Source organism: Phodopus roborovskii, unplaced genomic scaffold (assembly GCF_943737965.1).
Source record: "Phodopus roborovskii unplaced genomic scaffold, PHOROB, whole genome shotgun sequence".
NCBI lineage: Eukaryota > Metazoa > Chordata > Mammalia > Rodentia > Cricetidae > Phodopus > Phodopus roborovskii.
In genome coordinates, this window is record NW_026126426.1 from 38706 (window position 1) to 110794 (window position 72089).

The 72089-nt window shown below is 40.4% G+C and overlaps 1 protein-coding gene across 2 annotated transcripts; it reads left to right on the forward strand.

Moving 5' to 3' along the window:
* The first annotated feature begins 7009 nt into the window (after positions 1-7009).
* On the forward strand, positions 7010-41457 carry LOC127223139 (eukaryotic translation initiation factor 4E). Of its 2 annotated transcripts, none has more exons than XM_051185648.1 (8): positions 7010-7260; positions 8261-8307; positions 27855-27961; positions 32944-33039; positions 35503-35566; positions 36094-36207; positions 38159-38298; positions 40211-41457. In XM_051185648.1, exons 2-8 carry the CDS (start codon positions 8290-8292, stop codon positions 40323-40325), a joined length of 654 nt encoding a protein of 217 aa, XP_051041605.1. In that variant the 5' UTR covers positions 7010-7260; positions 8261-8289; the 3' UTR covers positions 40326-41457. The 2 variants fall into 2 exon arrangements, with proteins under 2 accessions (XP_051041605.1, XP_051041606.1); XM_051185649.1 differs by lacking the exon at positions 7010-7260 and adding an exon at positions 7938-8026.
* The last annotated feature ends 30632 nt before the right edge of the window (positions 41458-72089 follow it).

The window sequence follows — 72089 nt, forward strand, 5'->3', positions numbered from 1 at the left end:
TTTTTTTTTTTTTAACTTAAGTGTAAATGCTTATTAGCCACGTGGGCGCCATTTGTAACGTGTACGGTTTTTCTGCCTGCCGCCTCTGGTCTTGTCATGCTGCCGCACCAGCCCCAAATAACACACAGAAACTCTGTATTTGATTCAATGCTGTTGGCCCGGTTACTTGTTTCTTATCGGCTAGCTCTGCCTTAATTATTAACCCATTTCTGCTGATCTATGTATTTCTCTTCTTTTTACTGGGGGAGCTGGAGGAATACTGCTTTCTTCAGACTCTCCATCTTGACTCCTCCTTACTACTTCCTCTCTCCCTCCCTTGTCTCCTAGTCCCTCCTATCTTCCTTTCCTATTGGCCAACAGTGCTTTATTATTAACCAGTATGAGAAACATATACAGAATGACATCTCCCATCACTTTCCCACTGCACAGAGACTCAACACCAAATGTTATGGTTAGTTTTCCCAGGACTTGACCATGATCTCAATTTTCTCAGGTTCTATAAAGACACTATCATTCACAGACTACAGGAAGCAGTTTAGAGAGCATGACACCCACATTCCCAAGTGATGGGATGGGTGCTTTTTTGGTTTGGTGGGTTATCGATGCTTGTCATCAATTAGGGGGGTCGGTTACAAATTGTTGCTGGCCATGGGCAGGTAGAAACCCAAACAAAGAGGATTAGATTCAGAAATTTTTCCGAAGATAAAAAGGGGGATATAGTATAAAAATGATGGGATAAAAGCGGTTCATTTAGTTTACTTTTAATAACCATTAGTCTCAAATATTTTACATTGGTATGGAGTTTTGTATAATGATACAAGTTTAAGGTTATTTTTGTTATAGTATATATATGTTTTTATTCTTGTTTAAGGTATTGTACCCATACAGCTTATTTAAGAATGTAAAGTTTTAGTCCTTAAGAAATATTTAGAATAATAAAGAAATACAGGTTGATAGTCATCTGTAACAATCAAACTTATAATCATATTAGGTATGTTTTCAAGGCCATACAGAGATATATTTTGGATAGACAGGGTGATCTTCAAACACTTCAAAAGACTACAGAATATAGCATTTAAAATGTTGTAATAACATAAAGCTTTTAATGACAATGAGACATACCGGTTCCTGGCAGCACCAATTTACTTCAAAAAAAAAAAAAAAAGGTGGTGGGCATCAAAGGACCTTCATGTGGAGTGTGCTTTCTCTGTGGCAATGCTAGCCATTTGTGCAAGAGACTCCTGTCCAAACTGGACAAGCAGAACACAAAGAAAAGTGAGCACCAAACTTTGCTCCGCTTCACTAAAAATCCTGCCAGATATTCCAGGCCTGTAGGCTGAAGTTGGATACCCCAGTGTTGTTGAGGAACCTTGATATGACTGTCCAGGCAGCCACCTGTTTCTGTCATTTCTTTTAGCTTTGGAAGTTGCTTTCTCTACACTTCCTGTTTACTCCAGATGATATTTTATCCTTCTTGGGTCTCTGATGGAGAATCAAGGTTAGATAATTATAGTTTTACAGTTTTTCTTGTCTGCAAATTCAGAAGAGAAACTTACATGAGAGATGTCAAGTTTATAAGGCTGAGAAACATAAAAGCATAAATTGTTTATTAATAAGATGTCAAGATCTAAAAAGACATTTCTAGGATGGTAATACAAGTTATGACAAAAATGGTTTGGGTATAAAACTTTGGATAGATAATGGAGTATTTTCTCTACGTTTGCCAAATGCAAATGGACTGGACATTATAAATGTAGTTCTCACCTGATAATTGTTCTTATTGTATGTAGTTTTACTGTGTGTAGAGTCAAACCTTTCTTTTTTATTTAGACAATACAAGGGGAAATGTAGAATAATCCTTTACACTGTGTGAAGATGTATCACTGTGACTGGTTTAATAAAAAGCTAAAGGGTCAATAGCTAGGCAGGAGGTAGGCAAGAATGCCAGACAGAGAGGATGCTGGGGAGAAGGAAGAAGGTAGATTAAAAAATATGGGTTATGCTGGGCAGTGGTGGCACTTGCCTTTAATCCCAGCACTCTGGAGGCACAGGCAGGCGGATCTCTGTGAGTTTGAGGCCAGCCTAATCTACAGAACAAGTTCCAGGACTGCCAGCAGGGCTACACAAAGAAATCCTGTCTTGAAAAAACAAAAACAAAAACAAAACAAAACAAAAAAAGCCTCAGCTGAAACCAAGCTTTCATAATTTTTAAGTCTCCGTATCTGGTCAATAGAATAAAGTAATTGTTTATTTAACTTTATTGTTGGCCTAATAAACTACTTACATGGATTTTTCCCATTATCCACAGATTCTTTCTGTTCTTGTTGTTTTAGAGTGCTGCCTTCATTATGCAGTCCAGTTACAATCTGGTCAGCCTCTTAGACTGGCTAAGAGTGGCACCTCACCTGAGCCACCGGGCATGCCTGCCTCAGACTGCTGGTTTGAATGAGGTACCTATACACGAGACTCAGCAGACATACATTCAAGGCTTTTTGCAGATAGCTAGTTTATTAGGACCAAGTCTGAGCTTTTTAAGAAAAATCACTTTTGAGTTTCCTTTAAATATTTATTACACTGTGCCCACAGATCATCAAGGAGCTAGTATCTTCATGGCAGAGGCAATCAATAATTAAAGAATGTTTGGTATGATGTCAAGCTTAGGGTAAGGGCAAAATAAAGCAGGGTAGGGACAGAGTAATGGGGAAGCTGGTTTACAGGGGTGAGTAAGGACGGCATCTCTCAGATGACACGGGACAAAGGCTTGAATGAAATGAGGGAAGCAATTACATGACTGTGTCACTCATCATTAGGGTGCCTTATGGTGCTCATTAGCTTCATGCTCTGGCTTCTTAGTCACACATCTTATATGGGGCTGAATTATTTATCCCTCCATGACTTAGTATACCAGACTTTAAAATCCAGGAAGTGCCTGTACTTCATGTGTCTTTAAATAGCCTTAACTGATCACATAGTTCCCATTGTTTAGTACCTCTTGGGTGCTTTCTTGTCAGGCCTGTAAACCAACCTGTAATTCGAAGGGCTTTGAAGAGAGCCAAGGGGAAGGCTCAGTGGGTAAAGGTTCTCGCCCGAGTGAGCCCAATGGCCTGATTGGATTCTCTGAACACACATAATGGTTGGAAGAGAGAACAGATTCCATTATGTTGTCGTCTGGGCTTCACATTCATTTCCTGCCCCCATCAATTGCCCCCCCCCCATCGTCTACATAATACATCAGAAAGAAATTTAAAACATTTTAAAGAAAAGTAAGCATCATCTGGAAGACCTAATCAGAAGGAAGCAACTACGTTGTGAAAGTGTGAATCTTGGGAGTGGAGAAAACGTTTGATTCCAACACTGCATCTGTGGCCTTCAACATGTCACTTCATAGTAATCACTCTGTTTATCACAACAACAACATCAAACAGGAATGATGTGTTCCACTCACACTTTTAAAAAAGTCAAATGAAGTAATGCATATGAAAAATACTTGGCATGTTACAGGAGACCAATCCATGTTAACTGACTTTATAGTTTGTTTACACAAGCCTGAAATATCCTACAAAGGTAATAAGCAGCAGTTGGTTCTTGAGACAAAGGAATTTTTTTTAAAAAAATTTATTTTAAAAAGTCTTATTTTACATACCAGTCCAAGTTCCCTCTCCCTTCCATCCACTCCTCAGAGAGGGTGAGGCCTTCCACAGGGGATCATCAAAGTCTGTCATGTCATTTGGGGCAGGTATGGTGGGCGGTGACACACACACACACTCAGTCTCACTCAGTACTCAGGAAACAGATGGAGGAGGACTACTAGTCAGTTCCAGGCTAGTATGGGCTACACAGTGAGTCTCTGCCTTAAAAACAACAGCAATAGAAAAAAAAAAAAAGGGGGAAGAACCTGGCCTGGTGGCAAAGGTCTATAATGCTACCTACATGGAAAGTTGATACAGAGTAATGAAAATTCAAGTTCTGCCTGGGCTACATTGTGAGTTCAAGGCCAGTCTGGGCAACTTAGTGAGACCTTGTCTTAGAATAAAGAGTAAAAAGAAGGCTGGGTATAGCTCAGTGGTAGAGTACTTGTCTAGTATATGAAAAAAATTAAAAAAGAAATTTAAAACAATGTAGTATTTTATTACTCTAATGATTAGTAACATTGAATGTTTGTTGTGCTCTAAAAATCATTCCAAACATACTGTATGAAAGAGTCAGTATTCCTCACTGTAACCAAATAAAAGAATTACCCCCCCAATCTAATTCATGAGGAGGAGGAGGCACAAAACTGACTAAAACCTCTGTCTATGGTCAACACAGTGAGCAGCAGGGGTTGTAGTATAATAACTTGACAGCCGGGCTTTGGTGGCGCACGCCTTTAGTCCCAGCACTTGGGAGGCAGAGGCAGGAGGATTTCTGTGAGATCAAGGCCTGCCTGGTCTACAGAGCTAGTTCCAGGACAGGCTCCAAAGCTACACAGAGAAACCCTGTCTCGAAAAACTAAAACAATAAATAAATAAAATTTAAAAAATAAATAAATAAATAAAAAAGTGTAAGAGCTTGACACCATCCTAGACATTCTTAGCTATAGAAATAATTTCTAAGGTTTTTATGTAGAAGATACTATGTCATTAAATCTTTCCTGAAGGAAAATTACAATAATAAAAGTAGAACATACATTACAGCAAAGGAAGTACTATGTCTTGAGGAAGAGTGAATGAAGGAAAGGATGTAGCTACCAGTTGGTTTAGATTATCTCTAGATACTGTCCAGCTTACAACTTTGAGGCAATTATTTTGATTATGCAACTCCATGCCTTCTGTCTCAAAGCTGCTTAGCGCTTGCTTATCAGGGACTATGGATGTCTAATGTTCTAAAGTGTGCTTAAGTGAAAACACAGACTAAAACCCTGGAGAGTGGGCAGTAACACTTTTACACAGGTCATAGCAGGTATGATTAGTTTGAAGCAGAGTAGAAGTCTAGCAACACAATGTCTTAATCATTTAAAACTCTGATAACTTCTATCAGAGGTTAGCACAGAACTGGGGGACAGCAGCCTATCTATGCCTTTAGTTCCAGCTTTTTTGGAGGATGATGTGGGAAGATCCTTTGAGTCTGTGAGTTCAAAACCACCTTGGACAACATAGCAATGTGCCTTTAGTTCCAGCTTTTTTGGAGGATGATGTGGGAAGATCCTTTGAGTCTGTGAGTTCAAGACCACCTTGGACAACATAGCAAGAATCTGATTTGACAAATAAAACTAAATCAATTACATAGATACAGTCTTAACATAAAACTGGACACCCTATATTTGACAGGATGAAATCTTAGTGTTGATACTAGGCAAACACATCTGAAATATTAAAAACAATATAGAAATATGAAGATCAACTAGACTATAAAGAATGGAGCAGTCATAAGTACTATAAAGGCACAATTTTTTTTTCTTTTTTGAGAAGGGGAGGACAGGGGTACTGTGAATTGAATCCAGTTTTGTTTTTAGAGACAGGGTGTCTCTGTATTGCTTTGGAGACTGTCCTGGAACTAGCTCTGTAGACCAGGCTGGCCTTGAACTCACAGAGATCTGCTTGCCTCTGCCCCCACCCCCCAGTGCCCGGATTAAAGGCGTGGGCCACCAAGGACTGGCTGAATCCAGTGTCTTAAGCAAAGTAGGCAAACATTCTACTTCTGAGCTATACTCTAGACCCAATTATGAGTTTTGATTGACAACAGAGGAGGAAGGTTGAAGAAAAAAAAAGATACAACTAAAAGCTATTTAGATCAAAAGTTTTCTGTCAGTGGCTATGGGGCTCACCGGGATATTTTCTTGCCCATGGATTGATTTATGTTGTTATTTTGCAGTTTAATAAAACAGGATTATTGCTGGGCATTGGTGGCACATGCCTTTAATCCCAGCATTGGGGTAGGGGGGCAGAGGCAGGAGGATCTCTGTGAGTTCAAGGCCAGCCTGGTCCACAGAGGGAGTTCCAGGACAGGCTCTAAAGCTACACAGAGAAACCTTGTCTCAAAAAACCAAAACCAAAACTAACAAACAAAAACCCAACCAGGATATTTATGCTGTCTTGTCTTTCTTTCCTTGGATAGAGGTTCTCATGTTGCCTTGACTGGCCTGGAACCTGCCAGGAAGCTGAATTTGAAGTCCTGATCCCCAGAATGCTGGGTTTATGTGGTGTTGTGGATCTAAAACAGGACTTCCTGCCAGCTGTGTGAGCACATTCCCAAGCTACGCTCCTGGCTCCATATGCTGTCTTTTAACCAAAGTGAACCAGTTATCTTTTACAAACAAGAGAAAATAAACTTTGGTTAGTGTAATAGATTTGTACAGAGAAATGCACCTGTTTTAGTTTGCAGAATTGTATCTACTTTAGAATCTACTGGTGCTGACTAAAAAGTTCTCATTTAAATCACTTCTGCCATCCTGGTGAACAAAAAAACATCAACAGGCAATTGACTTTGAGTTCTTATACAGCCTCAATTATGTGCTAGTCAACTCAAGCATCCATTATGTACTCAATAATAGCTATGACACAGCTCCGGACAACAGCAACACCATAAGGAGGCGGGCACAGATAGCTTGCTCGAGCTGCTTTTCCTGGTGATAACATTCTTAAACATGGGGGAAATAGCAACGAGATCCTGTCTTCCTCATTAGAACCTTTACTCAACACTGTCTTGAGAAACGATAGCCCAGTAACGTAGAAGAAAATGCAGAATGCCAGCGTGGGGATAAATTTCTAATAGTTGTTATGAACATATTTTCCTGAACATAAAGCTTCTGTTGAGAGCAGCTACATTCGTAAAGGAAAAAAAAAAAAGTCTTCAAACTGCAAAACTGCGATGATGTATATGGCAATGTAACAAAGTAAACAAAAGAAAAATTTAAAACGTTGCTAAGGGTTGGAGATGGAGCTCAGCTGGTAGAGTGCCCGCCCATCACTCCGGAAGCCCCGGGTTCCATCCCTACCGCGCATCACCCCACCCCCACCCCGGCACGCGCCAGCACTCCCAGTCCTTTAGGGAGAGGTGGAGGCAGGAAGATAGATCTACAGTTCAAGGCCATCCTCCCCTGCGCCGCAAGTTCGAGGCTAGCCTGGGCTACGGGAGACCCTGTGTCAGGAGAAAACATTGTTAAAACAGCAGCGGAGGCGGAGGCAGCTGGTCCTTAGGAAGGCACGCGCTTGGTCCTGGCATTTAGGTTCCGAAGCGTTTTCAAAGCTGGTTACAGCCCTTCCCACAGCGCACCCTTGTGAGGTAAGTGTATTATCATCTTTGGTTCATAAATGAAAAAGCTGAGGCACCGAGCGATTAAGTCACTCGCCCTAAGGAGCATGAGTCAACGTCGAGAGTCATAGTTGACCCGGCTTAACGACTCCTGACCTTCAGTCCAGGGCTGAGTCAGCGGAGCCCCGAGTGGCTTCCCTGGCTGGCACCTGGACGTAGGCTATTTCCGTTCACGTTCAAGCAGAATACTGGAACCGATTGGACAGAACTTCCAAACTTTTGACGTCCAGCAAGATTCAACCCTGACGCATTCATCTCAGGACTGGGAACGGGAAAAGCCGACGCGTGCACTCCTCCCCTCCCCCAAGCGTGCGAGTGGGTACCGTGGGCTAGGCCGCCCACCCGCTGGGGCAGCGATGGAAACTAGTGACCACCCGCGTTAGTGGATCTCGGGGGACGGGGAGAACGCAGACCGCATCAACCGACTCTCCATCTCCATCGCCGCCTCTTTCGGAAACCAAGAGAAAATGGTGGGAGGCGAAAAGAAAACTAAATAAAAACACACAAGCAACTTGTCCTAGAACCTCAGCTAAGCCAATGAAGCCTTCTTGCGTGTGCTGAGCCTGCAGTTCCCAATCTTGTAGGAGAGATGGGAGGACTGGGCGACAAAGGGCACAGCAGGAATGCCCGCAGTGACTGCGACCGCAGCTCCGCTCGCGGCACCGCAGAGGCCTAAAACCTACTCTGCAGCAAGCACCGGCGGCGCCGGGAGCCGCGCACCCTCGCCAGCGACCACGTGATCAGTTTTCTGTCCCTTTTTTTTTTAAGAGAAAAAAAACTTCTTCGCCTTAAGAAAAAAAAAAAAAAAAAAGAGAGAGAGAGAGACTCCACTTCCCAGAAGCCTCTCGGTCCCCACGCAGCAGCAGTCTTGCGCAGGCGCCGCCAGGGCCAAACGGACACGTCCGTCACGTGGGCAGGAGCCGGCCAATCCGGTTTGAATCTCATTTTTTTCCTCTCGCCCCCCCTTCAGGAGCGGTTGTGCGATCAGATCGATCTAAGATGGCGACTGTGGAACCGGTGAGTGTTGCCTTCGGCCCCCACCCCCGAGGTGCCCGCGCTCCGGCTCCCTCCGCTCAGGGACTCCCCGCGGGACGGCGTTCCCGGCGCGCACGCCGCCCCCGGCCGCGCCCGGCCCGTGTCCCCTCGGCCTGACCTTCCGCGGGCAGCCTTGGCGGCGGGAGGCTGGCGGCGGCGGCGGCGTGGAGCGCACACGCCGTGTGGGGGCCCGGGCACCGGGGCGGGGGGAGGGGCGCCGCGCGGCCCCGGGGGCGGGGGCGGGGGGCGGCGGGGGCCGCGGGGCGGGGGGGGCGGCGGGGCCGCGGGGCGGGCTCGTAGCGGGCACCGTGCTCGGGAGGGACGGGTGGGCGGCGAGCCGGCCTGGAAGAGCCCGGGGGAGCCCGGGGCAGCCGCGCCTCGCCGCCGCCGGGGTCCGCGTGCCGGCCGCGCTCGAGCCGCGGAGGAGGAGGAGGGTGGGTTGGCGGAGCCGGTGGGCGCGCGGGAGGGAGGGGAGGAAGGAGGGGCGCGGCAGGAGCGCGGCCGGCGGCTCTGCGTGGAGTGGGGAGGGAGGACGCCCTGGGGTCGCGCCGCGCACCCTTCGCCGGGCCGGGGGAGGGGGCCCGCGGAGGGGATCACATTGTCCCGGCCCCTCGGCACCGGGACTGGGCTGTCATGGAGAAGTGGAGGGGGAGGAGCGAGGCCTACAGATCGCCGCCGCGGGTCGGCTGGCCGGAGCCCTGCCTTTTACACGCGCCGGGCTTCCCATTCATTCATCTTCCTGGGCGCTGCGCGCACGCCTCCGACGACTCTGTAGGTTCTTGTGCTCTTAGGCGACCTGATCGGCTGGAAGCTATCCAGCGAACACTAGTATTGGAAATAGAAACTTCCAAGATTGTCTTTCCTTAAGTTAAAAAAAAAAAGAAAAAAGAAAAAATAAGCATGAGGGCAGCAGCGCCAGCCGTGGGTCGCGTGTGCAAGTCAGAGGACAGCGTTTGGAGTCCGGCCTCTCAGTAGTGCGTTTGATTTTTTTTTTTTTTTTTTTTTTTTTTAACCCCCACCCTGCACTGCTTTCCTCTTAGTTAAAGCACTGTTCCGAAATCGATTGAAGCAAGATGCTCACGGAGCAGCATGTTGGTAGTTACCCGGAAGGAAGAAGAGTGATGCTTTTTTTTTTTTTTTTGTCATGCTTTGGGCTTGCCAACAGCTGGGTCACTGGCCATCTGTCCCAGGTTTTTTTTAAGAAATGTCACACCCGTGTGATTAAAATCTCAAAGTGATTTAAGGTGTAGAGTAGCAACCTTTGACTTGGGAAAGGAACGCTTGTAGACTCACCTATAGACTGAAGAATTTTGATTAGTTTGCAAAACAGACTTGGCAGAATTCAAGGCAACTTTTTTTTTATTTTTGGCATGATTTACTTGTTCTTTATTGGCATCAGTTTTCCTGGCAATTTGGTTGCTTACAAAACTGCATCATCAGTTGTTAGTGAAATTAACTGACTGTAGAATATCAATATTATTTAAGAACATGAGGGAAGCATTTAAATTTAACTTAAACTCTCTTGACAAGTTCTGATGTCTACTTTTGAGTGTTAGGGGAAAATAGTTTGGGTAATAATAGAAGCAAAACTAAAAGACCCTAAGCAATAAAACAGCAATATGTTCTATGGCATTTCAGTTACATTCAAGTCTTAGATTGTGTTAAAGCCACAATTTAGTGTCTTTAGAGTTTGTTCTGAGTCAGTACTTACAGCTGCTGATGTTTAGGGTGGGGTACCAAGTGAGGTTTAGAATGTAAAGTTGCATAAAAAAAATGTGGTCTGTACTCGTTCGTTGTGAGCTCTTAGGAGCCTAGTTGGGGTCAGAGTTGAAATACTAGTGATGACCCTGTTGTGAAAGTTGCATTGAAACTTGTTGGAGATGGTATGCAAAATGGCATTGAGGTACCTTTTTTTTTTTTTTTTTTTTTAAACACCCCTGCCTTTAGACTTGTCATATGGTATTCTTCTTAATACTTTGAGATTTGTTTTTGGAGCCTGCCTGTGGTGGCCCATGCCTTTAATCCCAGCACTTTGGGAGGCAGAGGTAGGTGAGTTCCAATCAGCTTGTTCTACAGAGTGAGTTCCAGGACAGCTAGGGCTACACAGAGAAACCCTGTCTTGGAAAGAAAACAAATAACAATAACAAAAAGATTTGTTTTTGATGCTTGATTTCAGCTCAGAGCCTAGTCCACACTAAGTTCATTCTACTCTAAACTACACTAATGCTTCTTCAGTTTCAGATAATTTTTTTTAAGCAGCTGATTTATTTTACTATTGGATTGCAATTGAGGAACTGTAAAAGCTTGTGCAAGTTTTATTTGGTCACTGCTGTTTTTAGTGTGTGATTTTTTTTTTTTTTTCTTTTGTAGTGTGCCTAATGGTAAGTGCTTAGAACAGTGGTTCTCAACTTGTAGGTCGTGACCCATTTTGGGGGGTTGAACAGCCCTTTCACAGGGGTCACCTAAGTCCACCTGAAAACACATATTTACATTTTGATTTATAACAGCAAAATTACAGTTATGAAGTAGTAATTTTATGGTTGGGGTCACCACATCGTGAGGAACTGTATTGAAGGGTTGCAGCATTAGGAAGGTTGAGAACCACTTAGTTATGAGTAGGTGATTTTTCTCTCCTTACATATCCAACCTTTTATAAATATTTGTCATGTCAGATTTTTAGTCTATGGAAAATCTATAAATAATCAGTCATTTTCAGTCAGTGTTTTTAAGAGTTTAAGATTAGCTATGTAAGTAATGGCTTGCACATATAGATTGAGAAATTCAAAAGGGAAATATATTGCTTTACAGAATCTGTAGACAAAGGCTACTCCTCTTAGCTTGGAATTGTAAGAAAGTCAAAATTAGACTCTGTGAAGATGGTAGACCGTGACCTCAACCATCTTCTAGTGGTTCTTGCTTCCTTTTAGATAACTTGCTTTTCTTCTGCTCTGTTTTTCTTGTTATTTAAAGACTACTTTCATTAGTTTTTGGAATTTCTTGTTATTTTTGTTTTTGTGTGTTTATCTCTGGAACTCATTTTGTTTGTATGTGTGTCTCTTGGAACTCTCACTCTGTAGATCAGGCTGGTCTGCCTAAATCTTGGGGTGGGAGTTTTGCCTTTCCAGCATTGGGATATACAGGTGCACAACACCATCCCTAGTCCATATATTTCCTCTCTTTATACTTAGCCCTGCTTTTAAAATAAGACTGGGAAGCGTGGAGAAGCCAGCTGTGGTGGTGCTTGCCTGTAACCTGAGCACTCACTGGGAAGTGGAGGCGAGAGAACTGTGAATTGGAGCACAGCCTGGCCTACATGACAACACCTTGTCTCAAAGCAAAATAAAATTTAAGAGAAAAGATCCACTGAGATAGATAGCTTGGAGCCCTAGAACCCTCATGGTGCAAACAGGACCTCTTGCAAAGTGTCCTCTGACCTCCCAAGTCCATACCAAGGCGAGTGCATACATAGAGGAGTCAGTAAATAAATATATGTTTAAAAGGCTTTAAGAGAAACAAGGGAAAAGCACTAAATGTTGTAAATGTACCGACAAAAAGCTGTTTATTGGTAAGCAGACTCTGACAATTTTTTAAAGTGAGGAACACATTTTTGTAATTTATTTATATTTTGTGTTCATTGGTGTTTTGCTGACATGTATGCCTGTGTGACAGGATCAGATCCCCTGGAACAGGAGTTACAAACAGTTGTGAGCTGCTATATGGGGCCTGGGAATTGAATTCTGGTCCTCTGGAAGGAAGAGCAGCCAGTGCTTTTAACCACTGAGCTGTTTCTCCAGCCCTAAAAGTTCATTCCATGTTTTATTTTATTTTATTCATTTAATGTGCATTGGTGTTTTGCTGGTAAAAGTGTCAGGTCCCCTGGACCTGGAGTTACAGACAGCTATGAGCTGCTTGCCATGTGGGAAATTGAACCTGTGTCCTCTGAAATAGTGGCCAATGCTCTTAACCACTGAGCCATTTCTCCAGCAGGAACCCATTTTATTAGTAACTTTGTTCAATTGTCAATTTCACTTCACTTTATACTCTGATTCTGTGTGATCATTTGACTTAGAGAAACGAAATGTGATGCATCATAGTTACATAGAATCGATGTAAAATGAGGCAGGTTGGCTTAATCTAGATTGAACAGAAAGTCCTGAGCAAATAACACTTTCATGAATGACATACTTAATTTCTAAGACAGTGGCTCTCAACTGAGGGGTGAATGAACAACACTTTCACAGGGGTTGCCTAAGACCACCAGAAAGCAGATATTTTGTAATTCCTTGAGTAGCAAAATTATAGTTATGAAGTAGAAACAATAATTTCATGGCTGGGTCTCACCACAACATGAGCTGTATTAAAGGGTCACAGCATTGGAAGGTTGAGAACCACTGTTGTAGAAGGCTAAGACTATAGAGTTAATAGAAGTGCCAGCAGCCCTGGACTTTTCTGAGACATGTCCAATAGCTGTTGTAATGCTCATTTCTCCTTTTCCTTCCCTGCCTCACTGGCGATTGTCTTCTGTTACATTGGGAGTGGCGACATCGTTCTCAGGGGCCATCGTTCTCAGGGAGATGACTGCGAAGTGAAAATGAGCATGGCTCCTATAATCTCATTTAAATTTCCCTAGAAATGAAGAACCTTGAAGTTTCTCAGTCCTGCTGAAAAATGGGAATCATATACCTTCATTTTATCCTGATTTGTAAATGGAGTATTTGGAGGTGATTTTGTCACTTATGTGGAGCTCATGTTTGTACTGGATCAAGGTTCTGCCTGCATACAGGCACCTCTGCATGCACCCATCTTCTGCTGGGACATTCTTGTCAGTCCTTGGCCATTAGCAAGCTCTGGGAAGCCTATGATTGCAGCCTCAGGTGTTGGTGCCTTTCCTGTTTCAACAGAGTCTAGTCACATCTAGAGAAGAAAGCGATTGCTTTTCATCTAAAAACTAATCATTTTTGTTTAACAGTCAGAAACAAGTAGTTGTCCCTGAATATATGTGTGTGTGTGCACAGGCGTGCAAGATCGTACATATGTTCTGTGTGTATTGCAACTTTAAAAATGCATCATTCCCTGGAAATTGATGGGAGGCTTAGTCACACCATGTTAAGTGGATTTGTGTCACATCATGACAAGGCTGACTAGTATTTCCAGGAATATGGATTTAGTGTTCTAAGCAAATAATTTTTAAAAAATAACCTTTTAATCACTACCTGTTTGTAACAACTGTTTGCTTTTGTAGCGACTATTTTTAATAGAGGCAAATATTTATTGCTAACTTAGTGTGTGTCAGACCTCAGAGCAAAGTACTTTATATGTATTCATTTAATGCTTGCGGCAGTTCTGTTAGATGAGTGGAGTTATTCTTAATTCACAGATGAGGAAATCTTGAAGGCAGCCATGTTCCTGACTCTGCTTGTGACATCATACTCCCTACTGTCTATCTGCTGGACATGCAGAGTAACTTGAGGAAGGGAACTTAGTGTTGATAAGCTTACTAGGGGGCTTTGTTTCAGCTATAATATTGACGGTTGTCCAGACAGGCTTTTAGACAATGCTTACTTATGCAATCATGTTGAATTAAAGCATAGAATTTTAAGAAAATAGCCTACAGATAACTTAGGCTTCATAGGTGTATTTGCATGTAACTTAATACATCCTGCTGTGAACTTGGGATAATATATCTAGCATGACACATACCACAGCAAGATCTGCCCTGTATTGTTTAGGGAATGACAAAAATTATGTACATTTTCAGAATAGGAGCTGGTTCTTCCCTTGAATATCTTTGATGGGAGATGGCATTCTGTAAATATGTTTCTCATATTGGTTAATGAATAAAGCACTGTTGGCTAATAGGAAAGCAAGATAGGTGGGACTAGGAGACTAGGAGGAGAGAGGGAAAAGTAGGGAGGAGATTCAACATGGAGGACGGAAAGAGTAGAACGCCAGCCCCTCTCTCTGGTAAGATGAGACCACATGGAGAAACTTAGATTAATAGAAACAAGTTAATGTGTAAGACAGAGCTAGCCAATAAGAAATACTAGTAACTGGCCAACAGAATTTTATCTAATACAGCATCTCTGTGTTATTTGAGGCTGGCAAGAAAAACTGCTCTTAACATATCTTAATTTGTTGGATTTGTTGATAACCTACAAAAATGAAAAGCTAATTGTGTAATAGTCACTTGTTTTAGTACTTGGTCTAGAACTTTGTAGATTTCAAAAGACATCGATGAAGGGATCACTTCCCTTCTCCTGACTTCTTTTTTTTTTTGCCACTTAGGATATTTTGCTAGTGGAAAGTTTAAGTGAATTTAAAAAAACGGGCAGTGGTGGTGAGTACCTTTTAATCTCAGCACTTGGAGCCAGGGAGAGGAGAGGTAGGTGGATTTCTGTGATTTCAGGGTCCGCCTGGTCTACAGAGTGAATTCCAGGGCAGCCGGGGCTACACTGAGAGACCCTGTCTCGACAACACCTCCCCCCAATAAATAATAAATAAATAAATGATAGATAAATACATTGAATGCGAAACATTAAATACATTGACTGCAATTGGCTAAGTCCTGTCTTTTATTGTCAATTTGTTTTTACTTATGTATGAGTCTATATGAATGTATGTCATGTGTCTGTAAGTTCCTGTTGAGGTCAGAGGGTACTGGGTTCTGCTATGGTAATTCATTCTGTCAGAGCTTTGGGGTATCAGCCTTAGGGTGTGCCATCTTAGAATCTGCAGACATGAGAGAGGCAGAGGTCCCCATATTCTGGGTTGTGAAGACTGGGTCAGCTGGCGTAAGGCAGCATGTGGCTGTTTCCCAGCTTCCTTGGGCAGAATGGACTTTGCAACTGGTTATACCTTGTCCAGTATCCATGAATCATTAGTCTGTTTTTCCCATAGCTTCCTTTCATATATATCTTGATGGTTCTCGTAAAAGTTAGTTGGAGTTAGAGATGGTTGTTAACCACAATGTAGTTTCTGGGAATTGAACCTGGATCCGCTACAAGAGCAACAAGTACTTTTAACCACTAAGCCATCTCACACACACAGTCATGCACTTACACATGTGCGTGTTTTTGAGACAGGGTTTCACTGTATATTTGACTGGCCAAGAACTCAGAGATCCGCCTGCCTTTGCCTCTTCAGTGCCTGGGATTAAAGGTGTGTGCCCCTGTGCCTGCCTTTCTTTTACTGTTGTGAGAAGGAACTTGCCTCTTCCCCAGATGCCCTGTTCAGTATAAATGTTACTTTTTTCTTGTTTTCTAGTATATGTGTTTTTATCACAGTTACTCACTCAGGAGACTGCTAAGGGGGTCGTGTGGAGGTCAGAGAATAAAGGTGAGAGGTGTCTCTACCATGTGGGTTATATGTGTTTTGTATTTGGTTTAATTTTGAAAGTACAATTGGGGGTGTCCAATTTGGTGGATAAATTAAATTTATCTTAAAAACACTAATGTTTAAAAAATTTAAAGATCATTTGGTGTGCGAAATTGATATTGCTCTCTGAGCTTAAAAAAATTAATGCAAATTGTATATGTTTATATATAAATATATAATATCTACATATGATTAGAGTACATATATGTGATTTATAGTAATAAACTTGAAAGCAAGTACCTATCATTAAGGAAATCAACTTTTCTTTTTATTCCGTTGTCATATTCTTTTAAATGCATTTTATTTTTATGTGTGGCCAGCGGGGGCCACAGAAAGGCATTGGATTTCCTGGAGCTGGACTAACAACAGGCGGTTGTGAGCTCCTATGTGGGTGTTGGGAATTGAACCTGGGTCATCAAGTGCTCTTAGCTGCTGCGCCATCTCTCCAGCCCCATGTTTTCTTGTCTGTCTACGTACTACCTTCTATCCTGACATGTGACAGTTGTTCCCCTTTTTTCTTACAATAGATTTTTATTTTATTTTTGAGATGGGTTCTCTCTGTAATAGTCCCGGCACTCACTTTGTAGACCAGTCAGTCTATCCTCGGACTCACAAGGATCTTCATGCATATGCCTCCCAGGTGCTAGGATTAAAGGCATGTGCCACCCTGTCTTGTGATTTTTTTTTTTTATTATTTCTTAGTTAAATTTTTTGTACAGTATGTTTTGATCATGTTTTTCCCTCTTGTACCTCCTCCCAGATTCTCCCCACTTCCCTACCCACACAACTTTGTTCTTTAAAATTCCCACCAAAATGAAAATCAAAACAAGCGAAAGACCAATAAGACCAAGGGGGGAAAAAAGCTCAAACAAAGCAAAAGGAAACAAAAATTTCACAGTAATACCACTGAGTTGTTTTGCCAACTAATCCTGGGCATGGGTCCTGCCCTGGAGTGTGGGTAGTGTACCTAGTGACATTCAGTTGGAGAAAACTGATTTTCCCACTGACAATGGGTATCAATTGCAGAGAGCTTGGCTAGTTAGTGATAGGAGCCGGTCGGTGTCTACTATCCATTAGTGCTGGGACCTTTGTCCAGCTTGACACTGCAGGCCTTGTTCATGCTTACACAGTCATGCTTACACAGTCATGCATGCATGTGTTGATTTGTCCATCAATTCTGTTGTATCTTGAAGGCACTGTTCTTCCTGAGCCTGTGGGGAGGACTTTAATGGGGACATCCCTTTCAGGACAGTGCTCCACAAAGCTGCTTGCTTTTTATAAATTGTCTAGTTGTGGGTCTCTGTTAATTCTCACCGACTGCAAGAAGTGTCTTTGATGTGGGTTGAATAAGGTTCTGATTTTTTGATAGCATGCAGTACATTCCAGTACCCCAGTGTTAGTCAGTATGGGGGGAAGCTTTAGTTAGGCATCAGCTGAACTTTTGTGTTCAGTGACCTAAGTGTTGTCTTCAGCAATAGGGCCTTACCAACAGGTTGTGGAGAGCAACCAGTAGCTTCAGCAGTAGCCTGTGATGTTTGGGGTGGAGGTGGGTGTCTATGGAATTCCTTTGGCCAGTGGCTCAACAGATGTAACCCGTTCCTGAGTACCCAAGGTTTTACTTGGTGGAATAAGATTTAGTTTAGGTATTCTCTCCCCCTATTATTTTATTCCATTGGGAAAGGTGTTGTTTTGAAACAAGGTTTCTCTGTGTAACCCTGTTTTGGAATTCACTGTGTAGATCAGACTGGCTTAAAATTCATAGATTGCCTGTTTCTGCCAATCAAGTGTTGGGAATAAAGGCCTGTGCGACCACTTCCTAGCCCCACATTTGTTTACTTGTTTATTCCTTCATTTATTTATCTATTTAATTACTTGTCATCATCACCTTTCATCTTCTGGAATTACAGGCCTGCAACACCAGACCTGACTTACTGTTTAGCTTGGGGGGGGGGGGACCAACACAATCCTGAAAACCTACATGATGTGTATGTAAGAAAAAGATATGATGCTGCCATTGTTTGGTAGAAGTTCTGGGTAGGGGGGCAAGTTGAGTATAATTTTGGACTTGTAGTCTAGCCTCAGCTGCTAGAATTTGTAGCATAGACTTTTCCTGGAGAAGCCAGTGAGTAAAATTGTGAGCATGTCCTGAGAAAGTAGGACACACATTATTGTTTGTCTTATGGGCCAGGCAAAGACTTCAATAATAGAGACTAATCTGTAGGGGTGGACCAGTCTTACCTTGTTTTAAGATTAGATTAGAGCTAAGTTGTTTGGCCTAAATGTACAGGCCAGTGGAAAAGAAAGGAAAATTTTCACTAATGTGGTCAAAAGGAGTAATGTATAAATTAAGGTCTGGCCCAGACGTCCCACATGAGTTGGTTTGTTTTCAGCTTATATTTTACACTGCTGTCATCTGAACCCAGAGCCCTAAGGATGCTAGGCAGGGTGCATCATTGGACTGGTATTTTGCTTGTGTTTGTTAGATAAGATGGTATAATGGACATGTTGGCATTATAGCCCATCAAATCACATTGCTTGTTTGTCATTTACACCTTAATCACATACTGCTTTCTGTTGCCTAGGGCACCATGCTCCTTGTTTTCTTCCTTCTGACTTGTGTGACTTGCATTGATTCATTTGCTGTGTCCTATTGTCTTTTTTCCTGTTTGGTTTCTTGTCTCACTTTGTTACATCAGCATGTTTCTATGTTTTTATTATTAATTAATTTATTTATTTTTTAAAGAAAGTGCGTGGGCTGAGGGGAAATGGGAGTGATTTTCTTCAGTGGTATAGCCATTGAGATTTCCCGTGCTCCAGTATATAATCCTGCCGTCCCCTCCCTCATGATCACACAATTTTTGTTGGGTCATAAAACATTAGACAAAAAATAGGAGGGAGACTTTGGAAGAACAGCTTATTCCCTGGGGGTGGGCACTGGGGATGAAAATATATATGTGCATGAAATTGTCAAAGTAAGTAAATAAGTAAGTTACATGGAAATTAAATGTTTTTTGAGACCTTAGTAACTAAGCAATATTAGCCTGTATTGGTATCTTGAGAAATTTGAAGCCATTCTTTGGTCAGCTTCTGTTGTAGCTGCTGATAGGTCTTCATCCAGTTACTTCAATGGCTTGTTTTCCTTTTATTTATTTATTGAAACACTTTCCTTTGTCATTCTTAACTAGTTGACCATTCATTCCACTGTGCCACTATTGGTGTCACGAGGGTTGTAGCCAGCACTGTCGCACAGGCTTTGTAGTGGCTCCAGAAAGTTCTCTGGGATATCTTTGTTGATAAGTGTTACCCTCAGCCAGGTCATGGTGATGTGTGTCATTTAATCTTGGTAGGAAGAGGCAGGCCAGGACTGTTAACACAGAAACCCTGTCCTGGAAAACAAAAAGTTAGTTTGTGTTGTTTTTTTGCCAATTCTTTGAGGGCTTTGATAATCTACACATACGCAAAAGGTACTCCTATCTTAGGGTCACTGTAGTATTCATTACTCTTTCTTGCCTTGACACCACCAGTGTTCTATTATTTTTAGTTGGGATACAGACATGGGGGTGAGGCAGAGCAGACAGATTTAACAACCTGTGTACTTCCGACAACAGGCAGGCCTTGGCTTGAGCATGGGTGGCATGGTAGAGGTGGCTGGAATCTGATGATCCCAGAGATTTCGGACAGTTGAAGAAAGTTATGTTTTGGCTGCCTCCAAGCAGACAGCAGAAAGGCTGGAGATGTTTTAAACATGACAGCGCAGCAAATCCATCACTTCTGACAAGTCTGTTAGTGTTTGTTCATTCATATTTTTTTTCTTAAGAGTTTAGATTTCTTAGACTAATATTTGGGGAAATTTTATGTATTTCTAATTTCTAACCTATTTTTAATTTGCAGGTGTTTCTCATTCTGCTTTTTCTGTCTTTTGAGTGTTCTTTTTCTTATAGCTTCCTGTAGTTTTATGTGCATGTAAGATTGTAACTTTCCTCTTTGGTTTTGGGGTGGGGAGAAAGCACTCACACTTTGCACAAGATTTCCTACAAGATTGTTACTTGTTTTTGAACTCACCACAACAATCCCAGTAGCTTGAGTTAGCAGAGGGAGTTGAGGAATCTAGCTTCTTTAACCAATTTTCCTTCAACATAACCCTTTTACTGCAGTTCTGAAGGTGCTGTCAGCTTGAGCTGCACTGATCCAGTTACCATTTGCCATCTGCATTCTCCGTGTCCCTTCTTCTGCTTTTGCTGTATACTAGTGTGTTTTGATTGCTGTGTACTATGGATTTTTTAAAGATTTTATTTATTATGTGCACAGTTATCTGCGTGCATGCTTGCACACCAGAAGAGGACACCCGCTCTTATTATAGGTGGTTGTGAGCTACCATGTGGTTGCTGGGAATTGAACTCAGGTCCTCTGGAAGAACTCTTAACCTCCGAGTCATCTCTCCAGGCCCTGTACTATGGTTTTTAATAAACATTTTTAAGATAGTACACAAAAATTAGGTTTCAGTACAATACTTTCATATGTTCTACTCCCACTGTCTTCCTATATAGTTTTCGGAGAAAATATTACAGTCATTCATTAAAACACTTGATTGATTACCATGAGATAGGCACTCTGGTTACCTTTTAAAAAGTGTGTTTGTGTGTCTGTCTGTCTGTCTGACTATGGGTCTGTGAACGTGAGTGCTGGTGACTGCAGAGGCCAGAAGAGGGCATTGGATCCCCTGAAGTTGGAATTACAGGTAGTCGTGAACTATGCCACATGAATGCTGGGCACCAAATTTTAGTCCTTTGGAAGGTATTGAATACACTTAATTACTGAGCCATCTCTTTCCAGCATTGTGATGTTTGAGTGTATAAGGATAATTCATACAGAGGCAGCACATTACTTGATAGTTAGAACTTAACGCTGATCAAGTATAAAATTTTAGGAGGCTGGCATGGTGGCTCATATTTGTAGCTCTAGCATCCCAGAAGCTAAAGTGCTGTTTCTCTGGTTTTCGCCTGTCCTCATCTGTGCCTTTGTTTGATGTAGGGCCTTGACCCCGTTTGATGTTAAGTTTGTAACTTGTAGGTGTTCAGCTCTCTTTGCTGTAATAGTATTTCCTTTTTAATGTAGTGTGTGAGATAGTGATGCAAGGGAACTGTGCTAATTTACCAGGTGTGCGTTGTCTATTACTGTGGAATTGAACTTTAACAATTACTCGGTTTCTTTGGGAAGAAAAGCATTGACATTTGAGTGTGATGATCATGCTGGTAGTTATTTCCAAACAAGTCACCAGCATTTTCTCCTTCTCCTTCTTCTTCTCCTCCTCCTCATATTCACACTTGCCTGATTGGGCTGGGATGGAATGATGGAAGAATTTGAGGGTAGACAGAACTGTTGAGTCAAGGACTAACTGAAAGAGCATGTTCCAGGTAGATTAGGTCAGTTCTATGATGTTTCAGAGATATGAATGCTGATGATTCAACTTCTGAAATTTATATTTATGTTTCCTATGGTAAAATTGAAAGAACTAGCCAGACCACCCCAGAGTTTGAAAATCTTGTTTGGTATGCCTCATTTACTCATCTGCTGTCTTTTCAAATTCAAAGCACCCTACAGAACTGATGACTAATTGCAGTTGTCAGTTGCGTTGATCATATGCATGACAGACTGTTGGATTACCACTAAAAACCCTCACAGCTCTTTGTAAATGAAGAAATTGATGCTTATAGGGAGTTTGAGTCACTTAAAAAGTTTTAAATAGGTGCTACAACTAGATCTGGGCCATGGGCTCCCCCTACATGGACCCTGCCTGCTTTGAAATATTTACTCCTAGTCCATCAAATATTGGTAGATCTGGGATTGATTGCATTTCATGTTGTCAGAGGAAAGATGTGGTAGTGCAGGCAGAGTGTGGGAAGTGGAAGATGTTAATTGTAGCATTGCTTGCAACCACAGGATGATAGGTGAGCAAATATGCCACAATTCCTTTCTTTCTCTAGCTTCTTTGATCTTTAATGTGGTGCTTGACTTCAATATCCATTATATATCTTGTTAATAAATGGTTCGGCTCTGTATTATGTTTCTAGCTGTTCATTAATACAGGAAATGCGGCCAAAATTATTAAGGCTTTAGAATAGAAAGGGGACTAGGAGTGTCTTCTGTGTTTTTGAGTATTTTTGTACAGTAACTTCACAGTGTTACATCTCTACTCTGAGCAGGCTGAAGTGTTTCTTCTATTGGCTACCCAGAAAGAAGCATTGAGTAGACCTAATGCAGAGAGGAAAGGAAAGCAGAATGTGTATATTTATTTCTTTTCCTCTTGTCAAAATCATAGCATACCTAGGAAAATCTCTAGCCATAGTATACCTCAGATATTTGCAGAATGGAAAGCCATGTAACCATAGTTTATAGTTTCTCAGTTTCCCTGTGTATCCCTGGTTGTCTTAGAACTTGCCCTGTAGACCAGGCTGGCCTCTAATTCAGAGATCTGCCGTCTTTGTCTCCCAAGTTCTGGAATTAAACGCTTGTGCCACCAACACCCAGCATAGTTTCTTTTCTTTTTTTTCTTTTTTTGGTTTTTTGAGGGTTTTGGAGGCTGTCCTGGAACTAGCTCCATAGATCAGGATGGCCTCGAACTCACAGAGATCCACCTGCCTCTGCCTCCCAAGAGCTGGGACTAAAGACGTGCATCACCAATGCCCGGCTAAAACTTATATTCTTTAAATTGTTGAAGCTAGGCTTGGTCTAGCACATCTGTCCCCTGGCACTTGGATGGTAGAGGCTGTGGAGGATCAGGAATTCACAGTCATCTGCCCTCTGCTACCTAATCTGTTTTGGTCCAGCTTAGGCTACATGAAACCTTGCCTCCAAAAAAAAAGTGATGTACTGCTTTTATAAAATGATAAATACTATGAAAATGCATGTGATTGATTTGAGTGGGTATATAATTACTGTCAAATGCTAAAAGCATTCCCAGATGTTTATGTTTATCTTTCAGTAGCTTAACTTCCCCATAGACCACCATCAGTAGGTAGGCCAGCAGTATGTTGTGTGGGCTGCACTTGTAGTTACTGCTTCAAATCTATATCAGTGCCAGGAGAGCTGAAGAGTTGGTTAAGTGATCTTTCCTAAAGAGGAAGTTTCAGTTATTTATGGTGTGAAGGTAGCGGTAGACACATGAGTGTCTTGGAGGGCTAACCCTCATTGCCAGAGGAGAGGATTAAATGCATCTTCGCATTGCAAGTTGGTGACAGATTTGAGTATTTAAAACCACAAACAAACTTACCAGGATTTTGGGAACTGATGAAAAATTGCTGTGATCAGAGTGAGAATTTAAAATGTCATCACATTTATTATAGAAAATACCACAAACATGGGGTAGACACAATAAACAATCAGCCATATAATATTAGGACTATGACATGTTTGTAATATTAATTTGTTGACATGTTCTAATTTTTACAGAATATTGAAAAAGCTGAGATTCCCCCCCCCCCCCCCCCCCCCACCGGGCAGCAGTTAGATTTATCCTGCTCTTGGCTTTTTTTCCTTTCTTTTCAACTTTCTGCTGTTGGTGCAGAGCTTACTGAAACTGGAATCCCTAAAGTATAGTACTGAACTCCTTATTTGACACATTCAACTGATCTAAAATCAAGTTTACTCTTTTGCACTTGAACTGATGGTATTTTTCTCTTCCCTTACTTGCTATGGGTATTTAATCTCTCTCACCTGGTGGTTAATAGCTTCCACTGCTTAAATGATGAGGTGTGCTTTGGCTTGACATCCACGGCCTTCATAGTCTCTGCCGCATACTGTCCATCCACTCTTCAGTTTCATGGGCTACTCTCACTTTGGGTACTTTGGTTATGGTCTAGATAAACAGTACATACCATCCTATGGCTTTGCTCTTTTTTCCTCTGGTCTACCTGTGTGAAATGTACTTGATAACTATGGCCTTTCAAGGGCAGGCTGTCTGTTAGATTAAAAATGTGTTAAATTGTTTTGAGAGTAACCATAATCTATTGTGTTAGCCTTTATGTTTCTGTTCAAATGACTTGCAAACCTGAAAATCCTGGTTAAAATATGGGCATTTAAGATGTGATGGGAAAAGGCAGTCATGGTGATGTGCACTTATATATAGTCCTAGCACTGAGCATCATCATCTACTACATAGCCGGTTGGAAGTCAGCCTCAGCTACATTTCTGAGGCAGGGTTTCACAAAGTTGTGTAGACTGACCTCAAAATGGCTAGGCAGCATAGGCTAGCTTGGAGCATTGAGTCTTGAGTCTTCCTCAGTCCTTCAATTACTTTGTAGGAGGCAGTATGTCGAGGCATACGATTTTAATCCTAGCACTCGGGATGCAGAAGTAAGCAGATCTCCTTCCAGTCCAGCCAGGGCTGCATAGTGAGACCCTGTCTCAAAAAAATAAAATTAAGGATTGGAAAAATGATAGCGTGGTTAGGAAAACTGGCTGCTCTTCGAGATGACCTTGGTTTGGTTCCCCGCTCCCACACCGCCATCTGTAATTCTAGTTCTAGGATGCCTAACTTTTGTGAACATTGCGCGCACACACACACACACACACACACACACACAGTCTAAACAATCATAAATTAAACACTTTCTAAAATGAATAATTTCTATCTCAGTGGTAATTATAGTTGTTAAGACTGGTAACATATCCTAATGAAAAAGAATTAAGAAAATTCTTTTTATTTTTATTTAATTTTTGGAGATATGGTCTCTCTGTAGCTTTGGAGCCTGTCCTGGAACGTACTTTGTAGACCAGACTGACCTCTAATTCTGATTTTCTTGCCTCTGCCTCCAGAGTGCTGGAACTAAAGGCGTGTGTGGCCACCACCCCTTAACCACTGAGCTATCTCTGCAGCCCCAGTAAGCTTGATTCTCACAGAGGCTTAAGATTGTATTATTATCCTCTCTAAAGAGTTCAGTTGTTTGTGTTTGTGGGCTTCCCCTCTCCCCCCCCCCCCACAGGGTATCTCTGTTCTGGAACTCTTATGTAGACAGGCTGGCTTCAGCCTCAAATTTACCTGCTGCTGGGATTAAAGGCGTGCAACACTCCCCCCTCCACCCCAGGCTGAAGAGTACAGTTTTATTTTTGGAGTCGGTTAATCCATAGATAGATGTCCTTGACACTATCAAGATTTGTTTTTAGTAGTTCATAAGACTCTGTAATACATGATTTTTATCTCTGGTTTCTGAAAGCTGAACACCCCCTCTCCCCCATATGGATTCGGTTTCCCCAACATGGAAGGAGGCCTCTCGTGCCTGGACTCTGTGTTCTCTGTTGGACTCCCAGAGCCATACTGTGAGAGTCACCACAAGACCAAGGACCCGAACGTAGCCTTTTTGGTGGCTCACTTTTCTATCACTCATTTTCTCTGGTGGCGCACTGTCACCCGAGGTCCGCTGGCCACTGTTCCTTTTTTTTTTTTTTTTTTTTTTTTTTTTTTTTTTTTTTTTTAATCATTGAAATCCCCACTGCCTGGGCAGCATTGTTTATTTTAATCTAGTCAGTGAGGAAATGGCATTAGTGGTTGGCCTGTTACGACTTAAATTGGCTAATGAGAAAATAGAATGATTTTGTTTTAAGGAGTGGTGGACTACATGTAAATTTTAGGCCCTTGATTCATTTATATAAATGTTTAAATTATTCATTTACTAAGTTCATAATTTCTGGTTAAGTGCTTTGGCCATTAGTAATCCAGTTGTGAGAAAATCCAAGCAAAATTGATGCTGAATGATTTCTCTATGCATTTTTTATATTTACTTAGTGTATATGTAAGGGGAACATGGGTATCAGGAAGAGAACTTGCAGGAACCAGTTGTCTCCTATCATGTGGGTACCTAGGGATTGAACTCCTACCTTTACCTGCCAAACTATCTGACCAGCCTCTTATTTTTAAATAGTGATTATTTATTTTTGTAGTGTGCGTGTGTGCGCGCGCGTGCGCGCACACCTATGCTCACACCTATGCTCACACCTGTGTATCTCATACTCAAAACTAACTGGCCCACAACCTCTGGGTGGTCCTGTCTTGCTTCTCATCTCAATATGGTACTGGACTCGGAGGTGCTTGCTGATGTGTCTGGGCTCAGAGAATAAAGTTTCTGAACATATTATAGGCTGATTTAAGAAAAGTACCCTTTAAATTTAGTATTTATTGGATCTAGTTGAGGTCTATTAGAGCGTGCATCTCTATGGGTCATGGTAGTTAGACTGGGAGTATATTTCAGTGTTGCTTCATACATACAAGGCCTTAGGTTTGATGTCCAGTGCTGAAGAATATATAAATTAAATAAAAAATATTGACGCAAAGAAATGACTCAGCAGTTAAGAGCATTGGTCCGAGAGGATCTGGGTTCAATTCCCAGTCCCCACATAGCAGTTCACAACTGTTTGTAACTCCAGTTCCAGGGGTCCCGTATTGTCACACAGACATGCATGCAGACAAAACACCAGTGCATATAACATTAAAAATAACTGGGTGTTGGTGGCACATGCCTTTAATCCCAGCATTCGGGAGGCAGAGGCAGGTGGATCTCTGTGAGTTTGAGGCTAGCCTGGTCTACAGAGCGAGTTCCAGGACAGACTCCAAAGCAATACAGAGAAACCTTGTTTCAAAAAACGAAGTAAAACAAAAATAAAATTTAAATTTTAAAAAAGAATGAAAAACAAATCTCAAAAAAAAAAAAAAAAAAAAAAAAAAAAAGAAGAAGCAGCAGCAGCAGGTAAGAGCTGGCTGAGCAGTTAGGAGCACTGACTGCTGCTCTCCCAGAGACCCCAAGTTCTGGAGCTCTCAGGGCTGCCAACAGCAGCTTGTTGTGGCCTTAAGCGTTGTATTCTTGTGATGCTGAGATGCACAGGCATACATGTAGGCAAAGCACTTCCCTTTAAAGTGCATGTGTGGGTGTGCATATGTGTTCTGGCACATGCTTTAGCTTCTAATGACTTCCTTTGGTGATTTTAACTGTTAAGGCCAGTTTTTAGTAGGCTGAGGAACTGCAAGAGGCAAAGTGATGAATACTTTAAATTGTTCCCGGGCTCCTTTTCATAGTTTCAGTGACAATATTAATTATGACTAGAAAAATAGCCTCAAGTTTAAGAATAAATTCTACCTTCTTTCATTGTTGCCTGTTGAAAATTGTATCATGAAAAATAAAAGACCCAGAGACAGATATTGAGTTTCAGACATCAAGCTGAAGCTTAGAGAAGCAAGATAGTGAAGCCACTAACTCTCCACTACCTCAGGCTGAACGGGCTGACCCTTCTGCCTCTCCTCAGTGTAGCTGGAGAATCTGGAGAATGAATGCCTGACACTGAGACCTTGCTCCTGTCTTATATACCTCCCTAATGCTGAGATTAAAGGTGTGTGATCTCGGGTGCTGAGATCATCTTTGTGTGAGCTGTTTCTCTTTAGGACTTGTATAGATCTGGGTAGCCTTGGGCTCACAGAGATCCGTCTGTCTCTTAATCATGAGTCCTAGGATTAAAGGTGTGTGCCTGGCTTCTCTAGCTCAGGGAAGCTTTAATAAATCAAATAATATATCAGCACAGAAAATTCCAAATAGCCGTTGTGTCAAGCAGTGAGTCTGTCATGAAGTTATGAAGGCCTTCTGTACCACTGGCTTGGTCACTTGAACGTTGATTTCTGTTTTTCTTATATCAGCTTTAAACCTTTCCCAGGTCCACCTCCATAAGATAGAGTACTATTTTACCTCTTTTGTGGGCCTGAGATGTGAACACACTGCCCCCTGCATGCTGGACACATGCTTTACCATTGACCTGTGCCATCCACCCTTCCATGATATTTTAGCATATTATGAAAGTTGGGTCATTAACCTTTTGGGGGGGGGCTTGTTTGGTTAAATTTTTTTGAGATGGATTCTTTAGGTAGCTTTGGAGGGGCCATTAACCTTTATGCATAATCTTTGATGATCTAAATATGTGCAAATAGGGTATCTACAGTTTTATAAAAATCACAGTTGAGAAGCCTTTCTGTTTTAATGAAGAGCTAGAGTGGTCTGATTGTTCCAAGGGTTGGTATGCAGTCAGTCTTGTGAAACTATCTGCTCTTCATTATATTAACCTTGTTTATAGTATTGCTGTTTTGTTTTGTTTTTTTAATCCTATTTATTTTCCACTAGGAAACCACCCCTACTACTAATCCCCCACCTGCGGAAGAGGAAAAAACAGAGTCTAATCAGGAGGTTGCCAACCCAGAGCACTATATCAAACACCCTCTACAGAACAGGTAAGCCGCTTTCTGATACAGGTAAGAAGGGTGTGGTGCACAAGATAGGTTTAACAGAAGTGAGATATAACTCGTTTTAGATATATATGCTCAGGCATCAGCCCACAGAAGATTTTTGTTGAGAAGGACTATAGAAGGGATATAGTCATAAAGACAGGACAGAGTGGAGGACCAGGGGGTACAGGAACATGGCTTATTCAAGGTCTCACAGCATCTGTTGGGTTGGACAATTAAACAACTCTTTGCTGACTTTAGTGAAGTGTAGGTGAAGGGTGACAGGTTGGAGCATTTGAACAGAGGACAGGACATACAGAAAGCAAGAATGGGAATGAAGGCAGACTGAGAAAGGAGAGATGGGTGTGTGAGGTTAGAGGAGGTGGGCACATAGAGACCAGAGAGGAGGAACTAAGAGAGCAGGTCTTCATAATCAGCAGTGTAACGGGAAGATGGGTGGTCGTTTGTTATACGAGTTTTCTCTAGCTTCTCCTATACCTCCCAGTCTGTGTCTGGTTTAGTTTCTGGGTTTTCAGATTATGTAATGCAAAGTATTTTTCCTTTACTGATGGTGGGAAGAAAATGGAAACTTTACATGAACCTGGAAACAAATAAACTGGAACTGACTTCTGAGCGCCCAGTTCCTTTCTGGTTTGTGTATTTATTTGCCAAAGGCAAATCTTTTTAAGCCGATCTTGCAGAGGACCCTGGTTTGCTTTTGAGGACTGTCAGTAGCTCTCCAGTTTCAGGAGATCCAGTCCTACCTTCACTCGTCCGTTGTGTGCACATGGTAAACACACTCACACACAGCTAACTCTGCTTTTAGCTGTCTGAACACAGTTACTAGTTTGGTGGCATTTTGGAGGGAAGTAATCCAGCACACCTTTATACTGCGGAGAGATGTGAGATCATGGAAAAGTGTAACTCTTGAGAGATTAGTTTTTCCTCTAAGTTCTAATCTTTTTTTTTTTTTTTTGGGTAAAGTATGCCAGTTGGGAAAATATTATAAATGCGTTTTAATACTTGAAGCATTACTGACTTACCATAAGTTTTGTGGTTTCTGTATTTTCTTATAAACCCTTAACAGGGGTGGGGGGACAGGATGGGATAGTGTGTATAAAGTGTGTTTGCTTTCTCAGGTAGTATGTTTAACCTTTGTTAAAAGTGCTGTACATTGCAGAACTGTTGTGTGTGTCCACATGTGCATGAGGTGTTTGTTGTAACCAAGTGGGTGCCGGCCTGAAGTGGGAAGTACTACATTTCAGAACACTTTCATATTCTTTTGGTCACTTGGGGTTTTTTTCTCTTTGGAGAGTCTGTTTTTAACCTATATCTTTTTTTTTTCTTTTGAATTATCTTTCAAGTTGATTTCCAGGCATTCAAATAGTAGGAATATTAAATCGGTAAATGTAGTTCCAATTTACTTTTTATTAGGTTTTTTTTTGGAATTATATGGGATTTAAAAGTATTTTAATATTTATGTAGGCAAATAATCATTTTCCCCATGGCTTCTGGATTTTCCTGCCAGTCTTAGTACAACTTTACCATGTAGTAATCTTTTTTTTTTTTTTTTGAGACAGGGTTTCTGTATTGCTTTGGAGCCTGTCCCAGAAGTAGTTCTGTAGACCATGCTGGCCTTGAACTCACAGAGATCCGCCTGCCTCTGCCTCCTGAGGGCTGGGACTAAAGGTGTGCGCCACTAACACTTGGCTCCCATGTAGTAATTTTTAAAATAAATGTATGCCAATGTATGATTAGATCATTTTGTTTTCAATAATTCCTCAGATATTTGATCTTGTGACCTCTTTTCACTTTAAAAAATTACTTAGGGTTTTATATTATGTGTATGAGAGTGTTGCCTCCAAGTGTACAATGTGCATACAGGTCAAATGGAGGCCAGAAGGTGTCAAATCCCTTGGAAGTGGAGTTGTGAACTACCATGTGGGTGCTGGGAACCAAACATGCTTCCTCTGCAAGTGCTATTAACCATTGAACCTCTCTCTCCAGCCCCTCCTTTTTAAACTCTGTTGATTCTTTTCAAGACAAGGTTTTCCTGTAGCCCTGGATCTCACTCTGTAGACCAAGCTGGCCTCAAACTCAGAGATCCACTTGCCTCTGTCTCCCAAGTGCTGGGATTAAAGATGTGCACCATTACACCTGGCTTCCTTTTAAAGTTTATTTTTTGAGACAGGGTTTCTCTGTTGCTTTGGAGCCTGTCCTGGAACTTGCTCTGTACATGAGGCAGGCCTCAGACTCTTAGATATCCGTCTGTCTCTGCCTCCTGAGTGCTGTGATTACAGGCCATGTGCCACTACTGCCCAGCTCCTTTTAAACTCATTTTACATGAAACAGTAGTACTGAGGACTCTAGAGTTTTTGTTTTTGTAGCTCTGTTCTTATAGTAATGCCAAGACGGGACATTGGAATCCATTGGCTTTTCTTATATTTGGAACAGTTTTTTTACTTATATGATTCTTGTAGCATGATTTATTGGTGGCTCTGAGAATAGTCCAGTGATTTGTGCAGATCTTAAAGATGTGGACATATTTCATTTAGAGCATCAAACATCACCTCTAAACTCATCAGAAATACCATTGTTTTGTGAAATTGTCAAGCTTACTGCAACAACTGCAAGCTTGTTGTAATTACAATTTTTATCCTAATTACTCATAACTCTTTAGTAGGCTTATTCTTTTTTCCCCAAGAAATAAATATATATAGTTTATCAGTCTTGCAAGTGAAAAATTGGGGGAAAAGTGGCTCATTTATATCCCCATTCAAAACAGTATTTTGTTAAACAGTAGATGTGTTTTACATGTAGAATATGTAAAGGACATGTAAACAGGTATGAGTTTAGTGAGAAAGGTGCTTATACCGTAGCCCGACATAGCTTGGCACTCACTAGGTAGTTCAGGGTTGCTTTCAGTTGTCCTCTGTCAGCCGTTGAGTTTTGGAATTGAGTTCAGGTTGAGCCACCACATGCAGCTGAGATCATAATGTTTGTAGGCATGGTTGTAAAACTTCTGAGGTTGCAACTCCCTTAACTTAAAAGTCACCTCTAGAGGATAACTACCTCTCACAGTGTAGATGTTTCGAATGCTTTTCAGTTTTGTCATCCAGGGAAGAATCCTTTTCAGAATGGGTGCAAGTGCTTCCCCTAAATGCATTCTGAGGTTGCTGGAATCCATGGATGGAAAACCTAAGGGTATGAAGAGTAATAATCTTCAGATTACTTCAGAAGAGTAAAACTACAGTGTTTGTAAGGGATCAGTAACAGTGGGGTCCTGCTGGTGGCATAGAAACTACGGGGTGTGTATGGGTGTGGTGCGTGTCTGTGTCTGTATGTATAAGGCTTCTACAAACTATTTTAGGAAGAAAACTTAGAAGTATATGCAGCTATATAGAAATTGTCATGCATTATTTTAAAGCATATCTATAGATATGTTTAACTATTTTTAAGTGTGTTTGACAACAGCATCATATTTAATGCTTTCCCTATTCTCTGTCCCCCTTTTCCTTTTAGTTAATTTTTCCTGTTTTCTCTTTAAATAATTATACTTTCTTGACTGCTATCATACTGTTTTGTACGCTGTAATTGTCTATTTTGCAGAGAATCTGTTATGTTGATATACAATGCTATTTTAATTATGATGAGGACGAAACCTCGGGCCTGACATACATTCTTTATTAAAGCACTATTTTTCCAACTAAAATGCATCTACTCTTTAAATGAAAACTAGTTTGCTTTTTTAATAGAAACTGCCATTTTAAATTGTTCCTCTAAATGTATATAGTAAAGTACAAGCAATAACTTACCTTACCTTTGTGTTTTATTTACTTTTTTTAAACTTTAGATTTATTTTTATGAGTGTGGGTGGCTTTTGGCCTGCATGTATGATATTGTATTATGTTTGTAGTGCTTGTGGAGGCTAGAAGGAGGAATCCTGGATTCCATGTGGGTACTGGGAATTATACCTGGGTCCTATGCAAGAATAGCCAGAGCTTTCAGCCACTGAGCCACCTGTTCAGCCCCTCTTAATCTTTTAAAACCTACAGCTTAGTCATGTTAATTGCATTCACGTTATATTGTATAGCAAAACCTATTTTCATCTTATTAAAAAAAAATGTATTTTAGAGCCAGGTAGCACATGCCTTTAGTCCTAGCTTAGAGGAATGCAGTGGTCTCCTAGTTCAAGGCCAGCCTGGTCTACAAAGAATTTCAGAACAACCAAGGCCACACAGAGAAACTGTCTTAAACCTCCCTCACCCTCCCCAGTGTATTTTATGAAAATATTTGTTTTTGTGTATATCTACATTTGTAAAGGTTTTCACGTGCCTCAGCACAAATATGAGGTCATAGGACAAATAAAAACTGGCTTTTACATGGGTTCCAGTTGTCAAAACTCAGCACCAGGCTGCTAGTGTAAGTACATTTGCCTGCTGTGCTATTCCTTAGACCTGTTTCCATCTTTTTTTTTTTTTTTTTTTTTTTTCCCCCCTCGAGACGGTGTCTTTGTATAATAGCCCTGGCTGTCCTGGAACTAGCTCAGTAGACAAAGCTGGCCTCAAACTCACAGAGATCCACCTCTACCTGCTTCTACCTCCTGAGTGTTGGGATTAAAGGTGTTTGCCACCACCACCTGGCTCCTGTTTTCATCTTAAACACGTTCATTAGATAAGTTGTCAGCACCATTCTGTCTATTCCTTGGCACCACTTTTGTTCTCCAAATCTGATGCCTTAGCACCTCCTGTAAGTGGGTTGGGGTAGGCATTACTTCATATAGTCCCATGTTCTTGGACTTCATCCTTGTGATACTGAGTGTCAGATTTCCTCTTGAAGGCTAATTACTTTTCCCCGATATATCAGTACTACATTTTACATCATTTTCATGCTGATGGACATCTCTACCTTTTGACTGGAAAATAATTATACTATGAATGGGTTGACAACTATTTTCCTTTTTTTATATACTGGCTTTTTATTTTTAGGTGGGCACTCTGGTTTTTTAAAAATGATAAAAGCAAAACTTGGCAAGCAAACCTTCGATTGATCTCAAAGTTTGATACTGTTGAAGACTTTTGGGCGTAAGTAATTTTATTTTAAAATATAAGTTACATATTTTTTCATCTTACATCATTCGTACAGTGAAAGATGAAGTTCATTTGTTCCTTCACAAATGTTTGACTTGATTGTGTAGTATTATACACAAGCCCTATGCTTGATCTGCATCCCCACAAACAGCAAAAAAGGAACATTTTCATTAGAGTAAGCCTAGGTTTAAATAGTCTCTTCCTCATCTGTGAGAATCCCCTCTTATTGTCCTAGAACTTTTGACAACATTTTTGGAATTTGTTCCCCTGTGCAGTTACCTAGATAGGTTTGTGTCATCATAACAGGGTGCTGGAGAGCCTGCTCTGCAAACAGTTTTCAGTGTGATACCTGCTGATGTGATTAAAATTTAGAGACATGTCAAGAGAATGATGGTGTCTGTGTGTTAATTTACCAGTTTTATTGTAATTTGTGAAACAGTAATTGAAATTTTTCTTTAGTGTTTAGTTTTCAGTTTAGGAAAAGTTGACTTGCAATCATAAACTTTTCATAGATTTAAAAATAGAATATAAAGTGAAAGTTTAAAAGTGTTGTGTTTTTAGACAGGATGTAGCTGAATTCTTGAAAATGTTTTAGTATTCTAGAACTTGCCTTGCCTTTACCTCTCAAGATGTAGCAGACATATACCACCCATGCCTTAGAAATTTTGAATCAGTTGTTTTCATTCTAATAGTTTTTGTTTTCTGAGGATCACATTCAGAAACTTGGGCAAAATGTTGTACCATTGAGCTGCATCCCAGCTCATCCCCAAAGTTAATTTGCTTTGATTTCCTTGAAGAATATATAGGGGAATACTGTTCGAGAAAAATTTTAAAGAGTCTAAGCAACCTCAAAGTTGCTCTGTCTGTATGTTTATGTTAGGTTCATACATGCTGAATTTGTTGATTCTTAACATTTTCATGTAACTCCCTACATGTTTGCTCACATGTGAGAATGCATTGTAGTCATAATTCATAGCAGTGTATTTTTCAAGGGCACAGTCAGTATTAAATGTTTTCAATGCTTGGTTTGTAATAGACATTTGGTATACCTTGCATGAATGAAAAAGGCAAAGTATAGAGTAAATCTGTTGAATTCGCTTTTTCTCCTTTAAGAACATTCTGCTATTTTCTTTTTATGATACAAGTATATTTAAGTTCTGCTAATTAATAGCAGATAGAGGTAGTAGTCTAGTTAATTGGAGTTCTTGAAAGCCTGAAGCAGTTTTTGTACTCTAATTGTGTTTATTGCAAGATTCTTAAATAACTGAAGCCTTCTTCACACAGACAGAAGGAAGCCCTCTAATTTCCTACTAAGGGGAAGGGTCTTGAACCCCACCTCCAGTCACATTTGCACCTGCTCTGGATATTTTGGCTTTGCCAAGTTTATATAACTGTTTCTAACTTGTCCTCTAGTAGATCATATCCCCATAGCTTTGTGTAAGCTACTGGGCATTGTAACTAAGATCGGAAAGAATCCTTTACCTTCTTGTGTACTTGACTACATCTTTATTTCTCACTGCTTTCTGGCAGATTTTATATAAATAACCCTTTAGTCCATCTGCTTTAATCTCATCTGTGTAATCTTACGATTCTTGATGGTTGTGGTTTGGGAATTATGAACCATTTAGATACCTTATGTATAATAATGTTATCTTATTCAAGCAGGACTATACTGTGTAATGTGATAAGAAAGGTGTAGAATTCTTAAAATTGTCCAAAATATTCTTAAACAAAGTTAAAGTCAGCATGGGAGAACATGCCTCTTATATATAGTTTGAAAGTTTGCATACGTGTAACTAAGATAATCTCTCCCTTCTGATGTTGGAGACAGGCAAGTACTGTTACCAATGTTTAAGTCAATTTTACTCTTAAGACTACAAGAGATAAGTGATACAGTCTTCTGCCTTCAGGCAGTAAGTATCAAACATCTCAAATACTGCTCCATGGCTTAACTATTTGGGAAATAGCTCAAAAATACAGGTCCAACTACTGGTATATGACTGTGAGCCTGGCATGTTCCCAAGCTCCTCAACCTCCAGGTGCTGACCAGCCTGGAACCATTTTTGGAGCTGGAGAACCACTCTTATCTATACTCTTGGTCACTTGCTGGGGAGATAGTGTTGATTGAACCATGCAGACTGGGTGGTTTATTTTTGTATTTTTAAATGCACATGTGTGAGTTGAGTTAAAATGTATAGAAATATTTTTCTTTATTCTAAGTTATGTCATATAGTTCTTTGTAGTAATTTACATTATAAATTTCCTTGAATGCAGTCATTATTTAGACCTGTTTTGTCCACTTCAAAATTAGATCAAAAAGAAAACTGTACATAAGCTTTCATGTTTTTTCATATTTTCCAGGTATGTGTATATATGTGTGTGTGTGTATCTATCTATGTAAGCACCCAAATCCTGCATTACATACTATGTTTTTAATTATTATTTTCTTTTACCTAGTCTATACAACCATATCCAGTTGTCTAGTAATTTAATGCCTGGCTGTGACTACTCACTTTTTAAGGTATGCCTAATCAATGATTGTTTATATTTCTTACAGGACCAGGTCATTCAGGTATTTGTGAAAGACTGGCTGTAGATTCAGGCAGTTGGCTTTACCAGGCTTAGTATAACAGTTTGGTGTGACTTAATTACTGGGCACATTTTGGGATTGACTTTGAGCCTTGCTAATCCTGTACAGCCTTTCCTGGATATACTTGGGTAGACTGACATCATCAGCTAATTTTAAACCTATGAGATATTTATGAAGACGTTTGTCAGGTGCTAGGATAGGACATTAATTGGCTCATATATATATTTTTTAATGTTTCTAAAAGGTGTCTGCTTCTTGGGAATTTTCAGAACTTCAGATGAAGTGGAACCTTAAGATTTGATAATTGGTGATGATGTGGTACTCTGCTTTGGTCACATGCCTCGGGCACTTATGTTTTGTGTCCTTTTAAAGGCCGTACCAAGGCAGGGGTGTAGGGAATAAAAGAAAAGTTGTTGGTGTTGTTTCTTGCTGATTCTAATTGTGTTCTTATTTTGTAGGATGGTATTGAGCCTATGTGGGAAGATGAGAAGAACAAACGGGGAGGACGATGGCTAATTACATTGAACAAACAGCAGAGACGAAGTGATCTCGATCGCTTTTGGCTAGAGACAGTAAGTAAGGCTTTAAAATTATAGACCGGCTTTAGGATGTATTTTCATTGGCTTACTCAGGCTATCTGTTCTAGAAAAATGCTTGTGCCCACATTGCATTGTATATACTAAAATTAGAACAAAATAGAAATTAGTATCATAAGAATGGCATGCAATACCTGAAGCATTTTATGGTTTTTGTTTTCTTTTTTTTGGGGGGGGGGTGTAACTAGAAAATAAGTGTGTTAAAGCAAAGTAAGTCAGACCTGAAAAGAAAAAATATCATGTTTTCTCTCATATGTAGAACTTAGGTTTAAAATGTGTAATGTGTGTTTAGGTCATGAAGCTACTAACAGGACCCAGTGAGATTTGGAAATAGGACAGTAAGTACGCTTAATAGGAAAGTACAAGGATGGGCTAAAGGGACTTAAAGGCAGCACTGAGTGGGGTAGGGAATCGTGTGTGGAGTGGAAATGAGAAGATGACATGATGACAGCATTGTGAAGAGAGGCATGGAGGAACCCAGTCCCTTATACACCAGTTAGGAAATTTAGGGAAGGCCTTGGGTGTGCCTAGCTGGGTTTTACTACATAGCTATGCTGGGGCTGGAGCTCAGGATCCTCCTGCCTCCAGCCTTGGAATGCTGCGGTTATATAAGCATGTGACTATCATGTACATGTGAGTGATTTTTTTTATCTATGAGTCAGATACAGAGTGATTGACACCTTCTACTATCAGCTCATTCATTCATTCATTCATCAATCAGAAATGATAGGACCTCACATTTTATAATTGATGTAAAGTTTTTATAACCCACTCATAGCATTGCTAATTAAAAATTATAAAATTTTGAAATTTGTAATCAAACACTAAAATTGTTAATTATTATTTAGCTTATGTGTTTTGATATGGTACTTTATCATTTTGGTTTTATGAGCTACACTAAGCATTTTCTGTGGTCAGGTTCTAGATCTTAATTTTTGGGAACAGAGTTTATATATAGTTGATACTTTTTATAGCCACTTAGACTCAATATCTGATTTATAGTTAGCATTCACTATATAAATAAGCACTTACTATATGTGTGTCATCAGTAATATTTTAAAGCAAAAACTTAATTATGCTTTTGGAGGAGAATGATTAAATAGCATTTTTGGAATCCTATAGGACAGTGGTTCTCAACCTTCCCAATTCTGCAACCCTTTAATACATCATGTTGTATTAACCCCAATCATAAAATTAGTTTTGTTGCTACTTTATAACTGTAGTTTTTCTACTGCTATGGATTGCAGTTTTCAGGCGGTCTTAGGCAACCCCTGTGAAAGGGTTGTTCAGTCCCCAAAAGGGACATGGCTCATGGGCTGAGAGCCACTGCCATAGGAAAAGGACATTTCAGTTTTGTAAGTTAAAAACAGTTATGGCTGTAGATTCTAGTGGCAGTTGCTCAGCAATGTTAAACGTGTTTAATGCCAGTGAACTCTATTTCGAAACTGGTAGAACATGGCAATTAAATGGGAGCATAAGTAGCTATTTCAGTCATCTTGCTAATGACATGTGCCATCACTGCCTGGCTAAATGTCAGTTTTTAAGTTGGTCTGTGGCTCCATGGGTGGGAGTGCTTGCTGCCAAGTCTGAGTTTAGTTCTCAGAACCTGTATGGGATGGAAGGGCAGGGCCAGATGCCAGGTGTCCTCTTCCTTGGTTTGCCATTACCTGTTTGTCCTGTTGTCATCACCTCCACAATGGCAACAACAATAAAAAATTAAGGATCAATTTCTTTTTATTCATTTGCTTTGTTTTTGTCTCTGTAGATGAAGATGGCTTCAAACTTGGCAGTACTGTTTCTGCCTGGCCAGTTTAAGAAGTGAGCTCTTGATTTAAGAGATGCTTTAGTTTTATAAAGTGCACCTAGAAAAGAGAACTTGCTTTTCTTTTTGTTGATATGTTTAATTTAATTTGAATTTTTTTTTCAGCTGCTGTGCCTTATTGGAGAATCTTTTGATGACTACAGTGATGATGTATGTGGAGCTGTTGTTAATGTTAGAGCTAAAGGTGATAAGATAGCAATATGGACGACTGAGTGTGAAAACAGAGACGCAGTCACACACATAGGGTGCGTTTTTTGACTTTGACATTATTAACTAAATCTAGAAGTCTTTTTCATCTAGCTTTAGAAATTTGGGAGTTTATAAACTGTTACTTTCTTTGTGAATGTTTTCATGAACATTTAGAAGTTTGGGCTCTGTTGATATTGAATGTTTAAAACTATTTTTTGTTTTTTTTGAGACAAGGTTTCTTTGTGTAGCTTTGGAGGCTGTCCTGGAACTTGCTCTGTGGACCAGGCTAGTCTCAAACTCACAGAGATCAGCCTGCCTCTACCTCTCAATGCTACCATTGCCTGACGAAACCTGAAACATTTTAACCTCTTGTTTTTTTGAGGATTTTTTTTTTGGAAGACTGTTTCTCTGTAGCCCTAGTTGTCCTGGAACTTGCTATGTAGACTAGGCTGACTTTGAACTCAGAGATCTGCCTGCCTCCTGAGTGCTGGAATTAAAGATGTGTTCCACCACAGCCAGGCTGAAAATACTTTTTGTGTGTATGTGTGTACACTGCCAGTTGGTACACTTCAACTCCTTGCCTTTTTATTATTATTTTGTAAATACATTTTTAATGGTAAAGTGTATATTATTCTGTTTCAGTGTTTTCTCATACTAGTTACCAGATTAGTTATTTCAAAAAATAAGCTGGGCAGTGGTGTCATAAGCCTTTAATCCCAGTACTTGGGAAATAGAGGCAGGTGGATCTCTTGTGAGTTTGAGGCTAGCCTGGTGAGTTCCAGGACAGCTTCCCTCCCCCCCAAAAATAAAATAACATAACCTGTTTAGAAGTTAAATTCTGGAATGTAAAACTCTAAAATTAGGTCTTTCTGCTCATTTTTGAGTGTTTGGTATTTTTCCCTAGGAATTAAAAATTCAGATTTGTAAGATTAACAAGGAGCTTCTGTGCTCATTTTCAGGCTTTTGTTTTTTCTGTAGCTTTTTGTTGTTTCTTCTTAGTCTTTAATCTTCAAGGAATGAAGCCCAGCTAAACTTAGTTCCTTGACATTGGTCTGTCTGTCCATCCGTCCATTTATTTTGATTCGGCATCTCTACATACCCCTAGCTGTCCTGGAATTCACTATGTAAACCAAGGTAGCCTCCAACTCGGAGATCTACCTGCCTCTGCTTCTCAAGTGCTTGGGATTAAAGGTGTGTGCCACAAAGCTCAGCCACCTATTGGGCTTTAAGGAAAGATTATTCTTAATACTTCATATCAGATCCTCTGAACTCATATTTACATACTTAACCTTGTTTAGTACACACCACATTTGTTCTTAAAGAAGTCACAACTAATTTGAAAATTGGGTTCTGAAGTTAGAAGTTAGTACATAGGCTTAATAGAATTCATATGTAAAATATCAATTTTGATTTTTTTTTTTTTGGGAGATAGTGTCTTGCCATGTAAAGCAAGCTGGCCTTTTCCTGCCTTAATCTAACGGATGCTGGGATTCCAGGCTTATGACAATACACCCACCTTAGTTTTACTTTTTTAGATAGAGGAATGAAGGAGATATGTGCATATTACTTACTTTAAATATGTGAAGTACATGTGTGACTATTTCATCATAGTTACTTATTATTGATTTGTAAAATACAAGTGCTATGAGCTCATGGACTGATCCTTCATTGTATACTAGTTATTTAATACTAATTATTGTAGTACCCTACATAGACCTGGTGGGATTGTAAATGTTTATAAAGTGACTTAAGTATGGTTGAAAGTATATGCTAATTTTTAATTTTGCTAGTTATACTGAAATAAAATGAGTCAATTTTTGTTTTGCTTCCTGAGTGAGCATTTTTCATGTAAAGACTAACATATGATGAATTTATCAAATACCTTTTTAAACTTTTTTTTTTTTTTTTTTTTTTTTTTTTTTTTTTTGAGGAAGAGTTGTTGAAGGCCTTGTTTCCTTTGTCTTCTAGGAGGGTATACAAGGAAAGGTTAGGACTTCCTCCAAAGATAGTGATTGGTTACCAGTCCCACGCAGACACAGCTACGAAGAGCGGCTCCACCACTAAAAATAGGTTTGTTGTTTAAGAAGACACCTGAGTATTCTCACAGGAGACTGCGTCACGCAATCGAGACTGGGAGCTGAACCAAAGCCTCGTCCAAGCAGAGTGGACTGCACTGAAGTTTGATTCCATCTTTTGTTGCTAAGATATAAGAGAAGTCTCATTCGCCTTTGTCTTGTACCTCTGTGTTCATTTCTTACCCACCCCCCAATTTTTGCTAGTGTGTCCACTATCCCAATCAAAGAATTACAGTATCCGTCACCCCAAAACTCGCAGATGTGTTCCTGGCCCGCACTGTAACAGCTGGTTAGAATTACCATGATACACACATTTGCCTTTCCACAGTATTCGAAAAAGAACTTGCATTTCTGTTACCTTAGCAGGAAAAGACCTGTTTCTGTTCCACTCCGTGCAGGAGCGTGTTTTTGCTGGTGAGAGTCTGAGTACAGTTTTCTAGCAACCTCATTTCCTTTCCCAGCATTCTCCTTGCTGTCCTCTTGCTGATGGCTGCTAGAGTTTAATTTATTTGCTTCCCTCCTTGATAACATTAGTGATTCTGATTTCAGTTTTTCATTTGTTTTGCTTTTGTTTTTTCCGCATGTAACATTGGTGAAGGATCCAGGAATATGACAGAAAGGTGGAATAAACATTAAATTTGTGCATTCTTTGGTAATTTTTTGTTTTTTTGTAACTACAAAGCTTTGCTACAAATTTATGCATTTCATTCAAATCAGTGATCTATGTCTGTGTGATCCCTAAACATAATTGTGGACTATAAAAATGTAACACCATAATTACATTCCTATCTAGAATTAGTATGTCTGCTTTTGTATCTTTATGCTGTACTTTAACACTTTGTATTACTTAGGTTATTTTGCTTTGGTTACAAATGGCTCAAGTAGAAAAGCGGTCCCATTCATATTAAGACAGTGTACAAAACTGTAAATAAAATGTGTACAGTGAATTGTCTTTTAGACAACTAGATTTGTCCTTTTATTTCTCCATCTCTGTAGAAGGAATCTGTACTTCATATTGCCAAGGCAGTCTCTTGTGTCTTCTTATAGTGTCTTCCCCGTGCACAGCCTAAGTTTGGAGCACTAGTTTATTATTATGTTTACTACAATTTTTAATAAATTGAATAGGTAGTATCACATGTAGTTAAACTGATGTGGCTATCTTTTTTAATAAAGTTAAGGCACAGTTTTCAATCTTAGGTTAAATAATGTACTTTGACTATGTTAAAATTCATGAGAATTGGGATTTTGGTGTATCACCATTTGATAAGAACGGTGGCTAGAAAACTAATTGTTGACTTGGAGATGTTTTTACTTAAAGACCAGAAAACTAGCTTAAGGAGAGTATAGGGGAATGTGTGTTAGGATCTTAGTGTTATTATCTGAATGAAACAGAATAAACAAGTATAAGAGCTGTTTATATTGGTCAATTGTTGCAGTATGGTTTTCTGTAAACTTTGAAATCTTGATCTATTCTTTCCTTGTATCATTTTCAAGCAATTGTCTGCAATACACAATTGTATAGTTCAGATCCTATGAAATGAGGCGTGACTATTGTAGACGCAAGGGTGAGCTGAACTATGGTAGCAGAATGAAAATCACTAGTAGAGAGAGAAATGCTGTCTTTAAGTGGTTATTATGAAATCATCCTTTTCACACTGATGAACTTGATAAAGATCCTTCTAAAATAAATATGGAATCAATAGCATTGCTTTTATTACAGACTTTTAAGATGTCTTGGTGTCCCAAACAGTTCCTGTTCAGTGTTCTAGAAATAGCAATGTTCATAATCTCAGCATTCTGTATCTAATGTCTACTGTAAGTGTGGATCATTCAGGGATGTTCATCTTTTGATATTGCAACATGATGTGATCTGTGTTGGGCTGCATTCATTGCTATCTTGTGGGTATGAGGTGCAGGTGGGGCACCTGAAGGTGATGGTAGAATGTGTAGTCACGAAAGTGCTGGTGATGAGACTTTGTTACCAACAAATAGTATTCTAATAGTATCTATTAGAGATGAATGCTCATGTTGTAGGATATGGTTCATTTGTAAGAAGTATCAACTTTTAAGAATTGTAGAAAGAATCATAAAATATAGTTGTAAAGTTTAAAACTTTCAGTAGGATGTATTTTTGTAATAGAAAATTGAAATGATTTATAATGGGTAAATAGTAATATAACCAGTCTTAATGGATTTTGGGATCACCAGCTCCCAAAATTATTAAATTAATTATGAAAGCTTGACCTTTAGCTGAGGCCTGTTCCCAGTTATCTCTTATAGCTGAAATTAATCTGTTTCTGTTAATTTACGTTCTTCCCTGTAGCTTCCCTCCGTTGTGTATGTCCAACTCCCTCCGTGTCTCTTATGTGCCTAGATTCAAACCCTAAGTTCCTGCTCTGAAGTCTGTCTATTCTCTCCTGCCTAGCTATTGACCATCCAGTTCTTTATTAAACCAGTCAGAAGATGTCTTAGGCAGAGACACATCTGTACAGTGTATAAAAAGATTATCCCTTAGCATTGGAATGGATGAATTAGCAACCCCACAGAAGCATTTGATGTATACTATATAGGAGTTAATAACCACAACACTTATATACTACTGTAGTCACTTCACATGTACGTTGGCCTGCATGATAGATACAGGTGTCATTTCTCCATTGTACAAGTAAAGAAACATGCATTGACAATTAAATAACATTTAAGCTTTTGTCAGACATGAAGTGTGAATCTGAGGCCTAGAATTTGCTTCCAGTGACCCTTAATCATGTTCTTCCAGAAGAGGAGCCCATCTAACAGGCTGCAGTTAAATTTCATCAGTTATATTCAGCTAGTAAGCTGGGCATATAAAATGCTTCTCCATTTTACTGCCTTTGGTGTCAGCCTGTACAGCTAATGGGTTGGGTGTAAAGTTTGGTTCTGTTGTGCCCTGCTTGTTGTGAACCCTCTACTGGGCAGGGTAAGCTGTAGCCTTGGAGACCTGTGATTGGTCCACTGGTGGAAGCAGTGAGGCGCTATGCATGTGCGAAATCATTACTTCTCAAAAGTTACACAGTTCACTTGCCTGTTGCTTTTCTGTCAGAACCCATATGCTAGAACAGGATGTACTAGGCCACTATTGTAAAGACAGTTTTAAAACAGGCATTCAAAATGAATGAGAGTCTCCACTAAGTTCTACAAATAGCTTTTATTGAAATTGAAGGTTTTGTTACTTATTTAAATGGGGCTGTTTTGGCATATGCCTTTAATCCCAGCACTGGGAGGAGGAGGCAAGCGGAGCTCTTAAATTCTTGAACAGCCTGGTTTACACAGCTAATTCCCTGATAGTCAAGGCTGTACCAAAAAGTGTCTTCTTGACAAAGCAAACAAACAAAAACATAAAAGGCCTGGTTTACTGGAGTGTCTCAGCTCTAACATTGGGTCTAGAGAAGTCCCACTGTGGGAGGATCCCACAACTGGTGGATTTTTGTTTTGTTTTCCTTTTTGGAATATATGTATGGGCACTTTCTGTCTCCTCTCTCTCTCTCTCTCTCTCTCTCTCTCTCTCTCTCTCTCTCTCTCTCTCTATGTGTGTGTGTGAGAGAGAGAGAGATGCCTGAGAGGTCAGCAGAGTGCATCTAATCCCTTGGATCTGGAGCTGGACAGTTGAGAGCCATCACTTGAATGCTGGGAACCGATTGGGTCCTCTGCAAGAAGAATTAAGTACTCTTGTATGTGTGTGTACATGTGGATGGGTTTTCTTTTGAACACAAGCCATTTACTAGAATTGTTTAATAATCTTGCATTCTTGTTGCACATGGAAGGCAATATTTTTCTTTGCCATTCTGAACGTGCTGAACTCCTAAACAATGTGTCTTCTCAATCATGGCATGGCCAGGCTTAGAGTAACATAACTTAATTCTATCAAAAACTATGAGGAGTTCAGTAGATACAAAGCTGTACCATGGTTTGTATTCTCAAGTTAAGGCTCCCTGGTCCATGTGGCAGTAAATACATCAGTGGTTCTGCCCAGCAACCCATTTGTAAAAAGTAAAATGCTGACTTGGAATGAAAGTTATAAATGGTAGAACTTGATTATTGCCTGTTTTGGCTTTTGGGTTTTCTTTATTTTCCTTTTTGGGTTAGGTTCAGCGCATTCAGAATGGCATTAATGTGATCCTCCTTCCCGGGCCTTCCTTCTGAGTGTTGGGATTACAAGTGTATTAGCACACCTTCCTAGCCTGCTTTTTTGTTCCTTTAGAGACCTGGCTGTCATGGAACTCAGATGGTCTGCCTCTTTCCTCAGAATGCTGGGAATAAGGATATTTACTACCATGTCCAGCCTTACCTGCTTTTATTTGGGGTAGGGGGATTCCCTGTTGGAAAAGTAGAATAATGGGGCTTTAATTAGTAAGATTTTATCTCTGGCAAGTACATAATAGTAATTTCAGTATACCCTACTGTCTGTGTCACCATGACAACTGTTGAATGTAGCTACTCTGAAATGGCAATGGGCACTGAGACGTACAGTGATAGATCTTCTCAATTTACATGTGATATTGCTGGAAATTTGGGGGTACACATTGTGCAGAAAATATGTGGGTATCAGTGGTGTCTGTCTCCAAACTGGGGATTTTGGTTTGGTTTCTTTAGAAGCTACTTATACTACATTTCTGGGAAGGCGCTTGAATGTCATTTGTCCTTTCCCAGTGAGTGTATGGATTTTCATTACTAAAAATTAATCCGTCAGTGACTGCTCTTAAGTTCCCTTAATTAGTGTCACTCCTGAAAGCAGTGACCTGTGCTTTTCAGTGCTTACCATGTCCACCAATCACCTGGCTGCTTTGACACAGGCCTGTAATTCCTTCCAAGGTGTCACCAGGTGGTGTACATAGCTATCCTTGGGATCCAGGTATCGCTTTTGGAAACAGTGATAGAAGTTGATGCTCAGTGTCTGTGGTGTCTTAACACAAAAGTCGCTAACCATGTGTGACTATTCTGCCAACTTCTCATTCAACATCTCAAGTGCTTGCTGTTCGTACTTAGTGGCTGCCCTGCTCATTTCAGATAGCACAGTCCACCATCTGCACACAATCTGTTGGATAGCGGTGCTGCTTTTGAGGTTTTCAATGGCATCAAGTTTTACTTTCAGACAAATATCTGAAGAGCAGTTGTTTTAGAGCAATTTAGAATGAGGGTTGCTCTTCCTTTTATGGAGTCTGGTAGTGAGATGTACCTGAGGCTTGCTACTATCTTGCAGAGAAGACCAGACTGGCCTTGAATTTACAGAGATCTGCCAGCCTCTGCCTCCAAATGCTGGTATTAAATGCATGGGTCACCACTGGCTGGTCCATTTCACTCTGGAGGAGTGTTCATGTGTTGATAAGGTTTTTTTTTTTTTTTTTTTTTTTTTTTTTTTCTAGTAGTGTTTTTGTGCTGTTCTAAGAAGGTTATTGTGTGAGTTGCCAACTAAATGTACTTTCTGGCATTTCTCAACTTTGCTATTGCTGAACTGGATTCTGTATGTGTATTCCAGTCCTGCTTACTTCCACCTTGTCTGCATTTCTCTGAGGTCTGTCCCTGGCCATCTCTGCTCAGTCTGCACTGTATCAGATGCTCTGAGTACTTCAGCCTGGGTTTGTTCCACTCATGATTGGGGCAAAGTTGATCCATAGTCTATGATACAGAGTGCGCTTGGACCCCAGCCCGTGCTCAGCCAGTCACGGTTGGCAACCAGTGATGCACACACTCTACGTGGGCAGGCTTTTGTTGCATTTTGAATGTGTTTGTGTTTTAAAGTCCCATTATAACTGTGAAACACTCACCTGTGTGAGTGAGAGAGAGGTCCACACCTCATTATAAACTAGGCTTTGTGTTAGATTTTTCTTCTAACCACAGGCAAGTTTAAGGTAGAATCAGCTGAGATACGGTGCTTAGTTAGGTTAGTTATATTTAATGCATTCTTGAGATGTGACAATTTTGCTGTATATTAAGATTCTATACTTGTCTGTGTTTGGGGTCCAGTTATGCTTTTTTTAAGGGTCTTGTTATGAAAGGACTTCTCCCAGATGTGGGTTGTGTGTTTTTTTTTTGTTTTTTTTTTTTTTTTTTTTTTTTTTTTTTTTTTTTTTTTTTTTCCCCAAAGGAGAAAGAGAACTAGGAATTTGCACAGCTTTTTCACCAAAAGGCTTTCTTCCCCTTTTCATTTCGTATGGCTCCTGAGGAAGGAAATGGGGTCATTTCCTACTTGGTGTACTGAATGTTCCATTGGAAAGCAGTGTGGTGGCACACACCTTTAATCCCAGCACTCAGAGGCAGAGGCAGGTGGATTTTGGTGAGTTCCAGGTCTGTCAGGTCTGTTACACAGAGAAACCCTGGGTCAAAAGGAAAGAAAAGAAAAAGGTGGGAAGGAATGAAAATCTCTCAACACTAGGTCAGAAACCTAGGGCTCCACAGCAATCTCTTCTAAGGCCATCCATCTTTATTACTGAAGAGTTTGTTTGCCTTTGCTGTTGAGTGCCCTTTACCTAGCATTTTATATTTCTTGTTTGATGTTTTTGAGGTAGATTCTTCGTATGTAGCCCTGACTCTTGTGGAACTCACTGTGGGCCAGGCTGACCTCAAGCACACAGAGCTGCCTCTGTCTTCCAGCCTTGGGATTAAATGAATGTGTCACCATGCTTGACTATAGTTTTTATATGCTTGGGTTTTTACTTAATTTTTTCCTATATTTTGCTTAGAACTATTTGAGTTTATCATTTTGAAATACATATTTTTTTTCTGAGTAAATACTTTAAATCTTCAAAAGCACTTTACATTTTTTTTCTAATTTTATATTTATTTTGGTCTTTCAGGTTGCCCTGAAACTCATTATATAGACTAGGCTAGTCTTGACTTACAAAGATATCTCTACTGTTACCTCCCAAGTACTGTAAGTACATGTATGCAGTGTCCACAGAGGTCAGAAGAGGGTGTGAGATTCCCCTAAAGATAAAGTTACAGATAGTTGTCAACTGTCTTGTGGGTGCATGGGAATTGAACCTGGGTTTTCTGGAAGAGCAGCCAGTGCTCTCTCTGATCCCTCCAGGCACTGGTAAAGCCCCCATAAATGCACGTCTTGATTGATCACCAAGTTAGCGGGAATATTGTTATACATACGTCTAACTTTACACAGATCCACAAATGTCATTATACATCGGTACATTCCCCCCAGAAGTAGAGATGAGTTCCAGTTTATCTGTGGCTTTACTGGTTCCATGTGTTTGCTCATTGTAAGTACATGCCACATGTACGGGACATGTGCTAGAAGGAATAGGTGCCTGCACTTTATGGAGGTTAGGGTCTGCTGGGGAAGCACAATAAACTAGTGCTCTTAACGTGGGCTGGATGGCTCACAGGGGCTGCGTATCAGATATTCACATTGTGGTTCACAACAGTAGCAAAGTTACAGTTATAAAGTAATAATGAAATTTATGGTTGTGGGTCACCAGCGTGAGGAACTGTATTAAAGGGTCACAGCATTAAGGAAGGTTGAGAAGTCCTGCAAGAGATGAGCACAGTAAGACAAACATCTAATCGTCATGTGTGAAGAAGACAGCACAGCATGAGCAGCTGGAGCACTGTCCTCACCTGGGTAGAGGCAGATTTCAGATTTGCATGAAGTTGCTCCAAAGTTTGCTGTTGCTCTTCTTCCTCAAAATTGAGTGGACAAACAGTGCCCAGCTGGCTTAGTAGTTAACAGCTTGCTTTCCAGAGGATCTGGGTTCAGTTTCCAGCACCCACATCAGGTGGCTCACAGCCTCCAGCAACTCCAGCTCCAGGGCTCCACACATAAAAACTGATGTTTGGAATGATGAACCATTGTTACCTAAAACCTAATGCAAGTGCTAACTTATGGTTACTGGTGTTTTGTTTTGGTTTTTGGTTTTTTTGTTCTGTTTTGTTTATATTCTTCACCTGTTGTCAGGTTGTGTGTGCATGCATGTGCTCATGTGTATGTATGTGGTATCTGTGTTCATGTGTGTGCATGTGGATGTGTACATGAATATATGTGCGTATGGAGGCCAGCGGTTAGTGTCTTCCCGAGCCAGTCTTTTCATTGACCTCCACAGCTTTGGACTTGACCTGATTGAGGTGATGAGGGGACGAAGAAAGGACAGACACATGTACAGAAAAGCTGGGATTGGATGGACCGTGCACTCGATGGAGATGCACCACGGGAAGCCCAGAATGTGGGCGTTTATTGTACATAGGCAATGGAGGAAGCAGGTTTGGCTAATCTGGGCAGTGGGCTTTTTGTAGGGGAACAGTCTCAGGCTGAAAACACACTAAAGGGGGAAGCTGCCATCCACATTTTCTGCACATAATGTCAACATCTGCATATGCACCAGGGAAAGACTGCCATTCTCATGGGCCTGAGGCAGTGCTCATGTCAAACAATGTCAGCACTTAACTGGCTCTTTACTCTGGACCTCGTCCATCCCCACAAGTCTTATTTGATGAGATGAGTCTCTCATTGAATCTTAGCTTACCAATTCAGCTTGTCTAGCTGATGAGAGAGCTGCTGTTTCTAAACCTGCCTTCCTGAACTCGCCAGTGCTGGCCTTTGTGTGTACACCACCACTCCTGACTTTTTCATGTGGGGCTGGGGATCTGAGCTCAGATCCTCATGCTTGTACAGCAAACCCTTCCCCGCTGAGCTGTTTCCCCAGTACTGCAGATTGCTTCTTTCCTATTATCTTCAAGAGCAATTCATTATGTTTAGCATTATACTTTCACAGGTCATTTATTGACTTCAATTAGGTGTTTTTTTTTTTTTTTCACCCACGAATTGTGGATAGTGTAAAGTCATGTCAGTAGAGGATACAGATTGATGGCCATTGTCTACGTATTTATGTTTTTCTGTGTATGCTGTCTCTATGACTTTTGGATGTGATATGCATTGGCTGAGGGCAGCAAAGACCAACTTATACTTGAAAAAAAAAAATTTCTTCGAAACAGGGTTTTGTTGGGTAGCCCTGACTGTCCTGGAACTCATTCTATAAACCAGGGTAGCCTCAAATTCAGAGATCCACCTGCCTCTGCCTTCTGAGTGCTGGGGTTAAAGGTGTGCACCATCACTGCCCAGCAAGATCTTTTCTAGGGTACCTGCACTGAAGGAGCTAGATGCAGTTTTCCACATGTGGTGGTACATGCCTTTAATCCCAGCACCTGCCTCTGCCTCTGAATTCTGGGATTAAAAACCTGAACCACTAAACTGAGATGAAGAACACCTCTTAACTCCCGCACTTCAGTTACTCAGCTATAAAGTGTGAATTATTTTTTAAAATACCATGGAATTGTGAAGAGTGGGGAAGTCAGTACTCTAAAATGAAGGTCACCAGGTAGGTGGTGTGGCTGTGAGAGGTGATCAGATAAATAGTCACAAGCCATTTGATTATACCAGGGTCGACTATTATGCCAAGATGTCTTATATCTACTTGATGAGTGGAAACATTCAGAAATGAAAATGTTGGGAGGCCATGGCAGCCTCTGACACCATCTCAGCAGAATAGGAGTCCTCCAGAAAGGACTTCTGACTAAACTGAATTTTTCTTGTAATGTTAGAGGGTTTTGTTTTTTAATATACCTTTCTTTTCTTCTGGAGGGGCAATGCTCTGTGTCCTTTTACTCTTCCTATTTTTTTTTTTTTCTCCCCATCCTACTTTTTCCTCCACTAGAAGTCCCTGTGATTTTTTTTTTTTTTTTTTTTTTTTTTTTAAGGGTTTTAGTATGTAGTCCTGGCTGGCCTGGAACATACAGATATCCTCCTGACAATGCTGTTTCTGTGTGGAAGCCCAGTGGTATCCAAATCAGAAGATAGTTTATTCATTGACATGCTTAGATGTGGGCCAGGAAGTTTCAGCAATCTGTCAGTTTGTGTGGCTGGAGGTACCAAAAGGAATGCTGATGATATCCATGTGACTTCAGCCCTTACTCCCTAGGCTCTTGCTTTTTCTACAAGCCCCTAAGTCTTTCCCTGGATTTGAAGGAAATACTCTTGAGTTCTTTCCATCCAGAAAAGCTGAGGTGGCCTAAGGTAATTCACATACTCAGTACATACCACCTGGGGGGGGAATTAGTTAATGCTTAGGCTGAATTTGAAACAACTGAGCAATGAGAACACATTTACATTGTCATTTCTTTGAAATCTAATCCCAGACTTTTCGTTTCAGATGTGTTGGATTTATTTATTTTTTTTTTCAAGGCAGGGTTTCTCTGTATTGCTTTAGAGCCTGTCCTGGAACTTGCTCTGTAGACCAGGCTGGCCTCAAACTCACAGAGACCCACCTGCCTCTGCCTCCCGAGTGTATAGTGGTGTTTTTGCTTTTGATTTTATTGTTTTAAGAATCAATAATCACTAGGATGGAGAATTTGTCCTATGGTTAAGAGAACTGGCTGCTATTCCTGAGTATCAGTATCGAGGTTTGGTTCTCAGCACCCACATGGTAGTTCACAACTGTCCATAACATTAGTTCCAGGAGATGTAAGCCCTCTTCTGGCCTCTGCAGACACTATACACATTTAGTACACAGACATAAATGCAGGGAAAATGGTCATGAACATTTGCTTTTTATCTGTTAGTCTATTTACCAACACTCAGGACTCAGATGTGGGATATAAACCTGCTAGATCAGAGAAGTCAAGAAGCAACCAGCTGACCTTCCTTTGTGGCTGGAGACCCAGCATCTTTCTTGACCCAAATCAAAAAGGATGTGAAGTTCCAAGTCCCTCCCTACTTCTTCCTGAGCATCTCTCTGTCTTCCCAGGACCTCTGTATTCTCTGTGACTAACTCTTGTCAATTAGTCACTGGTTCCACCCTGTGATCACAGTTTGGCCATTTCACAGTGTGATTAAATGTCCCACAACATTTCTTCTCTTTGTCTAAATAAAAAGGAAAGGGTGTAACTCTTGACACAGTAGAGCTATATGCAAAAAACAAATACAAGGTATTGTCTAAATAAAAGGAAAACGTTTTAGGTCTAACACAGTAAAACTATACAGTAAGAATAATTATCAAGTAAGAATTGCATTCACAATATTCAGTGCATTTATATTTGGCAAATTTGGAGAATTATATTATCTATTCCATCTTGGTATTTTTTGTTTGTTTTTACCTAAATCACTTTCTATCATAACCTGTATTGCCAACCTAAAAATATCTTTTTAGACATTAAAACATTTTCTTAAACAACTTAAGGTTTTATGTCTCTGGGCCTTATAAATATTACATCTCTTTTGTACGTTTCTTTTCTGAATTTGGTAACAAAGAACTTTACTATCTAGTCTTCAACCCCCAATAGAGACCTGAGAAGGATAAAATATTACTTGAGTAAACAGGAAGTGGAAGGCAAGCAACCTCCAAAATTATAGAAATGATATGGACAACACAGTCACCCAAGTTTCCTCTGCAGCATTGGGCCATCCATCCTCAGCCTACAGGCCTGGAATATTTGACAAACTTCTGGGAAGCAGGAATTTTGAAGGAGTGGCCTACCTTGTCTTGGCAAAGTTCAGCAGTCATCTTTGTGTCTGGCCTGTCCAATTCAGACAGTATACTGTGAGCAGTTGAGGAAAGGGTTATTTCTGGTGCAATGTCTAGCTTTGCAATTTTGAAAGCAAACTACATGGAGGTTCTTCAATGCCTATCATCTTTTTGAAGTGAAGTAGGTTGGTTCTGCCAGGAACAAATGCATCTCACTGTTGTGAAAGCCTTGTTATTAAAACATCTTAAAATACCATATTCAGTAGATCTTTGAAGTATTTGTGAAGACCACATAACATCTAAAATACATGAAACTAAATAAAACTTAATTGTGTCTACATCTAAACCCTCACTATAAGTTTGTTGTTATCGTCATTGTCTAAGCAGTTTGTAAAAGCTCTCAAGGACTAGAACTTTATAATCCAATGTTAAATGAGTTGCATAGGTACAATACCTTACAGTATGGTGTAATAAAAATAAATTTAAATTGAGTCATACAAAAGTTCATACTAATGTGAAATGTTTAAGACTAGTAGTTTCTCTGTAGTCTAAAAGTAGATTCAATAATTACCTATTCTGTCATTCCTGTGTCTCTTCTTTTTTTAAAAAAAGAGATCTCTGAATCTAACTTTTGCTTAGTGTCCTCTCTGACCATGACCAGTAACTTGAATCCAATCCCCCTAAACAAAGCCAACATCCCATGAAAGACCAAATCCCACCACCCCACATCTCAGGTGTCATGTTCTTAAAATTACTTCCTGTTGTCTGGAGGTGACATCTTTAGAGGACCCTGTGAAAATTGGGATAATGGCCAAGCCCTGGGAGTGCTGGCTATATCATTTGTCTTCTAGTCTCTGTGTGACAGGAAAGGGCTGGACTTTTCTGAAGTCCTGGTTGGAGTGTTCTGTGAGGCTAGACTATCTTAGCTAGCCATTTTCTAGTTGTCTTGAGCAATTTGTAGTCCGAAACTGATTTTTGGGTGGTGGTTGTCAGCTTAATGGTGTTATCACACTCCAGGTGGATTTATTGCTGCAGGGCCACTGCATCTTGAAGACCTCAAAGGTCACTGCCAGAAATGGTCATGGTTCACTGCAGAAAACTTAAACATTCTCCCAGAGCTTAACAGTCTGTTAAATACATCTAGAAACTAAACTTAGTTCCTAATTTCTTGCTTCAGACTCAAACCCAGATACGTGTACAAGAAGCTAGATGAAGCTGATTTGTACACTTAGTACTGTGAAAGTTTACACACACACACACACACACACACAAAATCTTATAGATTTTGAGATAATATTTATACCTTAAGAAAAGTTTTAAAGAGTCAAAATAAAACCAAAGGATTATGAGATTACTGGCAAGAGGATAGTCCCTTAATTTTTGTTTTGTTCTATCCCATGTCAGGTGGGTCTTCTGACATGAGACATTGATTTTGGATTTTCCTTTAATGAGCATTCTTAGGTTTAGAGGAGAGAGCCACGCTCCAACTCCAAAGCCAGCTTTGATATGTAATTGAATTGGGACCACAAAAAGACCATTTGCCCTTTATGTTTGTACAGCACTGCAAAAATAAGTATTTGGTAATATGTATGAAATTATACCCTGTTGGAGATGTGCTATACCATTAGGCCAATTTACTCTCTTTTTTCTTGGGACATTTTCCCTGGATGATTCATCAGTTTCCTTCAGATGTCTCAGTTGTCCTATGGTCTTCATATTCTTTAGTTGGATGCTTTTATTCTCCTGGAAAGACAAAAAGAAAACCCTGCCTCAACCCTAACTTTTGGAGGTGCTTGGGTAGGTTATATCTTTGTTACATCAAGATATTTTTTGGCAACAGAAAATGTATATCTTTTAGTAATGTTTTTTCATACCTGATCAAATGAAAAGCATTTATTAGTCTTATGAGTTGGTTTGGATTTAATGACTAAGCTTTTTGATGAACTATCACCTCTACCAATCAAGAGAACTGTACTGTTTGAATTTAATCTTGATGGTATCTCTAGCTTTTCTTATGTGGGAAACGAGAGCAAAATTTCTTCCACAATGTAACACATATCCTGGTTTCTATTCTGAGGTCAACACATCTTTAAAATATGCAGGCTAGTTTAATGTCTCTCTGCAACTGTCATTCCTTTCTTATTAGCATTTAAAAATTTGAAGTTAAAGCATTGTATCATCTATCTGTGTGGGTCCTTATTACCTCTTTGTTTATTAAGCATATCTTTTAAATTGTGATTAGAGCTTTCTATGAATGCTTCCCTGTAGGATTGTGTGGTATACCTGTAATATGCTTTATATTACTATATGCAAGAAACTGTTTCATTTTAGTAGAGACATATGCGGAGCATCTCCTGTCTTAATTTTTACAGGCATTCCCATAATGGTCATAACTTTTTGTTGTGGAATATTTGTATCCTGTGTGAAGATGTATTGCTCTGATTGGTGTAATAAAGAGCTTTAACTGCCAATAGCTAGGCAGGAAAATGTTAGGCAGGACTTCTGGGAAGAAGAAAGGTGGTAACATCAGGAGATGCAGAGCAAGCAGGATGTGCATGAGGAGAGGTAACAGAGCCACATGGCAAGGTATAGATTAATATAAATGTGTTAATTTAAGTTATAACAACTAGTAAGAAACAAGCCCAAGCTACAGGACAAGCTTTTATAATAAGTCTCCATGTCATTATTTGGGAGTTGGCAGGACAGAGAAAGACTTGTTACAACTTTGAATAAGTTTATAATTATGGAATCAGCCTTTTCAGAAGGTAAATCACTTGCCTATTTAGATACTGAATATGTATCTATGGTATGGTACACATACTTTCATTTTCCAAACTGCAAAATGAAATATCCACTTGGTAAATTTCATTTCTTTGAGTACTCTTTGGGTTACTTCCTTTAGGTTGTGGAATTTGGTTATACAAAGATCAAGTAAGACATTTCCTTATAATTTTCTTGGCTTGGCTTGTTGACAAGTGATAAAATCTTTTTTCAAACCTTTGTTATTAACATGGTATTTCTCATGAAATTCTGAGGCATCTACCAAAATTTCTACCAATACTGATCAGTGCTAGAGGGCTTGGTAGACTGTATGGAATCTGATATGTCACAGACAATGGATGATTTCTATTTCTGATTATTTGTTGTAATTGAATAAATAACAGAGTTAATTCTGATTCATCTGGAATAAGTTTAGCATTTTTAATATGTAAAACAATTCTTTCTGCATATTGGGAATAAGTAACTATATTAAGATCTTCTGGAAAATTTAATAATAACATGAGAATAGCATATTATTCTTATTTTTGAACTGAGTCATAAAGGCTTTGAGACACTTTACTTATTTTTCCTGACTTATAACCTGGCGTTGTGATTTATTTGCATGAGTATAGAATGTAGGGGCTCCAGAAATTGGTGTTCCCTGTACATTGTTGTATAATTGAGGAATGATCCAACTAGTTCTCTTTATAAACTGGTCTCTTGCTTTGACAATATTTGTTCTTAATCTCTTCCAAGAAATTATGGCAAGCTCTTTGCCAATGTTCATTTCTGCCCATAATGAGGAAAATTTAGCATTAGTAAAAGGTACCACAATTTATATTTGATTTATTCCTGCTAATTGACAAAGTTTCAATTTTCTTTTCAGAATCAATTCAGAAAGGTTTTTCTACTCTGGTCTTTAATTTTTTACTCTGTTTGTATGGTAAAATTATCCATTCTAAGATATTGTCTTCTGTCTGCATAATAGTTCCTGTAGGAGAATGCAGGTATGACTAGGATACAATCAAGCTCTGGATCTAATCTACATGTGCATCCTGTAATTCGTTTTATACCAGAGCCAATCTGGTCTCTGCCTCAGATGATAATTTTCTTGGACTATTTAAATCCTTATCACCTTGAAAGGTTTGAAATAAATTACTTAACTCTTGAGTAGTTAATCCAATTTGGGGCTTTAGCTAGTTAATTTCTCCCAGCAATTTTTGAAAATTGTTAAGAGTTTGTAATTGACTCTCCTGATTTTTACTTTCTGTGGTTTAATTTTCTATAAACCTATATTATATTCTAAGTAATTAATAGAAACTCATCACTGTATTTCTTCAGGAGCAGTTTGTAATCTTCAACAAGATGAAATTATCTTTAATCAAACATTTTTCCTAAGGTTTCTGTGTCTTAATCAGCCAGTACAATATCATCCATATAACAGTATATTATAGATTGAGCAAACTGTTTTACAAAACAGCTGTTTTATGAAATATTGACACCATTTGGGACTGTTTAAGAGTCCTTTTGGAAGAACTTTCCAATGGTATCTTTTAAATGGCTGAGAATTATTAAATGTAGTCACTGTAAAGGCACATTTTTCTCTATCCTTTTTTGTAAAGGTATAGTAAAAAAAACAAAAAAAAAAAAAAAAAACAGTCTTTTAAATTGGTTACTACAATAGACCATCCTTTAGGTAATAGAAAAGGCAAAGGAATTCCGGCTATAAAGAGTCCATTGGCTGATCTCCTTATTAATAGCTCTCAGATCTGTTACCATTCTCCATTTTCCAGATTTCTTTTTAATGATAAACATTGGAGAATTCCAAGGGCTGATCATTTCTTCACTATGTTGAGCATTTAGCTGCTCCTGTACCATCTGGTTTAATGCCTGTAATTTTTCTGATGTCTAAGGCCATTGTTCCACCCACACAGGTTTACCTGTTAACCATTTTAAAGGTAGGACTGTTGGTACCTTTGAAAGATCAACAGCTGTTGTTCCCTGTTATGTACAACCTCAGTGGTCTGTGACTGCTTTTGATATTTTAATATTTCTCAGAAGCATTCTTTATTTTATGTCTTAAAAACTCAAAAAAAAAAAAAAAAAAGAAAAAGAAAAGAAAAAGAAAAAGAAAAAAGAGCAATAAATACTACTTGGTAATTCTTGATATTTAAAATCAAAGTCATGTTAAGTTTATAGCAAAGTGGTAGATTCTTGTCTTGCATGTACAAGGCCCAAGGCTTAATCCCCAGTACAATAAGTAAACATATACATGTATGCACACATAAATTTGAAATTTTTCTGGTAATTAGGAAAAATTACAGTCAGGCCTACTTTTAATGTTTGTAGAGTTCAAGAGAAGAGTTAAAATGACGACCCATATGTTATATGTTTAGTCATAAAATGTTTTAATTAAGCTGATGAATTAAAAATATTCCATTTTCTCACTTTAGTAAAGAATTTTTATATGATGAAGTGCTAATGTCAGAAGACTATATTTGAATGGTACATATGTCTGAGTTGTACCTGGGGGTTGGGTGAGTGACAGAGGCATGTGTCTTTGATTAATGTTTGTTTCTTTGTTTCAGATCTCTTAAGGATCCGTACTTATTTTTATTCTGCTTTTTATATATTCAGATATTCTATGGTTTTTCGAAGTCTTTATTCTGAAGATTTTCAAGTATTTTTTAAATCTTTATTATAGAAAAATTATTTTATTCTTAATTTTTTTGTTGTTGTTGTTCTGATAGCAGTAATGTAAAATACTTGTTGTCTTAGTCTGGGTTTCCATTGCTGAGAAGCGCATGGCAACTGTTAAAGGAAAAACAGTTAATTGGGGTTGGCTACAGTTCAAGGTTCCGTCCATTATCATGGTGGGCAGCATGGCAGTGTGCATGCAGACATGGTGCCGGGGAGGCAGCTGAGAGCCCTCCATCTGGATCCACAGGGGTCAGGGAGCGGCCGTGGCACACTTGGCCTGGCATGAGCTTCTGAGACCTCAAGGCCTGCTGGCAGTGACTCTTACACCAATAAAGCCACACCACCTAACAGTGGGCCTATGGGTGTCATTTTTATTCAAACCATCATACTTGTATACATTTGAATATATTCATCATAGAAGAAAATTGAGTATAAATTTTTATGTTTTTAAAAAGTCTTTTCAAAGAAGCAAGTGTTGATTTGAAAATAAGTATTTTATGTGTGTGGGTTTTTTTTTTTTTTTTTTAGTCTGTTTTTTGTTTTTGTTTTGCATGTGTCTGCATAACAGAAGAGGGTGTTCGATCTCATGGGACCTGAGTTAGAGCTTGCCTCGAGCCTCCATGTGGTGCTGGGAATTGGACCTGGTGCCAGTGCTCCTAACCTCTGAGCCACCTCTCCAGCCCCTTCAGAAAGTTCTTTAAATTATTTGTTAAAGGGCTCAGAGAGGTGGCTCAGAGGTTAGGAACACTGGCTGCTCTTCCAGAGGTCCTGAATTCAATTCTCAGCAACCACATGGTGGCTCACAACCATCTATAATGAGATCTGGTGCACTCTTCTGTTGTGCAGGCAGACATGCTGGCAAAACATTGTTTACATGATAAATAGATAAGTACATAAATCTTTAAACAGTTTTGTTAAAATTCAGATACATTAGTATAACGAATGTTTTAGTTTTAAGTAAAAATTTAATTTCCTGAAACTCTAATTTCTCTAAACTCTAAGTGTTATTAGTTTCTATAAATAAAACTCTACAATCTGAATGCCCAGTGTTTGTCTTGTTACTAATGAAAGGATCAGCACTTCACTTTATGCATTCATTTTGTTGGTTTCCCTGCCTCCCTCTCTTTATCCTGTCCCCTTCCCCTCCCTCCCTTTTCTCCCTCCCTCCCTCTCTTCCTCTCTTCCCTTTTTCCTTTCTGGTGGTAATCAAACCCAAGGCCTTGCATATGGCAGGTAGTCCGGTAGTCTTTTATCAGTGAGCTATATCTGCAGCACGCCCCCCCCAGCCCTATAGTGTGGCCTAGACTGGCCTTGAAATGCGTTTTCTAGCCCAAACTGACCTCAAATCCATGGTCCTCCTGCTTCAGTCTTCTGACTGCTGTGATTTCAGGCATGTGTCACTGTGTTCTTCTACATATTACTTCTAGAACTACTTAGAAACAAACGATAATAGTGAGTCTTATAAAGTACTGAACTTTGGTTACTTGGTGTGAATACTATTGGTAGTTCATTCTGTGTTTTCAAAATCATGTTTCCAGTTGTCTCTAAGTCATAACAGCTCTACTATTTCACATTATTTAGGATCTTCCTAATTCATTAACTTGTTGCTCCATCATCTCCAATTCCAGCAGACTGCACATGTAGCCTAAGGTTTGCTGAAGGTTCCATTAGGCTTCCTGGTTATGTGCAAGCTTGTGCCCTGGAACCTTACCCCTTGGCTGAGATAATGGGGTCAGACTTCTTCATTGTGGACTTGTGTTTTTCTTTTCAATAAGCAGGCAATCTGAGGGGTGGGCTTTGCTATGTCTGTGTCTTCTCCAGTGACTTCTTATGTAACACTTGAACATTCTTGTCTGAATTGTGTCATGAAGATGTACATAAAGAACTTCAATCAAATCATTCCTTCTGTGTGTCTTAGATGACAATTTTCTATAAAGAATTTTCCTTCATTACTACTGAAAACTTGCATTTCTCCCCTAAAGTCAAGATCAACATTTAACTGTGTACGTATGTATTTAATGTGTGTGGTTGTTTTGTCTTCATGTATGTATGAATATCATATACATGCCTTCTTTTATTGTTATTATATATGTACATGTGCCTTGGAGCCCTTGTTATGGTTGGAGTGCAACTCTGGGAAGTCAGTCTCTCTTTCCACCATATTATCAGGCTTGGCAGCAAATGCCCTTACATGCTAAGTCACCTTGTTGGCCCCTTGTTAAATTTTTGCCTAATTTTGCTATGGTTACAGAATGAGTTTGTGTTTCTTTTCTTTTGCTGTGGTAAGACACCATGACCAAGGCAATTTAAAGAATATTTTGGGGGCTTAACAGTTTTGGAGAACTGGGGTCCATGACCGCCATCATGGCAGGGAGCATGGTGGCAGACAGGTTTTAGAGCAGTTGGGAGTTTACATTTTTGTCTGTGAGCAAGAGGAATAGAGGGATGATGTGGGCTTCTGGAAATGGTGTAGGCCTCTGAAACCTTTTTTCTTTTGAAAGCCAACCCTCAGTGACACACCTCCTCTATCAAGGCAGAGCCTCCTAACCCTTCCCAAGTGTACGGGGCTATGGGTGCTGCTCTCATTCAAACTACCACAGAGTTTCAGCTCCCTCTCATTGTCTGCTCTCTGGAAGAATTTGGACGTTTGAACGCCAGTTTACTCCCTCTGCAGAGGCCCGGGCGCCTTTTCCCGTTGTGGTGGACTCATAATGATGGACTCCTTTACTCCACTGGCAACAGGACCTTTGCTTTTACACATTTGTTAAATTGCATTTTTTTTTTTTTGTTGAAGTGTGTTTATTTAAATCAAACTTTCAAATGTAATTGCATAAACTTCAAAAACATTTGCTTATCTTTTTTTTTTTTTTTTTTTTTTTTTAGTGTTTTAGACTATGACGAGAGATCATCCAGAATTCTCCGTCTTACCATGCTTTCATCTTGACTTGATCCAACAGATTCATTTATTAATAAAGAACCAACATTTGCTTCCTCAACATTCTTGAATATTTGTTTTTCTTCATTCATTCTCTTATCTTTACTATTTCTTTCCTTTTAGTTAACTTCTGAAGATTTGTGCTTAGCTGTTTTATCTTTGGTTATTTTTTCTTTTCCTAATACAAAATTCCCTTTTTTCCTTGTGATCCTCGGGGCTATGAGACTGAAGTACTACCTACTGTGTTTAAAAGGCACTAGCTAAATTCCTTTTTTTTAGAATATAAAATTCAATGCAACATTAATCAAAATGGTGACGGAAATTGTACAGAGTAACAGTGATTTAATTATATGTGGAAATAAAATTTTAAGGATAGAAAAGGCACTCATGAAATAGAATTTTTGTAGAGAACTTGTTTGCCCAAGCATTGAAATTTATTTTAGCATATTGGGAATTTTTGAAATGGTGAGTTAGGGTACAATAACTAGAAAAGAAACCAATAGAATAGAATGCAAAGCCCAGAAAGAGACTGATGTGTTTATGAACACATCATTTATGGCAAAAATAACACTGCAAAGTGGGGAAAGATGGCTTTTCAGCAAATGGCAAAATGTGACTGCCTAGAAAAAGTTGAGCCCAAACTCATATTGTTCATAAACAATATGTGTGATAAAGAAGAAGAGGGAATGCCAAACAATGGGCTGAGAGAAGATAGCATCTTCTGGTTGCAGTGGGAAAGTCTTTTTTAAGAGACAGAAACTCCCAAAGCCCACCCCCAGGGATGTACTTCCTCTAGCACCAGCCATTCAGGACCAAGGGTTCAAATATCTAGGCCTATGTGTGTAGGCCTATGTGTAGTGGTCTTGCAGAGAATGGGCGTTTGGTTCCCAGCACCCATATCAAGTGGCTTACCACTGGAGACTTAACTACAGCTTCAGGTGATTTGATATCATCTGACCTCCAAGGGTATCTGCACTCATGTACACACACATACACGCACATACACACACACACACACATACACAGACATGAAAATAGAAAGGGAGCTACTTGGGAAAAGAGATTAATGGGAGAGAGAGAATGCTAAGAAAGGGTAGCAGGTAAATATGATCAAAATACATCACAAATGTATGAAAGTATCATAGTGAAACTTATATTGTATGTAGTTAATATATACCGACATTTATTATGTATAATTAATATATACAAATAAAAATTTAAATGATTGAAAACCAATGAAAAGTAGAATGATTTAGGAAGGCATCTGATGTTGACCTTGGGTTTCTACACTGGTACATATAACACACATACACATAAAAATAAAGGATCGTTTGGATACCCACTGAGCTGGTCTACTATTCGTTTTGCTGCTCACTTGGAGCCCTTTGAACCATAATGATATCTTCTGAATATTTTGCCATGTTAGGGACCCTGTAGCAGGTATTTCCTCCTGATATTTTGTTGCCTGGATCAGAGAAATACACATGTAAAACTGGACACAGAGAGAGGGTTCCTAACCATTTAACTGTGTTAAATGGAACACATTTGAAAACAAGTACCATTTACTGTGATAATTAAACAAAATCCTAACATTTTAGCATCACTCTTTTGGGAAAGATGTGAATGATTCAGTGGGATTCCAGCTTCACAAATTATCAGCTCACATGGGTAAAGATGGATGCCACAAAATATCTCTGGCCTTGGAGCCAGCCACTATTTCAAGATAGGGAATGGGTAAATGGCCTCCCTGCCTGGACAGCCAGATCCCAAGGGTCCTTCTGGCTTTCTATTTAAACAGACCAAGCGTCAGGGATGACCTGGTTTCCCCAGGAAGAAGTGAAGGACAGGGCAATGAAGAGTGCTTGTCCTAACTGCCTTGTTTGAATTCAGAACATTAAATTTATTCCACCATTGCCTCAGCCCCCATCAAGGAAGCACTGAGTCAATTATTCTTTGAATGTTTGCTTGGTGCCACTGTGACTTGGTGACATTTCACTTGTCTGCTTTAAATATATACTTGGCTTGACACATTAGAGAAACTACTAGAAATATGGGAATCAGGATAGAAAAGGTTATGAAAGTTAATAAAAAAGTAAACAAATCCAGTGAACTATAGGGTTTATTGTGCAGAACTTAAAAATCTATCTCCCCTAGTCCTGAATACTGGCTTAGCAGAGTCAAGGTGGGAGCTACAGCATGGTATTACAGTTGCCCCATTTGGTCAGTGTCCCCAGGACAAGTCCATCTACAGACCCACCGAAGAACCGGAGTAAATCCATGTTGTTGTATGTTGGCGGTCAGCATGGAGTATGCCAGTTCCAGTATGGAGAGGACACGCCCGTACTCCACAGAAAACATTCTTGTATGTCATAAATGTTACTCACCATGACTTCTCCCAGAATGTCTTAGGGGCTATTTGCCCATTTGCCCATCTTTAATAGCTCCAAGTGTAGAGAATGGGTTATTCTGACCACATGTGACATCCTAGCATCTCCTTTAAGGCACTCTTCTGCATCCATCGACTCTCTCTGTCTCTCTGTCTCTCTCCATGGTCTCTCTGTAACCCTGGCTGTCCTAGAGCTCACTCTGTAGGCCAGGCTGGCCTTGAACTCACAGAGATCTGCTTGCCTCTGCCTCCTGAGGATTTAAAGGTGTGCGCCAACACTGCCTGGCTGCTTTATATATACTCTCTTGATGGGCAGGCTAGGCAGGTCCTGCAGAAGGCCTAAAAACATCCTAGAGATATCACTGCTATCAAGGAAACTATTTTAGTCTTGCTAATAAAAGAATTTAAAAACAGACTCAGAAGTGCAATTTTATTAAGAGTTTGAGAAGAAACAGAAACAGTGTGGATCTCTGAATCTCGGCAGCTGCCCAGATGAGGGGAATGGGAAAGAGGAGGGAAGAAGCCAATCCTTTGCAGTGGACACTGGGAAGCAGGGGTATGGCATCGGGTGGGGATGCCTCAGAGAAAAAGTGAAAAGCCAAGAGCACCAGGGGACGCACATTTAGGTTTTTGGCTAGTGTCTGAAAGAAAGAGAGAAAAAGGAGAAATAAGCATATTATCTTAGGGTTCTGTTGCTGTGAAGAGACACTACAGCCATGGCAACTCTTATTAAGGAAGAACATTAAATTGGGGCTGGCTTACAGTTTCAGAGGTTTGGCCCGTTATCATCATGGTGAGGAAACATGGCAGCAGGCAGGCAGATGTGGTGCTGGAGAAGGAGCTGAGAGCTCCACATCTTCATCTGCAGGCGGCAGCAGGAGACTGTGTACCACACTGGGTGGAGCTTGAGCATAAATGAGACCTCAAAACGCACCTCCACCGTGACACACTTCCTCTAAGGCCACACCTACCCTAACAAGGCCATACTGCCTAACAGTGCCACTCCGTGCGGGCCAAGCACTCAAACACAGGAGTCTATGAGGGCCATTCCTATTGGAACCTCAGTATGTTAGGTGATAGTCAGTTCTTCCCGTTCTTAGCATACCTGTAAGTGACCAGATTTTCTGGAAGCAGGGCAGGCTTGGCTGTAGACTCCTGGTCAGATGAGTGCCAGGCTCAGCTGGTTTTGCTCTTAAAAGGACATGGTATTATATAACGCTTTGGGTTGCTTAGCCTGCCGGGTCTCTGCCCAGGGCCGGAAGTTCCTACCAGGAAGAAGCACTTTTTCCCTTGATGAGCTTCAATCCAGTCTAGTCACCTCTACGTTTCCATGCAGTAACTGAAATTCCATGGAAGGGATCTATCATGGTGGAGGGATCCGATGGCCTCCAAAGATAAAACAAATAACACCTTCCTGCTAGGCCTCGTTTTCTTGAGGGGAAAAAATTCTAATGCTATCAAATTAGGTGAAACCCATGTCTTTTATGAGGTGTGAAGCAAATGGCACACAAACCTAGGCTTTTTTGTGTTGCTCTTTTCATATAGCTCTCAAATATCTTCAAAGCACCACATGGAGATATTTTTACTTATACTCCCCTCCTCCCCACTGTGGTTTTGCTTTATAAGTTTCCAGTTACCTGGATATTAAGTGGGAAATCCCAGAAGTGAATAATTCATGAGTCTTAAATTTTGAGTAGGATTGTAAAATCTTATACCATTCTACTCTTCCCCAGCAGAGACACAACTCTCTATCCAGCATGCAGTATATGCTGCAACCTTCCTCTTAGCCATTTATTGGGCTATATACACCCTATAGATCATATAGGGTGCGGTAGCACACACTGCTTGTGGATCTTAGAGAGTCTCTTCTGTGGTTAAGGGATTGCATTTGAGTAGGAAATGCATACAGCCTCTACCAGACACAATAGTCCATACCAATGATCCTAGCTTGCAAGGTCAGCCTGGTTTACAAAGAGGGGAGGAGGAAGATGGAAAGGAATGGGAGGAAAGAGAAGATTCATGATTCAAAGATTCAAACCACAAAAGCAAGCTGCTTGATCAGTCATGGGGGTTACCTAAAGGCCTCTGGTCCCATCTCTCTCTCCTGCTTTCAGAACAGAGAGAGTTTCATAACTGATGAGTCTGTGAGGAACAACAGACGTGTCCAGACCCATTCTGTCCTTCCTTCTGGGAGCCAAAGTCTTCCACCCACATCCACCTTTGGCTCTTTATTAATCAGGGGCTTGCTTATAGTTTTAGAGGATTGGTCTGTCAGGGGCCTGGTGGGAGCATGTCAGCATTCATGGCACTGGAGAAGTAGCTGAGAGCCATCCTGATGCTCAGGCACAGACACTGGGCCTGTCCTGGGCTTTTGTTTGTTTACTTGCTTGCTTGCATTGTTTGTTTGAGCCAGGGCTGGCATGGGCTTTTGAAACCTCAAAGCCCACCCCAGTGGCATACTTCCTTCAACAAGGCCACACCTCTTCTAATCCTATCAAAGAGTTCCACTCCGTGGTGACTAAGCATTCAAATATGTGCTATGAGGGCCATTGGTATTTAAACCTCCACACTCATTGACTCAAAGGAAGGCATAATATGGAGAGAGAGAGAGAGAGAGAGAGAGAGAGAGAAAGAGAGAGAGAGAGGAGAGGGAGAAGGAGGGAGAGAAGGAGAAGGAGGGAGAGAGAGACGGCTAGATTGGTTGGAAAGCTGTTGAAAGTTCACCTGTGAGAGTGAGCATATAATTAGCAGGAGAGTAGAAGAGGAAGAGGGTGGGAATGGCTGTGGAGGATACAGGATAGACACTGTAGGACTGTGAAGCCCCGGGAGGCCCACAGCTGTGCTGTGATCAGAGCTGAGGGCAGGTGCTCAGCAGGTGCTCAGCAGGTGTGTGCTTCTGCAGGCTCTCCGCTCAGAGAGAGGCTCAGGCAGGACCCAGGGAGGTGTGGTCCGAGCTGAGACTCTGCCTCAGCCTAGACTCTGCATCCCTGCTTCTCCTATGTGGTAGATAAGGACCCTCACTTCATGAAGAACGCAAGACACACGTGCTGCCCTTCCACAGAGAACAGTTTATAAACCCGGACGCCGCACCCCCGCCCCGCCCCGCCCCCACCCGCCGCTTTATTTTTATTTAAACGAGTAGCGTGCAGTCTCACACATGACCCCGGCCCCACCTTTCCCACCGTCTTTTATGTTTGTCTTTTTCTCAACAAAGACTACGAGTGGTGTTTGCATTTTAGAGCTTATGTGGTGCATGACCTTGCGGACAAGCTTGGCATCTGACCGCGGTCTTCTCTGAACTACTCCGGTGGAGTTAAATAAGCTTAGTGGGGGATGGGTGCGGAGGGATTGGTAGGCCTGCAGGTGTTTACGGGGATCCAGTGGTCTCTGATCGTGTGCAGCTGGCTCAGACGCCTTTGAAAACGAACCATCAGATTTTATTTCTAACATGGCTAAGGAGAGAATTAGTTTGGCTTTAGTTGTTTGTTTAGGACAAGGTCTTCTGTAGCCCAGGTTGACCTCTAACTTAATAAGTAGCTAAGGCTGACCTTGAATTCCTGATGTTCCTGCTGCACCTTCTGAGTTCTGGGCTCACGGACTTAAGGCTCCAAGGTAAATCGTGTTATAAGAGAGGGAGTGCAAAGTGTCCCAATTGACACTAAACGGTCAATTTAAAAATAACGGTAATGGCTGTCAATAACTTAACAGTTGATTCACCTCTTATTTATCATAGTTATTATTATTATCCCTCCCACTGACAATTCAAATGAAAATCCAAAGGCTTGAGAGACGATGCCTTTGCAAAGTGCTTGAGAACCTGAGTTCGGATCCCTAAACTCATGTAAAAAGCTTTGACATGGTGTTTATTATACAGGACAACTTGTTAACATTTTAAACAAAGGTCCAACGCATCCCCGAGGTAGATAAGCTCTTCCACCTCTCAGAGTCAGAAAGTGAAGCTAACTTGGTGTAAATAAAAGGATAACTGATACCGGCCGGTGTACCAGAAACATCTAAGATTGGTTTTAACGCTTAACAATTAGATTCAGCTGCGTTGAGAGCCTTGGCTGAAGACCTGACTGATCACCTGGATAGAAGATGGGCAGCACCTTGGATGGCAGCACAGGCAGCATAGGAAGAACGCAGAAGAAGGGACTTGATCTGCCTTGTGCTTGCCAGGCCTGCTTCACTGCTTCGGGAGCCGGCCTTTCCAGGGGCTAAGGACCAGCGGCTCTCCAGGGACCTCCCACCTTCTCAGTGGCAGATTGGGACTACGGAGGCAACCAGCCTCGTGGACTGAGCAGACGCTGGGTTGTCGGCCTGCAAGGAGAGACAGCCTCTGTGGGATTACACAGACTGCAGAGGCCCCTCAGGCTCAGAGGTGAGCAAGTACTGAATGCTCGCTCAGCTTCCCAGGTGTGATTCAGATGTTGTTTGTTTGTGTGTGTTCATGTGTGTGATATAGTCATGTGTGTATTCATGTGTGTGATATGTAAGCCATTGCATTGGTTTTGTCCCTCAAGAGATCCTTGACTAATATACATTGACAACAGGTGACTGATTTCAGGTTGCAGCTGGCCCAGGGTAGCGGCTAGGCAACTCTGCTCTTTTCCTCTGTAGTTGACACTGTATCTGTTGGCTCTGTGCTTTCTCTATTCAGATGGCCGCTTTCCTGGAAACGCCAATGTTCTTGCTTCAGCTGGTCTCAGTGGGGTCACATGGACTAGGTTCTAGGCCTTTTGGCTATTCACATGCATTCTTGGGTTTTGTCTGTCCTGCTGAAGGACATGTTTTATGATTTCTGTAGTCACCACCAGCCTAGCTTCTTCCTCCAGCAGTGAGCACTGGGCACGAAGCACTGGGCGCGGTGTGGTTTAGACTAGTTCCCTTCACCCTGGCCTCCCGTAGCCTCCCTCCACTGACCTCTCCGGGCCCCTTCCCTATGCACACCTTCCACGGGGGCTCTCCCCTCCAGCCCCCGCACACGCAGGGAGGGCACTTGGGTTTCCAGGTCCCACCGCTCCGTGCATGATTCATGTTTCACGTGTCGTGATGCTACGCTGTGTACTGGCTCCCACAGCTGTCTTGTACACCATGCCTAGAAGCTCCCATTGGCTCCTTGCCTTGCACAAAGTAAATACTACTGCCTGATGTAGGTCCTCGTGGCTCAGTCTTGGCTCTCATGCTCTGTTGAACTCTGACAGTTGGTTGCTGCTATCTACAGCTGAGGAAATAAGGTTTTTTGTTTGTTTGTTTTTTCCTCACAGTTACCCCCAGGTCTGTCATAGCAGTGGAATGATGATATAGTCTTCTAAAATGGACGTTGCATTGTCTGATGTGAGGACCTGCACACCCCACAATAAGGGGACAGTCTTCACCTCACCTTTTGTTGCCTTCTGCTGGATGGGGTTGACACCAGCTCTACCTAGACCAGGTGCTGGACTATTGCCCTTCAGGATGGCAGGAGTTCCTTTTCTATGCCTTAGTTTGTCTACAAATTGCCCATGTTTGAGCTGCACTTCTTAGAAAGAAAATGGAATGAAGCCTGTCGTATTACTTGACTCATTAATTTCTAACCTACAACTAGGTGGGCTGGTATATTCCCAAAAGCTGTGTCACTAAATCCAGAAGATTCTCCCTGCCCCAGGGACCTTGTAAACACTAGCATTATGGTCACTTCCATCCTGCTTGGCTCTAGCCTCTGATCACCACAAACTAGTTAATTCTCTGTGGATTTACCAGCTGGACATTTCAAAGAAACAAAATCGCGGTCCATGGTCTTCCATATCCGGTTCATCTAAATCAGCACAGCATTTTCAAGCTTTGTCTGTCCATGTTATTAGCGTGTATCAACAGTTCGTTTCCTTTCTTAGCTTTTTATGTCCCACTTTGTGGTGGCACCAGATTTTTACCATGTATCCAATCAATTGATGGATATTTTGTTTGCTACCATTTTGGGGTGACTATGAATAATGCTTTTATTTCCTATAAACAGAAAGAACCCCAAAATAGATTGCATAGTGCTTTATTAATTTTGAATTTTCTGAATGCTAACGAGAAAGGAACAGTTGTGGAGAGACATTGGGATAGAGAAAAGACTATGGAATTAAGTTAGTTACTATACTTTAAAGATGTCTTGACCTCTGAATGGAAGCCAGGACATGTGGGGGAAGAGGTTTTGCTTTCATTTCCACAGGTGAAGAAAAGCTATGGATACCATCAAAGTTGATGAAGATTCAATTTGAACAAGACTCCTCTTAATTAGAAGAGATGATAGTTCATTGAGCAGCATGACCGTTTAAACTAACATATAAAACCAGCAAATGTTTTTCATTTGGTCAGCTATAACTTGCCCATGGAGAACCTCCCCAAAAGTTTAGGGTTGGAGAAGGGTTTTATTTTTGTCATTTTGGAGACTAAATGGATCCAGCTAAGGAATCCAAAGACCACTGGACAATTGAGACATCTGAAGAAAAGGGACAAATAATCCAGAAAAAATTGTCCCAAGAAAGGGAGTAAATTGGTCTATTGGTATATCATATTTCCAACAGGATAAAATTTCATAAATCTTCCCAAATGTTTGTTTTTGCTTTTCTCTACAGATATAATGTGAATGGTTCTTTTGTAGTTCAATTAAAGATTAAAGTTGGCTTGGAGCTGGAGTGTGGTTCTTGTTAAAGAAAGATCAAACTCTCTCATGTCAGAAGAGCCACCTGATATGGAAGAGAAGAAAAACAGACATTTAAGGCCTATTGCAATGCCACTGAAACATCTCAAGGAATCAATTGAAAGCTTCTATGCCAAAACTGGTTCATTTGCCAGTGGCTTCCTGCCACTGTAGATGAAACATTTTCCCAGAACAATTAAATAACCCAATTCCTATTAAAAGAAAACATTTTTTTTCTGAATGAAAGAAGAGCTTAAGAAGCTAAAAATTAAAAAAAAAATTAGAAGTTGTAGATGAAAAATAATAAGGATTAGATTAGGAACATCCCCAAAGTTAGGGTTAGGGAAGGGTTTTGTTTTCGTTTTTCCATAAAAACAACTATTTTGACAAATTTAAGACTTAGACAAATAAGCATCCAGAGAGGAGAGAACTACCTGGAAAAAAAAATACCAAGGAAAGAAGTAATCTGACCTAATAGATTCACTGAGGTCTTCAAAAAGAAGACCGAGTCCAAGCAGGGTGGCGGCCATACACGCCTTTAATACCACCATTAGGGAGGCAGACTTTGGAGGGTCTCAGTGATTTCAGGCAGCATGACCTACAAAGTGAGTTTCAAGACATCCAGGATGGTTAACACAGAGAAACTCTGTCTCGAAAAACAAAACAAAACAAAACAAAAAAGAAGGAACCCCACAATAATTTCTAGGACTATGATAACACCATTAAGCTGAACAACAACACCTAACGATCAATGTGAACTATGAACTGCTTAGAATGATTTTGAGGAGGTCACCCGAGATGATCCAGCCTCAATGACTGCAATAGCCAGGACTTGAGACTAGCCTTGCACTTTCCCATTACCTGGACAAAAACGATATAGCTTGACAGTTTACCCAAAGTTTTCCTTCCAGGATCCCCTAAAGATGCAGTCACCCCCAGGCAGGGGGAAGTAATTTTAAGGATACAAAGCCCACATTCCCAAGAGGTGGGGTGGGTGGTTTTTTGTCATTCAATGGGTTATGGATATTTGTCATTGTTTAAAGAGATTGGTTACAAAATTTTGTGAGTTAAAGTCAGGAAGAAAGTTGAACAAAGGGGATTAGATTCAAGGGTTTTGTTTAAAAAAAAAGGATGTAGATATGAATGGATAAAAGGATAGATTATTGAATCTATTCTTTTTGGTTGTTGTTGTGTTTTTTTTTTTTTTTGGAGACAGGGTTTTTCTGTGGCTTTGGAGCCTGTCCTGAAACTACCTCTGTAGACCAATGTACTTCAGAGAAGATGGTGGGCATCAAAGAAACTCCACATGGAGCTTACTTTCTTTGTGGCAAAGGTAAGCCACTGGGCAAGAAAGTGTGTCCTTGCCTCAACTGCTGACAGCGTGCTGTCTAAAATGGACAAACAGGACACAAAAGAGAGTGACTACAAAACCTTGCCAAGGCAAGCAGGGACAGCCCTTCAGAAAACCCTGCTTCACAGAAAAGTGTGTCAGAGATGCTAGGCCTATAGGCTGAAGATGGATGTCCCAGCATTGCAGAGGAACCTTGGTGACTGTCCTGGCAGCCAGCTGTTTCTGGCATTTCTTAAATTTTTGGAAGAGGCTTGATCACACTTCCTGTTTACTCAGTTAATATTATTTCCTTCTCCAGTCTCTGAGGGAGTTGAAGACTAGATAGTATAGTTATATTTCTCATCAGTTACCAGATTCAGAAAAGGAACTCACTAAGATGTGTAAAATGTAAATGGTTTGAGAGACGTGTAGTGATATTATCATTTATGATTTACTAAAGCTTGACTGAGGATTCAGAAAAGCAAAGTCATCCTCAAGATATCTAAACCAGGCAGTGATGATACACATCTTTTAATCCCAGCAGCTGGAAGCTAGGAGGTAGTGGTGGTGGTACACACCTTTAATGCTAGGACTCAGGATTAAGAGATAGACCAAGGCCACCCAGATCTACACAAGAATGAATCCGTCTAAAAGAGAATTATAGCTCATACCTTTAACCCAAACATTAGGGAAGTAGAGAGGACAGAAGCAAGTTCTTAGAGAGGCATTCATTCTCCAGCCACACTGAGGAGAGGTTAGTGTCTGAGGCTTGGTGAGAGCTGGTGGAGATAGGATCAGCCCTTTCAGCCTGAGGTAGCTGTAAGAGCTAATGGCCCGCCACTTTGCTTTTCTGAACTTCAGCTTCAAAGTTTGAACCTAAATATCAGTCTTTGGGTCATTTGTTTTTTGTGTTACAAATGCTGTTCTGAATATTCATGTTCATGATACAGTTATTAATTTTCTTGAACATTAAGAGTAGAACTGCTGGGCTTTGCTTGTTTGAGGCAGGGTCTCTCTAGGTATTCATGGCTGGCCTTGAACTGACAGACTTGAAGCAGGAAAAGGGATAGGATTCTGGCTCCTGTTTGCTGGATTAAAGGCATGCGCCACCATGTCTGGCTGAACTGCTGGATTCCATAGCATCTCTATGCTTTAGCTTTTGGGGACTAACAGATTGTTTTTTAAAATAGGCCGTGCCCATCCCATTTCCTCCAGCACTGCCAGGGTTCAGATGTGTCCCTGTCTTGGCTGATGCTCCTCATTGTGTATCTTTTCTGTCACAGCCATGCAATTACCATGCTTGGCAACTCGCTGTGACTTGGCTTTGAGGGTTCATATTGACGATGGGGCTGAACATCTTCCTTGTACATTGCATTTAGATAAATGTGTACTCAAATCTTTGCCCACTTTAAAATTGTCTATAAGGCTAATGTATCTTTTAAAAAATCATTACATTTATTCATTTGTGTGTGTGTGTGTGTGTGTGTGTGTGT

Excerpts from the sequence above, each read along its gene's own strand:
- LOC127223139 (XM_051185648.1), top strand. Across the intron at positions 33,040-35,502 it reads ACTGTTGAAGACTTTTGGGC|TCTATACAACCATATCCAGT; the intron begins GTAAGTAATTTT and ends TCTTTTACCTAG. Across the intron at positions 38,299-40,210 it reads GACGCAGTCACACACATAGG|GAGGGTATACAAGGAAAGGT; the intron begins GTGCGTTTTTTG and ends TTTGTCTTCTAG.